This window comes from Lycorma delicatula, chromosome 6, assembly GCF_047948215.1.
Source record: "Lycorma delicatula isolate Av1 chromosome 6, ASM4794821v1, whole genome shotgun sequence".
Lineage (NCBI taxonomy): Eukaryota > Metazoa > Arthropoda > Insecta > Hemiptera > Fulgoridae > Lycorma > Lycorma delicatula.
In genome coordinates, this window is record NC_134460.1 from 156,047,850 (window position 1) to 156,119,938 (window position 72,089).

At 30.2% G+C, this 72,089-nt stretch overlaps 1 protein-coding gene and 1 long non-coding RNA gene across 3 annotated transcripts in view; one reads left to right on the plus strand and one right to left on the minus strand.

Annotated features, from left to right (window-relative positions):
- The first annotated feature begins 2,772 nt into the window (after nucleotides 1–2,772).
- On the plus strand, nucleotides 2,773–18,207 carry LOC142327107 (uncharacterized). Of its 2 annotated transcripts, none has more exons than XR_012756917.1 (3): nucleotides 2,773–2,876; nucleotides 11,512–11,645; nucleotides 17,831–18,207. It is a non-coding gene; the product is annotated as an uncharacterized LOC142327107 (long non-coding RNA). The 2 variants fall into 2 exon arrangements; XR_012756918.1 differs by having other exon boundaries at nucleotides 17,966–18,207.
- A 37,543-nt stretch (nucleotides 18,208–55,750) lies between these two features.
- The window catches only part of LOC142326398 (facilitated trehalose transporter Tret1-like), a 116,419-nt gene continuing 100,080 nt past the window's right edge, over nucleotides 55,751–72,089 (minus strand). The window contains exon 2 of the mRNA XM_075368874.1: nucleotides 55,751–60,784. Coding sequence (XP_075224989.1) covers nucleotides 59,388–60,784 — 1,397 coding nt within the window. The 3' untranslated portion in view covers nucleotides 55,751–59,387. The remainder of the gene's footprint in view (nucleotides 60,785–72,089) is intronic.

Genomic DNA, 72,089 nt, shown 5'->3' on the forward strand with positions numbered 1-72,089 from the left:
TTATATAAACTCTGTTTGGTCTGTTTACTTTTGTTAAAAATAAGATTTTGTTTGTTTTTACTATTAATTACAAGCGATAAAAAAGTCACAATAATTTAATTACACTAATTAGTCTAATTAATTATCTTATTACATTAATTATGTTTGATAATAAATTTTTTTCTGAATCCTTAATTATTGTTTATTTTACTTCCTTGTGTAAAATAAAGGAAGTATTGTGATCACAAAAAATTTCGGTTTTCATACTTCAACAGAAATATCCATTTTGACCATCCCTGAATGCATTTTGACTAGTTTTTGCATGATGTCTGTACATACATACGTACAGACATCATGCCAAAACATACATATTATGTTCTTGCATAACTCAAAACAATTAGCCATAGGATGTTGAAATTTTGGATTTAGGATTGTTGTAACATCTAGTTGTGCACCTCCCCATTTGATTGAACCAAAAGTACCCAAAAAAAGTCCAAAGTCTTTTTTCAGTAGAAGATTATTCTCATTTTGATTACAAATTAAAGTAAGTTCAAAATGTTTATGAAATATTTTGAGCTAAAACAATTCTAACAGCTAAGTTTGGTTCTTGGTTACTGAAGAATTAAAATCATTATAACAATACGTGAGTCATTAGCATAATGATGTATTCAAAGAGGTGAATAAAGAAGTTTTATTAATGTTCAGGCAGAAAAAAAACAAATATTATAGCTCTGTAAACTGTTAGTTGTCAGCTCAAAGATCATTCAACAATATGCTGTGGGTTAGCTGTTGGCTGACCTGCTATGGATTGCTGTCTTGAGGTTGTCTGTTGGACATTGCTATCGAAGATCTAGATTTCTTATGTTATTGATTCTTGCCTGATGAAGCAATGTTATTGAGAAAATTTATAAACATAATAACAATAAAATAGTAGTCACAAGAATAAATTTTAATATGACAGTTAAAATAATAATCCTAATAATACATAAGAATATATAATAATATATCCTAAGAATATATTCCTAATAATGTAAGCCATGTGATGTAAATTATTTTTTTCATTTTTGATAAAACCCATGTAATGTGAATTTTTAACAAAGTATAAAACTTACACATTAAAATGTTAATTTCAGATTGCTGAATGATGTACTAGGATAGCATCCACTTCAGATTTCTGATACCAAGTGTCAAATGTACAGTTACATAGTTTTGAGGAATATATATTTATAAGGTTCGTTTACACGTTAAGTTAAATAATTAAAAATATAATATAAAATTAATATAATATAATATAAAATTCTGTAAGTGATAATGTAATTAGAGAATAAACAGAAAACTACAGTTACTAACTCACAAACTTGTAAGTAATTTTTTCATTGTCAACAAATTCTTCTTATTCAAATAATCATAGGTTTAATTTTCAGTATGAATTTAGCTTTGTTTCATAATATTATTCATAATGATAAATAATGGATTAATTTATCCATTTTCAGGTAAAAGAATTACCATCATGTCTATGATTTACAGAAATATTTAGGAAAGCACAATTCTCATTTGGATTGTTCAAGGTAGTCTTGAAACTATAATTGAACAAAACCAAGTTATAGATAGGTGCTGAGAACAAGAAACAACTATATGAAATTCAATTCAAAGAAATCTGCATTAGGAAATATATAAATATTATACATCATAGTTACTTCATGATTGATGATGAACCAACCTTAGTTTTTGAAGTAGAATAAGATCTTAGCCTATTTTTAAAGGTTGTTTGGAACAATGAATCAACCTTTAAATTATCTGGTCAGGTAAACTGGTTTAATATTTACTTACTTGCACATAGAAAGTTGTATTGTAGTTTTCAAATTGAGCTTAACCAACCTGTTGTACTAGTAGCACAGGTTTTTTTTTTAGTGCACTACAGGAGAAGAGTACTTTTGTAGTAGTAGTTCATGACTACAAATGAATATTGATAATTCTGAAAATTTATACTCTAGTGTGGTGGTGATACTGCTTTATGAAGCAGGAGGGAAAAAAGGAGGGAATATACCGATAAAGTTTTTAATGGAAAAAAGATTGAATGATGGCCTCTATTTAGTTGCTACCTAAATCAAAAAACCTCATTCTCTGGAATTTATCTTCTGGAATGTCAGGTAAGATAAAGCACACACCATGAAACTAATTAGAGTATTATTTAAATAATTAATTCAACCTGTTTCTGAAGAAATATTCTGCTTATAAACAGTCTTACTCAGTATTTTATCATGCCAGCAGCAGTGTATTAATTCAGTATGAATGTAGTGTTTGCCATATAACTCAGGTGTAGATCATTAAATTAAAATAAATTTTGAGCCAGGAGTGTATTTATATTTGTTATAAAGCTGCACTCAGTAGGTAATCCATTAAAAAATTCTGCATATTTATAAATTTTTATTTCTTTTACATTTCATTTAAATACACTTCATTTAACATTATATAAAATTGAAATAATCATTTTATTGAAATTAATCTTTTTAAGATTCATATTATTCCTCTGTATTGTTAAATTATATTTTTAATTCTATTAAAGTAATCCACCTAGCACAGAATATTGAAATAAGGCATGTCTTACCTTAATTTTACAATGGTAGTCTTTTATACATCCTCAGTCACGATTGAATTAATGAGCATATAAAATATGCTCATTAGAGAATTAAACTGCATATAAAATAAAGATATTAGAAATTTAAAAAATAAAAATACTAAAATAATATTAAAAACCATGCACAGAGTTTAACATTACTGCAAAATTATAATGAAAACTGCAGTTTTCATTTAATTTTAAATTATGCAATTTAATTAAATTAATTCAATCATGACTGAGGATGCAAACGAACTATTTTGATAAAATTAAGAATAAGGTATGTCTTATCTCAATATTCTGTACTAGGTGGTTTATTTTATTAGATTTAAAATATAAAATTTGAATAATGTTTAAGCAAAATTAATAGACATAATACTAATAACTAAAATTCTTGTAGCTTAATTTTTTTAAGTTAAAAAGAGATCAGCACAACAGAAAAAACCAGTCTTTATTTTCTACTGTTACTTAATGGATTGTGTGTATGTGTATACTTAATACAGTGCTTGGGGTAGTAGTGAGTTCCTTTCTCATTTAGAATCAAATATTACTAAATGATCAGTACAAAGGTAGGAAAACAATGATTTACCAAGCACTGATAAATTCTAATCTACTTGCCAGACATATTGTTAAAAGGAAAGTAAAATATTGCACTTTAACATTATAGTATAATAATAATAATATTATATTATGTACACAGAATTATAATTATAAATTATTAAATCTAAAAATTCGATTAATCTGTGTTTATTTATTGATCATTACCAGATTACAACACAAGATACACTACATAATTACATAAAACATTACATAACTACACACTGAACGCTGTAGAGATGCTTAAGCACCTGTTTCCAGACTGGAAAAACCTACTAGCCAAAACAATAAATTTTACATTATTTCACTTAGTGATAGACTAAAAAAAATTTTTTTAATGTTTCTCTAAGTGTGATACCATTTCTTGAATTGCTTTTTTGTGCACATCACACTTCTGTAAATGCAATTTTTCTATTACCCTTAGTTTTAAAACAATTACGCTTCAAAAAAAGTTAAGGGGAAATATAGTTAAAATCTGTAAAATTTATTATTTTTCATGGCCATACCTGTTTAGAATGATTTTACTGATGCTTTTCTTTTATAAATAGCATTAGGGACATCCCAAATTAATTTCCTACAGTAATCAGCTAGCATGTTAGTATTCCATTTCCCTTTATAGCGGCTTTCCATCACTGAAATGTCTTGGTGGAAACGTTCACCATGTTTGTCACTTACATCTCCGAGGTTATCCGGGAAAAAATTCAGATGTGAATGGAGGAAATGTATTTTCAGAAACATATTACATCCCATAGCTCTGTATGAAGAAAGAAGTTGATTAACAATATCTTGGTAATTGTCAGATTTTCGTTTGCTGCAAAAAGTTTTGCAAACATCTTTAAATGAAGCCCAAAGCTGCAATTTCTACATTATTTAATATTGAGTTAAATACATCATCTTTGACCAGTTCTCTTATTTGAGGAACAACAAATATTTCTTTTTTAATTTTTCCTTCGTTTACATTCAGAAATTTCTGCTTGATGTACAAAAATCCAGGGAGGGGACTATTCTTCTTCATTGTTTCAACAAAATTTTTCATTAGTCCTAGCTTGATATGGAGAGGGGAAAAAGTATTTTTTTGGGTTCAACTAAGGGCTCATGAATAATATTTTTCCCATTTGGAGTTAACTTGTCTCAATTTTTCCACTCTTTGGTAACATAATGTTTATCCCTATCTCGGCTGTCCCATTCACAAAGAAAAAATACGTACTTAGTATAGCCTAACTGCGTGCCTAACAAAATAGCTATACTTTCAAATCACCACATATGTTCCAGCTATGTTTTTTATAATATATTTTTTCAAGAATGTCTTTCATCACATCGTATGTCTCTTTCAAATTATTACCATAAGCAATTGGTAGCGAAGGATATTTGTTACTGTTGTATAGTAGAACCACTTTTAAACTATACTTGGACGAATCAGTGAAAAGGGGCCAGTCCTCAGGTTTATGAATTGTCCTAAGTGCAACATAAGCTCATCAATATTTGAGCAATAAACCAAATCATTTTCATCAATAAAGTACTGGGAAAGTTCTTTTTGTTGGCTTTGAAAACCTGAAATTTTTGTATTTTTTTGAAGTAAATTCCAACCTTGTAGTCTTGATCCTAACAGTTCATCTTGATTTTTTGATAAATTTAAATCCCTAACCGAGTCATATAATTCACCTTGTGATAAAAGATGTGGCTTATTGGAAGATAATTCAAAATCAAAATCATTGTTGTCTTCTTCAGTACTGCGTGATTCTTCATCGCTGCTTTTGAAACATACATTCACAGGTGGCTCAGGAACTGGAATAATTTCACTGTGAGGTACAGGCCTGGTTGCAGATAGCAATGAAGGAATGAAGGATATTTTACAGTATGTTTAGATTTTTTAGAAATTCCAGATACACTTTTTAAACAAAAGTAACAATCAGTTACATGATCCTTTGGTTCTTGCCAAACCACTGGTACACCAAATGGAAAAGCCTTTCGTGTACCTTTCAGCAGCCATCCTGTTAAATATACAGAATTGCATACTATATGAGGAACCCACGTCTTATCCTGCTCGCCAATTTTACACTGAAAGTACAAATGATATGGTTTTTTAATTAAAGGTGTAATGCTTTTTCTATTTGATTTTACGGTAAACTTACCACATACATAACAAAAAGCATCCACATCATTTACACAATTTGGAGGCATTATGACACTGCACTGTTAACAGACTTAAGACAGCAGTAAGACTGAACAAAATTAATTCATTCCTAAATCCAGTGCTTAATATAAACAACACAGCTGTGTTTTCAGGTATATGTTCTGACCTGCACAGACATGATTAATCTTGTCCATGAAGTACAGTATTAGATATGATGTCATATGGTATATGTGACTATGGTATGATTTAATACTTTGTCACAAATTTGCTTACAAATTATGTTAAATAAGTTAAACAATAAAAAATGAGCTAACAAAATACAATATAGAAGCTTAAATTGCTAACTATACGTTGAAAAATGAAAAAATCCTTTAATTAAAAGTTTTTAAAAATGGTGGGTGATAGAAAGATTCTTAGTTCATATTTAAAACAGATTAAAATCATGTATCACATGTTAGGAATCAAAAATTATGTTTATCAGTGTTATCAGAACTAAGAAGACTTTTAGAATACTAAACTTAATAACTAAAAAAAAATTGTTCGTTACATATTTCTTAATACTTAAATTTCTCTCTATTTTAAATACACAACATTTTTATTTAGTGTTTTAACCCAATTTTTCAACTTGTTTTTGATTTTTTTTAAGTTTATATTTTTGAGTTCAGGTTGGGGTAACAAGCTGAACTAAATTACTGACATATATACATGTTGTTTTTTATTTTTTCACTGTTGACTTTAGGCAAAAGTATTGCTTCTTTTTGAGTAATGGAACTGTTATTAACAATTTTATGTGAGATTGTTTCTAATATGTACTTTTTATGTAAGTTATTGGGTAACTGAGCATTGCTATTCTTTTTTTGAGAATATTGATAACCTTATTATGAACATTTTCAATCATTTTCATATTTATTTACTCCACCCCATACAATAATACCATAACTACACTTCAATATAACCATACATAATCATGAAGAAATTTTTAGCTGTAAGTTACTAAATCTGTATAAACGTAAATTATATATCTGCACAATACACAACTAGCTATTTGCACAATATTAGCTATTTGATAATTCCAGTGCAAGTGTTGATCAATGATAATTCCAAAATACTTAGTTTGCTCAGTTTTTTTAATAACTTTCCCTTCAATATACAAATTAAATTCTTTGGGTAATAAGTAAGTGCGATTTGAAAATATTATGCAAACTGTCTTGTTAATATTTAATGATAATCTATCATTGATGTATCGATGTACAAACACATTACATCTGGGTAGTCTTTTACATTCTTTAATAAATTTGCCTTTCACTTAGTTTCAACCCAATTGTTAGCTATACATAACAAAACTGTATCATTTGCATATGATATAATACATTCAATATCTGAGTTGATTATAAAAATATCATTTATATATAATATAAATGACAATGACCCAAGTACTGTATCTTGTGGTGCTCCAGCATCTAATGTTACAAAATTACTTTTAATATTATTAATTTTCACAATTTGTTTTCTATTACACAAATAATCTTTTATTAAATGCAATACATTTCCTCTTATACCCATATTTTTTAATTTCTCTAAAAGTAATTTATGGGTTAACATATCAAAAGCCTTTGTGCTAAATAAAAAAAATCACAGCTGTTGCTTTTTTACTGTCTACATTTTCAGCAATTGATTTTGTAATTTCAGCAATGATATCTTTTGTTTTTTTACCATTTTTAAAACCAAACTGAGACTTAGATATGATATTGTACTTAGTGATTTGTGAAGTTCAAGATATAGGCCTGTAACTATATCTGTAACTAGTTTACTATTGCCCCAACTTAAAAACAGGAATTACCTCTGCTGATTTGAAATGACTAGGACAAATTCCTTTCTCAGATATTAGATTGAGTAAGAATACTAGAGAATTAGTAATATATCTACCAATTTTCTTTATGATTTAACATACATGTTATCTGCACCACCAGATTTGTTATTTAGTCTCATTATTGTATCTATAACTTCAGCAGAGTTTGTTGGTTTTAAAAAGATATACTATTTTTTAATCTGGTAGTTTTTCTATGGTTAGTTGTACAACTACTTCATTATTATTATTTTCATCTATTATACAACAAAACTCTCTACTGAATTTTTTATCTCTGTCAGTTTTACTGTTCACAAAATTCCATGTTGTTTTCGGATAAGTTTTATACTCATTCAGTTTAGACTCTTCATTTATCATTATTGCTTTTCAACAATTGCTATTTAACAATGAGTTTAATTTTTTAGCATATTTTTTGTATGAGTTTTTTATTGTTTCATTTTCTGTATTTTTTCCATAGCTTGTGTAATCTTTCTTTAACATTACATGATTTTATTAATCTCTCAGTACTCTATGGCTTTATAAGTACACTATTATTATTATTTTTTATTAAGTATATTGATTTACGTATAATATCAACTATAGTACTGACTGAGAATTCCACTGCTTCATTCACACCTTTCATTTGATATCACATCAAAATTTGTTTGACTGCATAATTGTACAAGTTTTTTATGATTTATTTTCTCTACATTATTTATACTGCTATTCTTATTCTGTATAATTTTTTGTGTAATAACCAGAAACAGGGAATAATGATTTGTCAGATAATTCAGTTGTATTGACTGTATTTTGAGGTCTGATTTAATGTAGGAATTATCAATACATAAATTACTCTCATTTACAGATCTAGTATAGCTTTTAAAATATGGAATATATCTGAATTCAAAGAAATTACTTTGTAAATTTAGACTTTCTTGATCAAATTTATTAATATCAATATTAAAATCACCTATAATGATTTGATTTTTGAGATTATTGCAGTTCTGAAATATTTGTATGAATCATTGATAAATAATTTCTTATCATAATCAAAACATCTGTATATTGCAGTAGCAAAAAGTTTTTCATTATTTAGTCATAGTAACTCTAGTTCAGGATTTTGGTTAACACCATTTTTTCTGTTTGTATTTATAATTCATCTCCAATTTTACTTGTATATTAACTCCACTGCTTTATTTAAGTATCCTTCGTTCATATGTGTTATAACCATCAATTTAACATAAATTTAACTTAAATTTAATCAAGTTTCTACACATACTGTCTGTTTAACTTTTTAATATGTGTAATAACATTTCTAATCATTCTAAATCTTTGCTCAGACTTCTTAAGTTAACGTATACAATTCTAAACTTGTATTCATTATGTAATTTGTTTAAATCTTCTACATTCTCTGCATTTAACTCTTCTATTATGATGTCATCTATGGTTTTGTCCTGTGGATAAGAGAATATTCTCAAGTAATAGATTCTCACAAGTAATATCCAATGATAATGCAGCTTCTTGTATTCCATTCTTCTGTTTTTGTTTTTTACATTCCATTTTGAATAATGTAGATGAGTAGTCAGTTCTTTAGATTACTCTGTGAAGTAAATATTCATAGGTTTCACAGATTTTATAATCAGTAGTAGCATATCCAACATTCCTTTTGGTGTTAAATTTTTCATTAGTGTAAACAATTTACACTTCAGACTAGATTTATTTTTACATTCTCTATCAAGATGATTTGTTGAACAAATATGTCATCTAATCGAAGATGTTCATTTACTGTCACTGCATCCATATATACTACACTTGTAGCAAGTATTTAATTGAAATCATTATCATTCAACACTTATTATATCCTATAAACAATTTTTTTTCATTCATTATCTTCTGATATGCTTTATTTTTATTTTTAATATGACATTGCAACAATTTGATTTTTTACTATAATATTTGTATAGTACTTTTATTTGTCCATCAACTGCCATTTTATTTCTGCTGATAATATCTTTTTCAATGTTTTTATTTTTATTAGTTAAATTCAAGTCAACATTTAATATTTTTAATCTAGGTTTTTTTTAATGTTTCAATTACATCTTAACCCTATTGCATCATTACTTAATGTACTCTGCACTCTTATAACATCAATAGCATTATTGCATTTAACAATAATTTTTTTCTATTGCAGTAAAGATATTATTTATTTGAATTTCTGAAGCTCCACTCAATATTTCCTTTGCCTTTGTGTAAATGGTTTCTATATCGCTTGATGTATCTGTCGGTTTCAATATCAAACTTTATATGTTTATATTTGAGGTTTGTACTTCAGTCCATACCTGTGCAAATGTATTTGTAAAGATGTAGCTGTTTGATGCTTGTAATTTGTCTTTGAGATGCTTATTATTCTTGGAAAATTCTGAATTTAATGCTATCAGAATATCATTTTTTTTCCACAATTCAGCATTTACTTCTTCTAAATGTTGCACTTTCATCTGAATATTATTTTGGTTTTCTATGTTAACAGAGAAATGTGAGACTTAAGTCATATACTGCAGTATTTTGTTTTGTTTTCAATTCATCATATGCCTGTTTTAAAATTATGCATGGCATTTTTATACTTGTTACTCTCTTCAATATTTTTATTGTGTGCTTCTTTATCTTTTAAAATATTTCTTAATTTTGTTATTATAACTATGTCTTCCACCATTAAATCTTGCTTTGAAAGTGAGGTTAGATCGAGGATCTGATGTTCTTCACAAATAATGAGTACATCTGTCACATAAATTGGATTTTTTTTTTTCTGTTATAATCACTATGATGATAGGCACTATCACATATTATATGTATAACTACTTCATCATAACAATTGAGACCTTCATATTGATATGATGAATAACGTTTACATTATTTTACCTTTTGACGATCAATTGTTGTATTTATAATTTTTGTTTTTAAAATTCAAATTAGTATAATTAATGATATGTGAAGTAAATAATTATAATTATAACACATCAGTGTTCCTTGTTCCTGAAGATAGATTACTAATCTGAAAGCGCTTGAACATACTATTAAAGATTGTTGGTAAGTGGAAATTATTATATAAATAAATTATTTATCAATATCAACGGGCCATGATTAATAAAATTGATTTAAATAACTGCTTCAGTTAAACTATTATAAAAGTTTAGTTAAACTGTTTTACCATAAATAAAGTTTGATCAATATGTACAACCTAGGTTCTGGTTCCAATTATCTTAAGTTATATAGAAGGAAACATGAGAACATAAGTCTTTAAAGCTGCTTTGTTAAATATAGCTTATATTGAACTTTTAGAGCTCTTGTTTACTCTTCTCTGCAAATTCAAATTGTGGGTCGTTTTAAAGCCCTGTTCACTGAAATTATGCTTTCATATTTCTATTACTACTTAGAGTTTGTTTAGATACTGATACACTAACTGGTTTATTTCCATTTTTATCATTAATATGTAACAAATTGTTCTGTATCAGCATCACAAATGATAAATCATTTTCATAGTTATACTTTTCTTTATATTTTAAAGAAATTTTTTGTTTCATATTAATAATAAAAAATATATTTATTTAAGAATGTTTATTTTGAATATAACAAACCATGGGGAAAACTAAAAACTGTAAGAGTGGAAATAGATGCTCTTTTTGGACTGACAATGATAAAATAAAATAAGTTATTTTCATTATTAGAAAACCTTAACTACAAGTATTATATTAAATTTAAGTACTCTGGCAATCAGCAATTTTACAATAATCAGTACTATTTCAGAAGTAAATGTAAGGTAGCGTTACAGATTTGCCCCTAAAACAGCACTTAACAATTGTTAATTTTTTTCCTGTTTAGCCTCCAGGAATTACCGTTCAGGAATTACTTCAGAGGATGAGTGAGGATGATATGTAAGAGCGTAAATGAAGTGTAATCTTGTACAGTCTCAGTTCGACTATTTCTGAGATGTGTGGTAAATTGAAACCCCAGCCACCAAAGAATACCGGTGGATCTAGTATTCAAATCCGTATAAAAGTAACAAACTGCCTTTACTAGGACTTGAATGCTGGAACTCTCGACTTCCAAATCAGCTGATTTGGGAAGACGCGTTCACCACTAGACCAACTAAATGGGTTAACAATTGTTAATTAACCAACATTACGTAATTCTTGGTAGCAAAGCTTTATTCACTCATTTTCATTGATATCCCTACATCAGCATTTGTGAAATCTGTTAAATTTAAAACTGCTCATTATAGTATGACTCAAATTTGTCATATAAAACAGTTTGATTAGAGTTCAATGTTTTTTGTTTGTTTAGTTCATTCGTTCTCAAAGTGGGCAATAACACCCCCTTGTGGGAGCTGGAGGCTTTCAGGGGGGGAGGTAGAAGGCCCACAGAAAATTGCGGACGTTCATGCAGTCTAGAAAGGTGATGGCTGATTAAAAAATAAGGTAAAAGTTATGTTTTCCTGATATTTTAAACTAAAATGTAAAGTAAAATGTTAGTTTCAACTCAGAAATATGATATGCCACACTCAAAAACAGTAATTGCAATTGCTGTTTTTAAGAGCTTATCTTAAAAACAGCAATTACAATTATTATTTTTAACAGATGGTAAGTTTAAAATTTCTGGAGGTGCTAAAAAATGTTTGATTCTCAATGTGGGCGGTTAGTGAAAAAGGTGAAAATAGAAGTTAGAGAATCAGTGATTTAGTTCAAGAAATAAATAGATAAAGTTTTGCATTACTCATACTATAGTAGTCAAACTAACTGAATGGAAAAGGAGATTTCTTTATTTCAAATTCATATTAGAATACTGGTGTTCAAATCACATTTTATAAATAACATACTTATGGATAGGGGCTCGATTCTCTTGTGCTGAAAACACTTTGGAGCAGGTTTGTTTTGGAAGATCTTGGTTAGGTTTAAAGTAAAGGCATAATTCTCCATGTGTTGGTCTGGATAGGTAAAAGAATTCTACTGAATAAAGGGAAGAACTCTAAGACTTACAAGCTTAGTTTTAATTTTGGAATAGAGAAATCTATTCTCTATAATTAATAAGCGTAATGGAAACTAATACATAAGTGGTAATCCTCAAGGAAAATCCACCATAGTTGGAAAATGATACAATTGGATCTAAGGATTCTGGAGAACCAAAGCAACACATAAGAATTGATCTGAGCTTTACAGAAATTCAAAATAAAAATTACAACCAAAAAATACGTATCGGTTTGGAACTTTAAACATAAATTCATTTTTTAAAGCAGGGAAATTAAAATAATTGATCAAAATTCAATATGAACAAAAAATTCTTATTTTAGTAGTTTAAGAAGCTATGTGTTGGAGATAGCATCACTGTCAAATTAGTAAAATAAATAAGTTGTTTAGCAACCAAATAATGAATAAAAAAAACATTTATGTTAGGTAACATATTTTAGTTACTGGTGGTTGCTAGCTCCAACATGTTATGGAAAATTAGTGTTAATACATTATATTCTTTTTCTAATAGTGTGTTTCTTTATTTATAACTTCAAAATTACAAAAAACCTGGCAGGAATGAAGCAGCACCTATTAATATATGAATATCGATACAGTCCATATGTTATTGGATTTTTACATCTTTCAGTAACACGAAGCATAAAGAACAAAACACTTGCGATATTGAAAACCTTAGGAAAGAGGAAAAACAGGAAAAAATAATGAAAAACATACCATGTTTATTAGACAGTATTTTCTGTAAACAAGAAAATTTTAGGTTCTATCACAAATTTTGATTCACCTTCAGAAAGACTATCATTTTTAAATTTAAGATGGATATGTTAATCAATGCTTGTGCAACAGTAAATGAAAACAATAAAGAAATTCAGAAAAATTAATGAACTTCAAAATTTTGAGAACTTTTAGAAATGGGAATTCGTTGTATAACAAATAATATTACAAAACTTTTAATGAGTGACATTATCACCCACATTGGAAAAGAAAAAAAAAATTAATTGTTATTAAAATGTATACATTTTTTTGCAAGGTCATCATAATTTTTATATTGAGTACTTGCTGTATTCAGTACAACAAGTTTTGGAAATGGAATACATCTGAAATGTGTCAACAAATGATTTAGTTATGATGAAACTACGGAAGGAAGATAAATGTACTCAATATATATAAAAAAAAAAAAATATAAAAATAATCTATTGGGGAAATATTCTGTTCATAAAAGAACAGATGAAAATGGAGAAAGATTAATAAATCTGTGCAAAGCTTTTAATATGAAATTAATGCCAATTAATTTTAAAAAATTGCCTAAAAAACAAAAAACATGGAGATCATCCAACCCCAATCTAGGATAATATCAAACTGATCATGTAGCAATCACTTTGAAATTGTACTAGAGAAATAATGAATGTTAAAATTAAAAAAAAAAGGTTTAAAAATATAAACAAATCATTATTTAACTACCTCAAAAGTGAAATTTATTTCTCAAAATAGGCTGAAATTTAATAGAATTACAATTTTAAAATTTGATACAGAAATTAATATCATACAAAAAAATTTAGGTAAAAGATTTGGATCGGTTGAATCAGACAGTTGGGCAGAAGTGAAAACGAAAGAAGCAAAAGCTGTAAAAGAAACTTCTCTTTCAAAGAGAAACAATAAAACAGATGGTGAAATCAAGCCTTGAGAAGATAGTATTTGTTGAAGAAAAAAATTATATAGATTTCAAACAGATTAGGAAGCAAGTCTCTAAAACAGTATAACAAGCTAGAAAGAAATACTTTTTTTAGTTTATTATACTAATCCAAAGAAGATTAATTAATCCAAATAAAATATGATTTACAAAAAAAAAAAAAGAAAAAAAAAGAGGAATTTTCTATAAAACTTAAAAACAATTTGACAAAATAACAACCTCCAAGTCTTTGTTTTAGGATGAAAAATGAAGAATTGGATTTGAAAAATAGCGAAAACATCAAAATGTTGGTTAATATTTTGAAATCTATTATGCTGTGAAGAACCTACTAAAAAATTAGTAACTTATAATTAATTATTGTTATAGCATTGACAGAGTTATATCACAGATATTAGAACTTCAAAACATTGCAAATAAAACTGGCCTCAAAATATCATTCGTAAAGACAGAAATTATGCCCCAAAAACCAACACAATTAAAGGAAGTAAACATAAACTGTAATAAAAATCAAAATAGTAACCCAATTTAAATAACTTGGAGAAGTAATAACAAATAACCGAAATGAAAAACCTTGACCTAATTAAGAAGAAACAAACTAGCTAAAGCTCAAAAATTAACCTGGTACACTTACAATAAAAAATGCCTATCCATAAACGCAAAATTATGGCACTACAACACAGTTAAAACCAGACGCCACTTATGCAGCGAAACACTTTTCCACCTTAATGAACAATCAAAGACAGACAGACTCCACGAAATTGTAAGAAGAATTGGAAGTACCTGCATCAATAAAAGTTCCAAAAAGATGGGCAGTGGCGGATTGTGTCCAACAAATGGATTGTATCCCATCACTGATACCATGCGTAAGAGGAAACATGTAAGGATGCTTTAGACATGTGAGGATGCAAGATTCAAGACTTCTGAAACAGCTAGTATAGTACAATCTTGTCTCAAAAAACACCAAGACAGGATGCAGATGGATGGGAGAAATTGGCCTTACACCATAAGACGTCACAGATAAAATAAAATTAAACAAGAAAAACCTTACAACACGAACATTTTCAACACTAGAAAGGGTATAAAGAGCCAAAAAAAGGGAGTGCAAGGCCCAAACAGTCCCACCAAAGAGACTTGGATAATGGAAAACTAAAATGATCCTATGTGGTAATAAAAGATAATAATAATTCTAAAAAATTTTCAAACTCAAGTTCTCTGGATGAATAAGAAATTAGAGCTATAATTAAAAAGTTTTAAAAATCAACTGGAGGAAGACCCAGTAGTTGTAGAAATGTTGAAAGAGGTGAATGATGTCTTCATTGAGAAATTGAGAAAATTATTAGAGATATATGGAACAGTGGCAGCTCGTAGCTAAAATTAGTGGCAGTGCTGCTCCAGAAAATTTTTTCTGGGCTTTTTTGAGGCCATGGTTAAAGTTTACTGTAAAATAAAAGAACTGAAAAAAAAAAGAATCAAACAGAATAGCTGGAAGCAGGATAGTACTCTAATTCTACACTTTATCACATTCAAGAATATGGTACATGGTTTTTAAGCAGATTCTGCTTAAAAAGCGTATTTGATTTAACTGAATAAATAATAAAATGTCAATACAGATAATATTTTTTAGTATTATTTGATAATTACAGTAAAATGTCTGTTTAAAAACACTATAGTTCAACGATGCTTACTTTAAATTTCTATATACACAGAAACAAATACACAATTACTTTTTACTAGTTACCTTCTCTTTTGCCTTTCTGGCATGTTTTTGGACAGGTTTGGCAATCAAAGAACCCTTGCTTTCCACCATTTTCTGATCATTACTGAAAAAACAACTAAACCACTTTCATATTCCTTCCACTAACTAAACTAGAAAAAGGAATGAACAAGGAATGTTCCATACACATGCGGAGTAAAAAAACCCTACCTTCCACCAGCATGCCAGGGTCGGCACTGCATGAGTGACAGTGATCTCTCTCCCTCACAGCCTCGTGTGCAGCTTCCTATGTACGCGTGCGCACAATAGTCCAACACCACACTGCTTTAACTGTGAAGCGCATAGTTCCATACAAAATTCTTTGTATCTTTTTCATAAATGGCTACTGAAATTAAGCTTAAGGATTATATACTGTACAAGTATAAAGAAAGAATTAAAGAAAAAAAGAACTCATTATATTAAACGTTATCGATAATATCAACTGGAAATAGGGAGTGCTGCCATTCCACAGTGCCTATACATGAGCTGCCACTGATATGAAAAAAAGAAGAAAGAAACACCCAGCAAGGGATGTGTCAGTTTTTTTAAAATTATACATCTGATTTGTAAAAAGGTTGATAAAATTTATATTAATTTATTAACTATAAAAGAATATCTTTTACCGGTGACATAAAATTTTATTACTCTGGATAGAGGGCCAAGTTGATGATGAACTAGAAGGCTTTAGGAAAGGCAGATCATGTGCAGAACAAATTTTGAATTTAAATTAATCACTAGAGGTAGAATGAACATATATAAAAAATATTTTAACTGTTTTTTAGACTATACGAAAGCTTTTGACTGATAGAAAAATCATTATTTGGTATTTTGGAAGAATTTGGGGTGAATGCTGAGTTAGGGATAACTAAATAATCTTTAATGAATACAAAAGCTAGTTAAATTTATGAGTGAAATTTCACAAGACTTTGAGATTAAAAAAGGATTCAAGTAAGGAAACAGACTTTCACCAGTCTTATTTAATTGTGAATTGGGAAAAGTGATTAGATAATGGGACAAGAGATTAGAAGAAATATAATTAGCAAACAAATTAAATTGGGGTATAAAAATCAAAATTTAGAGCTCAATTGTTTGATGTTTGCAGATGATTTAGCAATTTTTATAAAATGTAGTAACACAACAGAATAAATAAACTTATTAAAAGGAATTGTAAGAAAAACTGCTTTGCAAATGTCCTTTGAAAAAACCAAATTATGACCAATATAAAAATTCCACCAAACTCTTTAAACATAAAATATGGAAAGAACAATAGAGAGGAAAAATGTTAGAGAGGTAGTGTCTCGTCTTTCATCTGGAGGTCCAGGGTTCAAATCCTGGTCAGGCATGCTATTTTTCATGCGCCTCAAATTTCCATTTTCACATTCCAATGTACAAGCTTCATTGTAAGCTTCTTTGATGAATTAATTCATCAGTCGAAAAAAAAAAAATTAAATATCTAGGGAAAATATCCAGAAAAATGGACTGGATATAAAAAGCTAACAAAATCAGAGCTAGAAAAATGGAGCTAGTATTTCAATCGATGAAGGTTTAGTGCAACAAAAAACACAATGTCAATAAAAAAAATTATAAATATTTCAATACAGTTATCAAACTGGAATGCTTATATGTAGCAGAATGTTTATCCCAAGGAAAGAAGAAATAGAAAAATCTGAAAAGAAAGGAAGAAATTCTGATAAAGATCTTGGGACATAAAAAAGAAGAGAGATATAGAAAATTAATTAACAAAGAAATTTATTTGGAAATGAAGAGCTATTAGACATGATTAGAAAAATATATGGACAATTAACCCTGTAATGGTAATATATGTATATTATTGTATATATGGTAATATATGTACCTTCTTTGAAACTTACTTCTGGCGTGGGCTGAACGAGCATTTATTGATATTTTTAATTTAACTTTTCTAGTGCCAGTCCATTATTAGCATTTATATGCCAACTGCCTGTAGTCATTCGTCCAAGAAAATGCATAAACTATTGCTTAAATTTGGTTACCTAACACCAATAAACTGAAGCATTTTACTAAACATGGTCTTCAACATCATTCTACTCTTATTTCAAATTGTTATGTGTTTCAGGATCCTACTTCCTGAATTATTCTTAAAGTACTGTAGTCATAAGATAGTAAAATTTTAATGTGATAAAAATCCTATTTCAGTAATTGATATTTTTCTTGCCTCAGGTCTGAGACAATGTGATCAATAAACAAATACCCAGTATTATGTCTTTGAAAAAAAATTAGGAGTAAATATATCATTGACTGGACATGATGTTGGATCTTGTAATCTTGTAATCAGGAAACATTTTCTCCTAATAGGTGATGCTGATGATCGGTTGCTGAATCAATTTAAAAGCTTTGAAAAAACTGCTAAATGTTATGATTTGGTGTAATTAACATCAGAACTGTTAAAAAGAAATAAACTGTCAAGTATATAAATGACTATAAGAAGTATGTATTTGTGAGTGATGCATGATTTTAATAAAATTATGTTGTTAAATAGTTTTGTTTATTAAGATAAATTTATAAAAATAAATTAATAAAATTAAAAAAAAAAAATTTATAAAATAAATTATTTTTTATTAATTAGTTTTGTTTACTTTAATAACTCATACTGTTTCCCTATTCCTTTATGTTATATATTTTTACTTCCTTGTATGAAGTAAAGGAAGTATGTGATTTTGAAAAATTTCAGTTTTCAGATTTCAGTTGAAATATTCATTTTGACCATCCTTGAATCCATTTTGACTATTTTCAGAATGATGTCTGTATGTATGTATGCATCTTGCATAACTCAAAAACGATTAGCCGTAGGATGTTGAAATTTTGGATTTAGGACTGTTCTGCACCTCCACTTTTTATTGCAATCGACTGAACCAAAAGTGTCCAAAAAAGACCAAAATCCAAATTTTTTTGATTTTGGACTTTTTCTTAACTGCAGTAATAAGCCCTCATTCAGAATTTTTTTTATGATATTTCCTAAGTGGTACTTATTTTCATCGGTTTCAGAATTATAGCCAAATAAAATTTTAATTAATGAAATATTTGGATCTTACAAGGGGATGGCACATTGGTTCAAATCTGACTTCATCTCTTTTTTTTTTAATTTTTTTTTCTTTTTTTTAATTTAAATATATCAATTTATTAATAATTATTAACTTCTGATTGTAAAAACGTTTTACAATAAATGATAATTCAATAATAACATTAAAAAAAAAAAACACATGAAAAAAAAAGTTATTAGTGAAATAAAATTTTATATACTTTTCATTTTAAAAAAATGTGTATAAATAATTTAATAGGCGTATAAGGAAGTCATGTTGGTGTCCAGATCAGATTTTTCTATATGATGATATTTGTATCTATATTTAAGGAGGGATAAAAGCTTTCCTACCGGATAAGCCGAGGGTGTTTTACAGATTCTCAGATAACTGACTAAGAGTCAGATGTACACCTTCAGAACTGAAAATTGAGAAGGAATCAAGAATGAGGAAAAGAAGTGAGTTGTAAGAAAGGATGACCTGCCCTTACAGGAACTATAGCATAGATCCACCCAGAGAATTGCTCAAATCTTCCTTAAAAAGTAGGTACTCATTTGTCCACAGTTCCCCTTAAGAAGATTGAGAGATATCTATTTGGATGGTAGCAATACTATGTTTTTTTGTGTTAGTAGAAATTAAACATATGCTGCAACAAAAATACTTTCCCTCCCAGAAATCTCTAAGAAAAGGTACCGGCTTCCGCAGAGAATAAACCTTTTCCTTAGAATTGATTGGTGTACAGAAATTAACAGCTGAAATAGAAATTATTCAGTCAGGCTCTCACTAGAGTTTTCTTTATGTGTTCTGCTTTCAGTTTCAAAATTTTAGATCAAGTTAGTGATAAATCAATTTTATCAGTTTTACATATTTAATTTTTATTAAACAAATATTTACTAGGATATTAAATGATTGTTATCCATATTATATATCAATAATATAATATACTTGTATAATCACCATTCTAAGGGAAATTACACTTACTTTATAATTATTATTTAATTAAATATTCTAATTTTGGCTACGTAATGCAAATTATTTTAACAAAGAAGATGCAATGGCTGATATGATATGTGAAAAAATTCCACACATTTCCTAGGAGCTGAACTCAAGAAAAGCTGACCTTGAAATCAGTTTGCTATCCGCTATACCAACAAATATTTAAAAAAAATGTTAATTAAGTGGTTTAAAAGAACTGGTTTATTTTATATGTTCTATTTTGCCTTGGAAACTTACACAGTAAGTAAAGTAGAATTGTAAGTTTACTTACAATCTTTTACATTCAAAGGTCCTACTGTGGTTTTCAAGTGCAGCAGAATGTTGTTTTCATTTGCAGCAGGTTGTAAATTAGTATTAATGTGAGGTTATAATCATTACTATATTTTTTTTTTTGTTAAACTATTCTCTTGTACATGGAAAATAATAATGATACCAATCATTTATCTGCTTCTTAATGATCCAATAACAGATGGATGTATAATTACTTGTATTATTACTGATAATAATACATTGAATTAAATAATATTTTAATAGTTGAATATATTTATATATATATCTTGTAATTGATATAAATTTTTTCTTAATTAATGGATAAACACACAAGTTAACTATCCCTATAATTATGATAATAATAGTTATTATTGTAGAATATTAAGTAATTTCCAAAGGATACCAATTATAAAACATAGTTTCTTGTTAATGGTCTTGATGAATGATAACTATTAGGTTCATAAATCAGCTTTTTAAAAAAATCTTAGCAGATCTTGTTGACATAATAAATTTATAATCATGATTACTTTTACTACACTAACATTTTTAGTGTTACAAGGTGTGCCCTTAAATAATAAGAATGATGCAGTAACTCACCTTCATTTAAAAATAATACAAATCTAATGCTGGTACTCTTCAATATAGTTACCAATCATACTTACACACTGATACAGTCTTGTTTTCCACTGGTCAAAGATATGGAGCAGACTCGTTTCTATCATATGCTTAACACTATATGCATAGACACTATAACACTATATTATCACTATATGCATAACATTATATTAGCACTATATGCTTATATATGCTATATGCTTATATGCTTTACTGCATCAACTAAATCAAAACATGATCCTTTAACCACAGATTTCATTTTTTGGAAAAGAAAAAGTCATATGATGCCAATTCTGGCGAACATGTTGAACATTTCAATGAAGTAATGCGTCAGCCAAAAATTATTTCACAGAAAACGTTTGATGAAGAATCATCAAAAACTTGATGAAAAATGAAACTATTTTTCTACAGTTCTTTTAATTTTTTTCTGTTTCTTTCAGTCTGCTTTTAAAAATATTACTCATAAGACAATTGGAAGGAGATCATGATATCATAGAATTTGGCAGAAATAAGGAAAAATTATTATTCCCTAACCAAAAAGTGAAAATTTCAAAAGATCATATGATTACACACTTCCTAAGATTAAGTTTCAGTTTCCCTTAGGAAACTGAAATTTGTTCTGCAAGAAAAAGATTCCTTTTTAATAAAATATTTGAGATGGATAATCCAGAGCATTTCTTCCTGTTGAGTGACCAATTGCCATGCTTACGATGTTAGATTAGATTGTAACCTTATTACAGGATTACTTGATTGTCTGATGAATAATATGTTAATTGCTCTGGGTTTTCATGTTGTTTAATGTATGTGATGGTACAACTGATGTGATGATATTAATCATGATGTGATATTTGTCTTCTATATTAGAATATAGAATGGTTATATACCATTCTATATATTACAATATTGGTTATATATATTAGAATGGTTGGTTGTTCAAATGTGATTACATTAATAAGGGTCAATATGTCAATTGAATGGAATTCTACGTTATACGATAAGTTTACGGTTAATACCACTTGTTTTTTTTAGTTAATATTAAATAGATGTTTTGTTTTTGTTCTTATTGTATTAACTAATTATACTTCTGGTAATCTCTGAAACAGGCTTGTCTCTAGAGATACCTAGTTCCTAGTAATTTGAAGTGTAGTCTGAACTGTATTATTAAAAAAATCTAAATTAATCTAATTTTATCTTTTAAATTATTAATTAAAAAAAATTATAATATATTATAAATATTATAATAAAATTAATTATTATTCTATAACAATAATTAGAGTTTGTAATATTTGATTTAATTGGAAATAGAAATTATTGTTATTAATTTTACGGTTAATACTATTACATATATTTTATAATCAGGCGTTCATGAATGTAAGACAATAAAAAATCCCTATGAATTACAACTACCTTCAATTCCTGATCTACCTAAAAGTTATTTTCTGGAAAGTTAATTAATTAATTTTTTATTTTACTTTCTTTTTTATTTTCCTTCCTGGCATCATCAGTCAATTGCTGGCTTCATGCTACTCTCCATACTTTCCGTCACATTTTATTCGGCATAATCTCTATCCTCAATTGTCTATTTTATGTTATCCACCCTTTGTTTTCCTCTGTAGGCTTTACCTGTTATTTTCAAATTAATTAAACCAAGATGTTTAATACATGCTGGTTTATATATGTGAAATTCTACCTTAAATTCTTCTTTCTCCTATTCATCTTAAAATCTCTTCATTTCGAATTTTTTCAAGTTATATAACTGTCACCATCCTCTTGTAACACTATGTTTCACCTGTATTCTTTTCCTTTCTATTTTTCCCATGGACTTTATTCCTTTCTGCAATTGCTGTATTCCATGCAAACATTTTCAAGAAAACCTTTCTAATTCTAGAATCTATATCTGATACTACAAAGTATATCTGTTTCAGAAATAAAAGCTTTTTTCTGATTGTAATGATTACTTTTATAATCTGATTTCTTTTATAACTTAACCTCTTTAAGTATCAAAATTCTGAACTCCAGTTACATTATATTTTCACATCATAATATATGATTTTTCATTATCCTCCTTTCTGACTCATTTCTTTATCTTTTATTTTCAAACTAGATTTCTTTCCTAATCATAAATTGACGCCATTCAGTGTTTCTATTAAGTAAGTTTTAATTTTTTCTAAAAGAATAATATCATCAGCGAATCTCAACAACTTAATTTTTCTCCTTTGATAATTACTTCACTCTCATATTTTTTCTTCAAGTCCTCTATCGATTACTTCGTATAAAAGTTTAAAAGCGAGATGACGGACAATACTTTTCTTACTCCTTTTTAAGATCTTCCCTTTTTATAATAGTTTATTTTTGTAAATCCTTCTGATTCTTGTAAAAATTATGTATTGTTAATTCTTCTCTCTACATATATATTTTGATTATTTTTTAATTTTCTACTTTATATTATCAAACATTTTTCCCAAATCTAAAATATCATGTCAGTACTTTATTCTTTTTTAAATTAAATTATTCTTTAAACCAATTTCATTTTAATTGAATGTGAGTTGTAATTTAAAAAAAAAAGTATTATGTAAGTATACTTTTTAATTTAGGTGTTATATTAAATTTCTGTGTAATTGAGGTTTAAAACTAAACAACTTTTAAATTTATTTTGCAACATAATATTAATTTACCACACAATAGTTTAACCGATAGAAATACTGTACGGCATAAATCAACAAAATTAAATGAATTTAATTGTAAAATGTATGCAATTTCACACTTAGATTTAAAAAAGAAAAAACACGATGAAAGTAATTTAGTAAAGCGTTTTCTTCCTCTTCTGAGACTAAGCTTATGTTACCGTCACTAGCAATTTTGAGAAAAAAGAAATTGTACTAAAATTTCTTAATACGTCTTTATTCATGTCAAGCAGCTCTATTTAAAATTAAACTTGCAGTAGAGTCTCAAGACTAGGCACTTAGCAGTTATCTGTAAACATTTCCTTCAATATCATATCCACTTATTCTATTTTATTTTCCAGTCTTGGAAAAATTTTTCTTTATGATAAATAGTCACTACCAAGTCTCAATAAAATTCATCTCATGTTCGAAAAAATAACATGTTAAGCAATAATACTGGCAGAGGGAAATCATGACACATCATTAATGCTCTTGAGCGTTAATCGTCAACTTTCAGTTACACTGTAACTGCATTCTATCTGTAGATGTTACAGATAAATTCATGAAAAATTGTTAATTTTTATTCATTTATTTTTTATTTTCACTTTTATTTTTTAAAATGTTAAATTATTACTTATTAAATGTTAGACAAATTTTAATTTTCTATTGCTGCTGACAATTTTAATTAAGCTGGTCTGTCACTTTGAATTGCTATTCAACAAAATATAACACCCTAATTTATTTTTATTAATATAGTTCAAATTTGTAAAAATACATTTTGTTTAGTATAATGCATTTGTATAAATCAATTTTTGAAGTCAACGTTGGAAGTTTTCACGATACAAAGCTTTCTTGTAACAAAGTAGATTAAAATTACATTTTAATTAAACTAGATTACTATAAAACAATTAATTTTAATTCAAATAAAGTGATCAGTAAAGATATCATGTTTAACATCTTTCTTTTTCCTGTTTAGCCTCCGGTAACTACCGTTTAGATAATTCTTCAGAGGATGAATGAGGATGATATGTATGAGTGTAAATGAAGTGTAGTCTTGTACATTCTCAGTTCGACCATCCCTGAGATGTGTGGTTAATTGAAACCCAACCACCAAAGAACACTCTTTGGTGTTCTTTGGTGAGATCCATGATCCACATTCGGTCCTAGATCCACGCGATCTAGTATTCAAATCCGTGTAAAAATAACTGGCTTTACTAGGACTTGAACGCTGTAACTCTCAACTTCCAAATCAGCTGATTTGGGAAAATGCGGTAACCACTAGACCAACCCGGTGGGTTATTTTTAACATCTATTATTATAAAAAGACACTCCAGTTCGATTAACAATAAAGATTATTATTATTAACAATAAAATATTTGTGAAAATAAATTAGAAATCTGTAATCAGTTTCTTTGTAATAAGTTCATTTCATCTGAACAAATAGATTACTATGGGAAATATATGGTATGGTTCCTTTTTATAATAAATTCAATAACAAGTACTTTTATAAATATACTTTCTACGCATTTTAATAAAAAAACTCATCTGAAACTTAATCTATAAGAAAATACTACCCTCAGAATGACAATTTTTAAATCCCTTTTCCCAATAACTAGACAATTCTCTTTTAGACAGCATTCTCTTTAAGAACAGCTTCCGATAAATCTGGCGCCGTGTTGTAGATAAGAGCTTAATTTTCTTATACAGGTAATTTACTTATAGCTAAGTTTTTTGTTTAATTAAATCATCTTACTTCAATGGATGTAGGTTCATAGTCAAAACAAAGAGGTTTGTATTTCAACTCTGATGATTACATCACGATAAACATGAAACCTTAAAATTCATGAATGAAGCTATTTTGCAACCGTCATACCAGACAAAATGGTGAGCTTGATACGTGGATATATATGATATTTCCCAGTTTCATTAATTAATAAAAAATTTCATTGACTATTGTCTCTGAAACTCTTGACTGTAGATGACTAATGTACATTATAATAAGTTTTAAGTAAAATGTGCTGAAGTAATTTAATAACGTACTTTGATACTTGTGAGGAAAAACAAACTCTCATGCTGTTTGGGTGTGGTACATTTAGTATGACATTTATATGGTATATAGCTGCAAAAAATATTAAATGGTATACAGGCTGAATCACATTCTATCAACATAAGATAAAGAAAACACATCTTATAATCCTACATAACAATGTGGTATTTAAGTGATCTGATGCATGTTGTGCACTACATAGTCAGTTAACCAGTTTTTCTGAAATCCTTACTTATTGGAGTTTGTCATTGGTCTAATCAATGACATTGTTATTATAATTTTCTGTTATGCTGCATCTGTAATTGAATCTAAGAAGAAAAAAGTATATATATATATATATATATATATATATATATATATATATATATATATGAAATAATATTTCATTTTGATTTTAATGCTTACTTTAGTGAAGAGATTTATCATTAGGGTTCAATTAAAAGTAATGTAATTAGTTAATTATCTTTCACCCAGTAACTGAAATTAAAGTGTTACGAGGCATATGTTCATGAAAAAATAAAGCGGTTAAATATATTTAATCAAATAACTTGAGAGGAAAGTTTGATGCTAATTATAGGATGTCTTTTTTTTAGTTTTTAATTAGTTTTCATAATTTTTAGCATGATTTGTTTATTTGTTGAATGAATAATTAGTAAAACGAAACGCGTTTTCAATAACTGGATTTTTTTTATTAAAAATAAAATTTAAATAACCTGTAGAACTAATCACGTTTAGTTATTTAGTTAACAAATATTTAAATCATAATTAAAATTATGAGAAATAATAAAAAATAATCTCTAGGAATGTTTCCAATACTATATAACAAAACCTCTGCCACTGAGCCACCACTTCCTGACCTCCATGGAGTAGTAGCCTACGCCTTTTATCCAGAAAATCAAATTCGAATCTCGGTCGTTTTGGTATTTTTCCCCATGCTAAAAATATTTATTTCTCATCTACCACACAAATTAAAAACGGTAATTGGGCAATCAAATTTTATTCTTTAAGACAACAAAAAAAAACATTTCAATGAAATATTGTTACTGGCTATATTTTAAAATAGCTGAATTTTTAAAATTTACAATGAATCTAAAATAAAATAACTTTGTACCTAAATTATAGCTCGTAGATTTGCTTAAAATTCAAAATTATATTAGTTTTTTTGATCGTAAATTTAATCTTTTTCTGACTAAGTATGAAATTTTTCTTAAAAAAAGAGCTAATATCTGCACTACATTTCTGGAAATATTATTTGTAAACGATCTAAATTTTATACACACAATTAATATTTAGACGATAATTCTTATTGTAATAAAATATCTAAAATTATTATTGCGCATTAAATTAAAATAAAATAGCACATAGAAATGGATGTAACAGAACACTCATTGACACACGCCTATAAAAAAATAAATAAAAATGATTCAAATATATTAAAAACAAAAAATCAGATTAACATATATAACAACTCGAAAAAAATAACTCACAAATTAAAAAAAATCTATATATAATCCAACCTTCAGGACATCAAACAAACCATTCATCACACACGTAATAGAATAATGAAAACTGGAATGTGTAAACTTCCTTCTTTTTCCTGTTTAGCCTCCGGTAATTACCGTTCAGATAATACTTCAGAGGATGATATGTACGAGTGTAAATGAACCCAACCTCCAAAGAACACCGATACCCATGATCTAGTATTCAAATCCGTGTAAAAATAACCGACCTTACTAGGACTTGAACGCTGGAACTCTCGACTTCCAAATCAGCTGATTTGGGAAGACGCGTTCGCCACTAGACCAGTCCAGTGGGTTTTTTTTTTTCTTTACTGTTTAGCCTCCGGTAACTACCGTTTAGATAATTCTTCAGAGGATGAATGAGGATGATATGTATGAGTGTAAATGAAGTGTAGTCTTGTACATTCTCAGTTCGACCATCCTGAGTGTGTAGTTAATTGAAACCCAACCACCAAAGAACACCGGTATCCACGATCTAGTATTCAAATCCGTGTAAAAATAACTGGCTTTACTAGGAGTGGCTTTACTAGTCAAGTGGGTTGGAATGTGTAAACTAAACTGTTTCGTTTGTACGTGGTCAAAGTTGACGCAATTTTATATATAGATTCAATGAAAGTAAAAAGCGTTCTAATTCATTATACCTAGTCACATTTTCTAACCACATCATAGACAGAAATCACTATCTACCAACTTTGATATTCTATACATACAAAAAAACTGACAACACAGTAGTACAATTTTCCCGTCACACGGCTAAATCGCGTTCCGAGAAAGCCACACACACACACACACGCGCGCGCGCGCATAGAGAGAGAGAGAGAGAGAGAGAGAGAGAGAGAGAGAGAGAGAGAGAGAGAGCGGAGGGGAGAACTTAACTAAAAATATTTATCATTTTATTTAAATATAATATTTTCTAGTTTATTTAATTCAATAATTCTAATTAAAGCGTGTGCGAATACCATATTCGCATAGGTGTGGCGTTACTAGCGGTGACGGTCGAAACTAACGAAACTAATGTAATTTCACAATTTACATAGAACAAATTTCGCTTGTACGGTCGGCAGACTGGTGCAGCTGCGAGGCTTAACGCACTAGGCACCGAGTCAGACCGAGTTGCTTTTTTACTGTTTAGATATTATTAATTTATTTAATTTTACCGTTTACCTGTGATGTTACAATAGAGCAGACGACTCCAGCTACATGTTTTTGGGGTGGGGGTGCGATTTTGCAAAACTTTCTTTTTGCAAATATTGTTATTTTTTAAACGTTAACTAATACGCCTAGAAAAATATGAACTTAATTAGGCGAAATCTAGAGATACTGAGGGTAACCTTGCTGTACAGCCTCACCTCCTTGACCTTTTTAGTTGAAAATTTAATGGTATCACTGCCCCATATATAGAAGTAATCTGACCAAGTTTTTCTCAAAATCGGTCCATTCGTTGTGGAGATATAAGGTGATTTGATGCTGACATCGAACACACATACGTACATACGAACATTAACATCCGGAAAATTTATATCCGGTTTTTTGGGCTCCTAGGTGTCAAACAGTCAAGATCCGGTGAAAACCGCATGTGTCCAAATTTGACCCCGATTATAATACTTTCCCTTCTACATCTATAGCGCTAATTAGACGCGAAAGAAAAAACTATATTTCAATACACTTGAATGTTTTGAAATATATTTTATTTTTTCCTAATGTGTAAGTTGCAATCTGTTCAACTAGTGAACAATAAGCAACCCCTCCACCCGACCAGATGAGATGAAGTTGATATGTATGGCATGTAAATGAAGTATAGTTTTGTACAGACTTAGGCCGAGCATTCCTGAGATGTGTGTTTAATTAAACCCCAACAACCAAAGTACGCCGGTATCTAGTATCCAAATCCATAAAAGTATCCAACTCTAGTCCACTGTTTAGTATCCAAATCCGTATAAAAGCAGCCAAACTTTATAGGATTCGAACCTGAGGACCTTCCACTTTGAGAATTAGCTATTAAACAACCGATTTGTGACGACTTTACTAATAGATCAGTAGCGATGAAGTAAATGGACAACCACAATTAAATTACACACATTTTTCGACCGCATTTTAATTAAATGTATTAAAAAGAAAACACGTCAGTATTAACAATAGATGACACCAGTGGAAAACAATCAACACGAGAATAGTTTCAAAGAAAACGTATTTTGCTTTTCAGATTTTATTGTACAATTTGGTTCGGGTGTCATTATAAAAGCTATAATTTCAAATTAAAATAACTAAGAAAATTGTTAAGTTTTCAGATACTACAAAATGGATAAACGGGTACTACAATTATTTATTAAGAAAATTAATATTTTAGAATTTTTATTATTAAATTTGTATTTTTATTTTTATGATTAAAGTAAAGAATATTTAGACAATTAACAAGTTAAAAAAAGTTCAAGGTAACATTCTTATTTGAAAAATGAATGTAGGAAATGAACGATTGAAATTCTTGCCTTCATTTTTGGAAATTCAATCGTCTGATTTATTCCACTAAATGGTACAATCTATTTACTCGCTCATATATACGAGGTTAAGTCAATTATTACCGCAATGTAGTACTCCTCATTTGTGGCGGTAAACGGTCGTCCGGCTCCTTAGTCGTGCGTAACACTTGTGCGACCGTTTTTGAATTTTTCAATCCGTTCGAAGACACTCCGTTGCGGCAACACACTGTTCCCGTACTGTACCGAAATTCTTCGATGAATTTCGGCCCCTGATACACCTTCCGACCACAAAAAACAGTTCGCTGAACGTTGCTCTTCTTTGGTGCAAACAGAAAGCGGAGCAGCCGTGGTTAACGGCAGGGCAGCGATAATGGAATTAATCTAGCAGCATCAAACCTGCCCAGACATAACAACAATTAAACCTCGTATGCGTCATCTACGCAACATGACAGTACTACCAACATAAACAAAAATATAACTAAATTGCGGATAATAATTGACTTACCCTCGTGTATATATATATATATACATATATATGTGGCGTACAAAAAGAATATCGGGGTACGGGATATCAGGGTTTTAATTTAAACTTGATTTAAATTGGTTTGGGTTAACTTGATTTAAAATAAAGACTCACGAATAAAATGAAAGAGTAGCCCTAACAATTTTTCCCTTTTTCTTTTTTTTCCTGTTTAGCCTCCGGTAACTACCGTTTAGATAATACTTCAGAGGATGAATGAGGATGATATGTATGAGTGTGAATGAAGTGTAGTCTTGTACATTCTCAGTTCGACTATTCCTGAGATGTGTGGTTAATTGAAACCCAACCGCCAAACAACACCGGTATCCACGATCTAGTATTTAAATCCGTGTAAAAATAGCTGGCTTTACTAGAACTTGAACGCTGGAAGTCTCGATTTCCAAATCAGCTGATTTGGGAAGACGCGTTCACCACTAGACCAACCCGGTGGGTCTAACAATTTTTCCCTACAAATGTTCAATGTACACCTCACCTGACCTCAACAATGTACAAATGTTCACCTTACCTCACGCGGCACACATCCAACAGATAGGAGATCGGTCCCATACTTTAACCTACATGTCTGGAGTAATGGAAGCGACAGCTGCTTCAATCTTTTACCTAAAATTGGATGGATCACAGTAGATAGCGGACGCTATCACATATACAAGATGATTTATAAAATCCCAAAAGAAAAATTACATAGGGTCAGATCTCGTGATTTTGGAAGTCAACGCAAACAAGCTCTGTCATCGAGTATTTTCTGACCGATTTAGCGGTCGGGTAAAACGTCGTTCAACTGTAGAGTTATGCCCGTGAAGAGGCGCACTACCTTCTTACCAAATAAAATTCCCTGATTCATCTTATAGTTGAGGAAAAGCTGTAAACGCAGGATATCCGAATAAGCAATTCCTGTTATCTTGCTTTAGCAAAAAGAACGACTTGTAAACTTTCCGTCGGGATATTACACAGAAAAAAGATTAATATTGAGGAGTTTTTTCATCGATTATAAAAGTTCATTGAGGTTTTATAACTTCCAGATACGGATATTACGTGTTCATTTTTCTAACAACATGAAATGTTGACTCATCTAAACACAATACGACTAAGAAAATTATCTTTAGGTCGTAATATCTCGATTGGGAAATCGGTACGCACAGCGTAGTCGGTAGGCTTCAAAACCTGTTACAGCTGTTTTAGGACGCATATTTAATAGTTTCCTTTAAACATTTCACGGTGTCATCAATTGTATCGCTATTTCGTGGCCGGTCTTCCTTAAAGATTTTTTAGGACTACTCAGGAAGACTACCTGAAACGTTTAACATTTTCTACAGGCACCCTCAGTCCTCCCGTACTATTTTCTTTATACAGACATCTGATCGTTTCAAATCGATTTTATGCCATCGAGAACGTTAATCGACATTCGGAAGATCACGATTAAACTTTCTACGGAATGAACGGTGAACTGCAACTACAGATTTTCTCTTTTCTGTTTAGCCTCCGGTAACTACCGTTTAGATAATTCTTCAGAGGATGAATGAGGATGATATGTATGAGTGTAAATGAAGTGTAGTCTTGTACATTCTCAGTTCGACCGTTCCTGAGATGTATGGTTAATTGAAACCCAACCACCAAAGAACACCGGTATCCACGATCTAGTATTCAAATCTGTGTAAAAATAACTGGCTTTACTAGGACTTGAACGCTGGAACCCTCGACTTCCAAATCAGCTGATTTGGGAAGACGCGTTAACCACTAGACCAACTCGGTGGGTTGCAACTACAGATTTACATTTAGCAAACTGCACTACACAGAAGACTCTCTGTTCAGGATTCGCCATCCTGGCTAGTGGCGCTGTCAAGCGGAAAGATAAGGAATCAATTTACGGCTATGTGTAGAACTAGAACTGTTCTTTTTGCTCTTTGATTTTAGCCTTTAATTAAAAGTGTACAACTCATTCACAGGATAACAAATTAAAATACATATTGTTTTTTGTACACCCGGTACTACTTTTAAAAAAAGTAACTACTAAAAATTATGCAGTCGTATGGTGGTGCCGCAAGATGGAAGGTGAGGCACTTAAAAAAAAAAAAAAAATAAAAAAAAAAAAATAAAAATAAGGGAAGCTGGCTTAAAAAATGAAGCCAGAGGGGACGAAGCGCGGAACCGTGCAGGGCCAGGGAGGCAACTTTCTTGCAGAGGTTGTCTTGTGCTGGATACACGCAAGAGTGGCCAGGTTGGAGTTCACTGATGAAGCACGAAAGACCCTCGAGGTATGATGGGTAGGGCGCGCGAGGGTCGGGGGGGGGGTATTCGTGACGGCATACTCGGACCCTGACTAGAGGTAGTGATGGGAAGGGTAGCTCTTCTGGGGAGGGGCATTGCGGCATCCAGAAGCGGAGGTCGCAATGTCTCGGTGATGATCCAGAAGGGACCCCGATGGGTGATTGTCCGCTGGATGGACACTGCTGACGGGGGATGGTTAGTCATCGCCGCGTCACATTAGGCCAACCGAGGCAACGTCTTCAAGGCGGTTACCGGTTGCCCTAGTGTGGTTAAAAAGGATTGAAAAAAAACTGCTAAAAATTAACTCTACTAAAGCATTTAATTTTTTCTAAAGATCCTTATCATTATTACCTTTTACTTTGTTTTTTGATATTGAATTTATATTTATTTAAGCGGTTAGATTATCTAACACTAATCAAAGCTCTGATGTTTACTACCATCAGATAGTAACCAATGCCATGCCTGAACGGGATTCGAACCCGGGACCTCCGAGATAGTAATCATCTGATGGTTACTAAAAGTAACGTATAGTGTGATAAACCTAATTTTTTTAGTGACATAGGAGTGTTAAGCCTATTTTATTTTACTCGATTTTCAATAAAATGTGTAAAATCTTCGTTATACAAATATCGTATTCATTTTTGATGGAATAAATATTTTCGATCGCTTCACTGGAAATAATTAAATGAAGGTTATTTGAAAAATACGATTAAAAGTTTAACGAGAAGAAAAGTAATTTTTACTTTTTTACACGTTAAGTAAAACTATCATTAGGAAAATAATCAAAGTTTTTATAATAAAGTATTGTATTCAAAAAAAAACAACTAAATTTTATTAAAATTAAGAAAAAAAAACATGATTATGTCAAAATTGAGCATTAATAATTCATTAGTCAATTTTTGTTGATTTAAGGTAGAATTTAATTTTAGAAAACATCAGCAACCGTGTTGCCTTGTCTATTAACTACGGTTTCAAAAGTTTTAATATTTTGCATTCTAGGACATGAATGACCGATAAAAATCACTGTTTAATCGTAAAAATATAGACGAAACTATAGCTTGCGAGGATAAATTTTGGTTTCTATCTGCAAATTAATTGGAAAACCGAAACGGAATAGAAGATAGTTGCTGGCTTTCTGAGATTCTTAGCCCTGTAAAGCGTGACTGAGGATGTCTGATGCTGTTATGGATCTACAGATACAGTAGCGACCCAGGTGGCTAGGGGCCTACGTGGATGCTTACTTCGTCAAGATAGGCATTTTGGCATCGAGCCTCGGTTAGCTGAGATATTCGCTGTTAGTATAAGAACGGATGTGTTGATAAATCTTTGAAGGAGCTACGGTGTGGGGTGTGTACAGGCATTGATCTCGCTCCTGAAAGCGGATCGAGCAGAGAGAAATATAATATGTTTTTATTAGAAGCTTACTAAATTTGTGAATTTGTTTCTGGATTTTTGAGTAAATTAAGTGGACTTTGAGTTAATTGAATTGTAGGGCAAAATTGTTGTTCTTGCGATAAAAACTTGTTTTGTAACGGTGAGAATAGTATTTTTGGAGATTAAAGACCGAATCAAGTAATGACGTGAGTACATAGTCTAATTGAAGTTATATATGGAAGTTTTTGAGTGAAATCTTCGGTGTTAGAGGAAGACGAGGGAATCGCGCTTCAGCGATTTGGTTGATTTGATAATTGAAGGTTGCAAGTTACGGTAGATGATCGTAGTTGGAATAAGCCATACGAAAGCGATAGTAATTTGTAAAAATACACTGATGGAAATGTCTGCCGAAGCATTTGTTTATCTGACGGAGGCCAAACCGATGACTGTGCTGTGTTATCAGATTTAAAGGGTTCAAAAGACGACATCCGGTAAAGTCCATCAGGGCTAGGAACGGAGGAGGGAGTGTGACGACCGGGGGACCGTCACAAGGAGGATTTTTTCTCCTACGGGGATGAGGGTAGAAGCAAAAAATACGGCAAGATTTGACAGACATTTTTTAGTTACAAATTAAAACTCTTCTGACAGTATTTTCGGTGATAAATTTTCAATTAAAATTTTCTTTATAATAGAAAACAAAAGAAAACCTATATAATTTTTAAAAATATTTTATAATTACTATGCTTTTAAATGTTTTTTAACGAGGAAGATATGAGATGGATGAAATGTTACATGAAAAATGCTGAATTCTAACCTAAAGTCGAATTCAAGACCAAGTGATCTGAAAGCCTATCTGCTAAAATTTATTCCAATTGTCTACCTGATAGTAAAGTTATAGTTTAAGAACTAGGATATCCAGAGTTAGTCACAGATTTCTTACTAGTTTTCATGAAAAGCTAGTAAGGTAAAAAATTAAACGTAAGAAATTATATTAATATATTGTTCGTTTTTCATTTGGTACTTATCTATACGTAATAGATGTTATCCAAATCGTGAAATTTGATGGAAAGGGAATTATTTCCTTGAACTTTCAAATTTGCATATAACCTTAACGGGGAAAAAATAAAAAAAAACTCTGCTTTGTAGGTAAATCTATATAAATATTTAAACAATTAAAAAAATCTTTACTTTTAAAATATTGATTTTATAATACGAACAGCTATTTTTAGTAAGCCTAAACTAACTGGATTGAACAGGATTTCCTCAACGAAGAATAGATAAATTAAAAATAACAAAAAACTTGTAATAATTTCAACATATTTTTTACGTTTACAATAATACATTTTTTAATAAGATAAATATTTACCGTAACAAACTTCTGTCAATAAAGTAAGAAAACGGCAATAATTATGTTGTTAATGAAACGTTTTAGGGAATATGTATAAGGGTAGTCTTTTCTTTATTGTATACTATATATGTGTGTGTGTATATATATGTGGGTGTGATAGGAGTGTCGGGAAACTCAGTGTTGTTTTCTGCGCACGCGGTTTTCCAGTCCGGATCGACCCGGGGATGTGACGATGAAGCGTCCGTTCAGAAGCGAGCAGCTCTCTCTCTGTCTCTCAGTTGAAATTCTCTTGTCTTTTTATTAACAACGTTGATACATTCATCTGACGTACAGGTATCTATCTAATTTATTTAATTACGCTTAGCTTAACTAATATTAGTATTTAATAACATATTTATCAATTAATTTATTTAATCAGAAGTTAATTCGCGAGTTATAAAACTTGATTAAGATTAGATATTAATTATGGATATTACTGTAGTATATAATTTTAACTAAAATTATTATTATCGTTATATATTGCTAACAAGAATTTATATTTATTGAAATATAAGTGACGATAATACAAATCTACGTATATAAACCTACATATATATAAATAACAAAACCTGTTTAAGCAATTGCATCTATTATTAATAAAATTATATTGGCAAAAAGTATGAATATGATTAAATGAATAATAAAAATAAAAATAATAATAATAATAATAATAATAATAAGGCAATAGAAATAGTAGTAAGTTTATGATGGTCATACGTTTTTTAAGTATATGCTTAATTTCATAACCTCAATACTATAGACTTTCACTTACTATAAAATTTTGCTTTTAATTAATAATAAAAAAAATATATGGTCATCTTCAATAATTTTATTTTTAAATAAAAATATTAAAATAACCAGGCATCATTTCCTCCTTAATTTTATCTATTATAAAATTTCTTTAATGTATTTTTGGTCATAAAAAGAATATCCATCTAGTTGAATAAATTACTGCTTAAAATAATAAAAACCATATTTTTGAGGAGAAAATAATGTTAATTTTCTGGTCATGAAATTAATTGATTATTAAAAACTTAAAATGAGATTGTAATTTTTAGTATCCAAAACCTTTTAAATAGTTTTACTGTATATAATATTAAAACCTTCTTTAACGAAAGTCATAATTTTAATTTCGAATAAATTGTTGTTTTTTTGTTTTTTTTTTTTGTTTTTTTGTTTTTTTTTAGTTTTTAAGTATTATGGATATAAATTAATTAAAACCGCGTACATAGCGTATAATGTATATATATATATATATATATATATATATATATATATATATATATATATACACTATAATATTTTATTAGTGTTAGAACAGATCTAAATATATCAATTATGAGCCATAACCTCAACAGTCGTAGGTAACCTGACATTACGTAAATACCATTGTTGAGAATGGTGCAATCGTTTCCACAGGAAAAAATTATTTTAATACTAGGGATTTAGAATGAATACTTGTAAAGAGCCTAGTTATTTCCGATTATCTTTACTGAATCTAATATACTTTAATGTATATATATATATATATATATATATATATATATATATATATTGTAAAACAAATTGTTAGGGATGTAGGATGTAGAGGGTATACTGAAATGAAACGACTAGCACTAGATAGGGAATCTTGGAGAGTTGCATCAAACCAGTCAAACGACTGAAGACAAAAAAAAATATATATATATATATATATATATACAGATGACATTCGGTCCTACAAATTTAACCTTGATTCTATTCACCTAAGGTATTATAAGTAGTGAATATTATTACTACTTTCAGAGAAAATATATCTGGGTGGTACTTCTTGTATCTCAGATATTTACGTGTATTACACCAATAATAAAGACTGGGTAATAATATAAAGGAATAAATTAATATATCACTTTTGTCGTGAAATATTTTATTACGTTATCAGCAACGAAACCAAATGTTAATAAAGAATTTTTGCTATATATTTGAAAAAAATGGAAAGATAATTATTGCAAATTGAAATTTCGTATAATTGCAATTTATTGTAACATATGTATATATTATATATTTTATTTATATGCATAATTTTTTGAGTCATCAATTAAATAACTCATTTCTTAGGCTAATCATTCAAACGACTGGTTTGAAACTATTGAACTTATCATAATTAATAAATTTTAGATTCTTCTTCATGTACTTCAAACACACTAAAATTTTATTTTGTAGTAGGTTTACCCTTTGCACCTACGTGAACGCGTCTTCCCAAATCAGCTGATTTGAAAGTCGAGAATTCCAGCGTTCAAGTCCTAGTAAAGTCAGTTGTTTTTATACGGATTTGAATATTAGATCGTGGATACCGGTGTTCTTTGGTGGTTGGGTTTCAATTAACCACACATCTCAGGAATGGTCGAACTGAGATTGTACAAGACTATCAACTGTGACGAGACTGACTATAAACTGTGGTGACTGTGGCGTCACAGGTGAGCGGTAGAATTAAATAAATGAATGACATTTAAGGTGTAGTAAAATTAAATTGGTCTGGCTATTATATCTGAGTTTGTATATATAAAACACTTGATGTACGTACTTTTTCCTTTTCCTTTTTGCTGATTAGCCTCTGGAAATTAACGTCAGGAATTACTTCAGAAGGTATTGCTTCATTTACACTCGTACATTCATCCTCTGAAGTAATATCTGAACGGTAATTCCCGGAGGCTAAACAGGAAAAACAAAAGGTTTACCCTTTACACATGCTTGTATCATAATAATTAAATCTGGGTATTTTAAAACATAGCCGACCAATCCATTCGTATGTTTAACAAATCTCCTGCCACAAATTACTCTCTTCTACTGCTCGATTAAGTTTTTATTCAATCGTTTATTACTATTCCGTCTAGATAGCGCTACAGCAGAGCTGTAGCTCTAGAAGGGAAAGCATTATAATCGGTCCAATTTGGGCATATGCGGTTTTCACCGGATCTTCACGTTTTGATACCTAAGGAACCCAAAAAACCGGATGGAAATTTTACGGATGTTAATGTCCGTATGTACGTGTGTGTGTGTGTGTGTGTGTGTGTGTATGTGTGTTTGGTGTCGGCCTCTAAATAACCTTATGTATCCAGAACTACTGACCAAATTTGGTCGGATTACTTTTATATATGGGACATTGATACCATTAAATTTTCAACTTAAAAGGTCAAGGGGTGAGGTTGTCGAGCAAGGTCTCTGTATCTAGAGATTTCCCCAATTAACGCCATATTTTCCTTAGGCTAATTTGTTAATAATTAAAAAAATAGAATCGCACCCAAACCCCCCAAAAATATTCTAAACTACTGTTATGTTGTGACGTCACAGGTGAGCTGTAGAGTTAAATAAATGGATAGTATTTAAGGTGTAAAAAAAGTAACTCGATCGCTCGGTTGACTCGGTACCTGGCGCGTTAAGCCACGCGGCTACACCAGTCTGCTGGCTATACAAGCGAAATTTTTCACCTTCCAAAATAAAATAATTTATAATGTCCTAAATTATTAAATAAAATTACTTGTTTGCTTTTCAGGTTAAGATCGTAACGCGTTATCTTAAACAACCTAAATTAGTAGATTGAAAATATGTTATGTTCAAAGTAGAATTGTATCAACGTCATAATTCTACGATATTTTACTTTTTTAAGCCGATGTATTCCTTTAGTTAATCTGTATGAAGTGGTTGAAAATTTGTGAAATTTAGGTAGGCCTGAGGTGAGAATGGACATAATTAGGTATAAAGTACGAATATCGAGTCGAGCGTCTGATTTTTTGTTTACAATTTATTTACTTATCCGTACGTTTATTATTCTATCTTTTGAGCAGAGTATTTACATATAGCACTTTAAAAAAAAAGAAGAAAATTATTTTTTACCGTCTTAACTTTTTTACTTTCTCGTCTCTAGATAGCGCTATAGGTAGAAGGGAAAGTGTTATATTCGGTCAAATTTTCGCATATGCGATTTTCACTGGATCTTGACGTTTTCACACCTAAGGAACCCAAAAAACCGGATGGATATGGTCCGGATGTTAATGTTCTAATGCACGCGCGCGCGCGCGCGTGTGTGTGTGTTCGGTGTCGGCCTCTAAATCACCTTATATCTCGAGAACTACTGGACTGATTTTGACCAAACTTGGTTAGATTACTTCTATATATGAAGCATTGATGCCATTAAATTTTCAAGTTAAAAGGTCAAGGGGGTAAGGCTGTAGAGCAAGGTCACTCTCATTATCTAAAGATTTCGCCTAATTAAGGTCATATTTTTCTTAGGCACATTTGCTAACAATTAAAAAATAACAATATTTGCAAAAAAAGTTTTGCAAAATCGCACTCCCATCCCAAAAAAAAAAAGCGGTAATCTACTGCTATATTATGGCGTCGCAGGTGAGCGGTAGAATTAAATAGATGAATAATATTTAAGGTGTAGTAAAATAAATTGGTCTGGCTGTTATATTTGTGTTTGTATATATAAAACACTTGATGTACGTACTTTTTCCTTTTCCTTTTTGCTGATTACCTTCCGGAAATTACCGTCAGGTATTACTTCAGAAGATGAATGAGGATGATATGTGTGACTGTAGTCTTGTACAGTCTCTGTTCGAGCATTCCTGAGATGTGTATTTAATTGAAACCCAACCACCAAAGAACACCGGTATTCACGATCTAGTATTCAAATCTGTATAAAAGTAACGGACTTTACTAGAACTTGAACGCTGGAACTCTCTACTTCCAAATCAGCTGATTTACGAAGACGCATTCACCACTAGACCAACCCGGTGGGTTTGATGTACGTACTTTTTTTTCTGTTTAGCCTCCGGTAACTACCGTTTAGATAATTCTTTAGAGGATGAATGAAGATGATGAAGTATGAGTGTAAATGAAGTGTAGTCTTGTACATTCTCAGTTCCACCATTCCTGAGATGTGTGGTTAATCTAAACCCAACCACCAATGAACACCGGTATCCACGATCTAGTATTCAAATCCGTGTAAAAATAACTGGCTTTACTAGGACTTGAACGCTGTAACTCTCGACTTCCAAATCAGCTGATTTGGGAAGACGCGTTCACCACTGGACCAACCCGGTGGGTTGATGTACGTAGTAGGATTATCAAACACCACGGTTGCCTTCTCTGAGTATAATGATGTTCATTATACTTTCAGTTCGAACGCTTAACATAGAATAGTCAAGGTGCCAATAATAGAAATTAATTTCACGTTATATATCGGTAAGGTTAGGTTATTTATAAGGTGCAGTACATTCAGATCATTGAAAAGGACAACTTGAAACCAACTTACTGGGGAAATGAGACGGTTCTTATTCTCGAGAATGATCAATTTATTTTAGGGAATATTTTTTTCTCATATCTGGTTGTGTCGTGTATTACTGCTTACTTATAATATCCAAACTAGTTCATGTAAAGTGAAAGAGAGTGTTGAAGCAAACGGTAGAAGTAGAAGAATACAATTAATGATAAAAAACCGAATAACTTGATTTTATTATCTTCCTGCGTTTAAAAATATTAAAATTCAGATAAAAAAATTCTGTATGCTCGTGAATTTATACGTGTTTGTATGTGTTAACAACGTTTATTTGGCGTTATAACTCAGGAATTAGTAATATAAAATATGTTTCTGCTAACTTCAGTCTTTAATATCTTTTATCAAATAAAAATTTAGTTTTTAATTTTTTTTTGCAAGGGATTAATGTTTCTGTAAGAACATTTTTATTATTATTTTTTTTTTATATTTATCTGCTTATATTTATCCTGCGAAAAGTTTAGCCAAAAATAATTTTTAAAGTAGAAAATATATGTTGGCGATTGGTTTTTACGAAACTATTTTTTTCATGCGATTGAATTCCCTACTATTCTTTTTAATCGCATATTTTAGAACATTGTTTTGTTATCGGTACGGCAAATACAATTTAACAAGGTTTCCTCTGAAACAACACCAATATGTACGAAGTAGGTTAAATAGACTTATAACATTATGTTTTTGTCATCTAGATAACTCGTTTTAACATAACGGGAAAAATCGTGGGTGGTCTTTTTTTATTCTCCATATTATATTTTTCTGATATAACCTTTGCGATTTGATTATTTAACTGAACTATATAAAAAAAAAAAGTGAAGAAGAATGGAATAAAAATACCATCTTTTAAATGTTTTTTTCTGCACTAACTCTACTTTACATTCATGTATAATGTATGACCAAGTTTTTTTTTAATGTCTTATTAACTACGTAATAATTAAACTTTTCTACTACCATCCGGCTCGGGTGGTTTGCGATTTACATTTTTTTTAGTTGTAAACAATTTTCTAATTAATTCTTTCAAAAAATGTAATTTAAAAAAAATTATAACTGTGTTTGTTCGTTTTAGTAAGCTAAATAAGAAATGTGTATTTTAATACACGCGTACTTTTAATTAAAAGTAAGCATTGTTACGATAGGGAAACAGTGATATTTGAAAAATATTTTTTGTTAACTATTAAAAATAGGAAAAAGTAGCCATCAAGTAAAACATTGTAAACCTTTGTTTATATAAAAATGTACTGGTTTATCATTTTCTCGTGAAATTTACTATACATTCTCCAAACTGGCGCGAAATGATTCTGGTCTTTATTCATCAATGTCATAATAATGAATGTTTTTCGTTGTACATATTTTATTTACATATCAAAAGGTATATTCCAATGTTTATAAAAAAATATCTAACCTTTCCTAAGCGAAATCGTAATTATTTTTAGAAACTGGGCGAAAATTGTAAAATATGGTAAAAAAAAAAGAAATGTTCAAATTTGATCATTACTTAAGAAGAATTTTGGGAATATTTTTTACGGTAAAACTGTTTTAAAATAATAAAGAAAAGTACTCTTCTGTTCATAGTTACTTCTAAGCGGCGCGGCCGCGCAATGATTTTAAAGGTATTGCAATAAATTGTACAGAGAAATTTATTTCCCGCGCATCTACAATCAGGTATTGTAAATCGGTATTGTATACTCGATGACACGTTTAGTTAAGACTACGGATTAATATCCAACTGACTTTCATACGGGAGTTTATAACTATTATTCACAATAAAAATATTCTATTCAGTTAACGTCTACACAATTCATCGCACAAAAAATTATAATGTTTACCAGTGATGGAGCCAGTCTTATGCACGGGAAAAAAATAGGGCAGTGGCGATTCTGAAAAGAGAAATATCATATTTAACTGAACAACACTGTGTAACGCATAGCGAATATCTAGGATTAGATGATGCATGGAAAAATTAATAATGAAAAATATATTATGAAGGATATAGAAAATTTGATTAGAATTGTGTACACAATGTTTCACCGATCTAGCATCGAACAGAAACATTTTGAACAATTAGCTCAAATGTTAGACATTCCTAAAATATATAATTCTCATCATTAATATTAAAAACACCAGAAATTTGACAGAATTTGCTAAATTATTGGTTATTAACACTTGATTACGTTGATAAATTATTTTAACTAGTTGTAAATATAATTTTATTTTTGCAAGGCTATTCAAAACTTTGTTTTGCTTTTTAAATTTATCTTGTTTTATTTTAATATTGTAATGATTGGGTTATGCTACAACAATCGTGATAACTTTTAAGTTTTTCCTTTTATCTTTATATTAATTTAAATTGATGTTGATTTTCTACCACAGTACAATAGGAGATAATCATTTTATACATATTTTTAATTGGAACAGTGCTCTAATATTTAAACAAATTTTATGTATTGTTTATTTATGCGAGAAGTATAATTATAATTCTGTATTATATTGGTAACATAATATAAGATTATGATTTTTAATTATAATAATTAATATGTTACTAATTACAATTATACTTATAATCAACAGCCAAGAATAATTAATTAATTAATCAGTCATAAAATATGATGAATAGAGATCATTTTGATGAAATTAGAGATATTATCATCAATAGTTATTTAATATTGAAACAACTTATAATTATTATTAAATAGAATATAATAAAGGTAATGATATATAACATAAGATAATAAGGAGTTAAATCTCATATTAAAACAGGAAAATGCGATGTAACAGAAGTTACAGAATTTTTGTTATCTTTGTAAGTAGATAAAAAAGATTGAACAAGTAAGTAAGAAAGATATCAGAAGCAAACTGGTTCAAGCAAGAAGAATTTTTATGTAGAAAATAAATTTATTCGAAATAAAGAAATATTTAAGAAATTAGAAAGAAATTCTTAAAACTATTTATGGATTTTGAAATATGTTATAAAAAGAAAATATAAGTCACGTGGATCGTTAATATTTTTAAAAAACGTAAAAAAAAAGAAATACGAAATGAATCTCATTTTCTACGACAAATTGAAAAGAGAGAAATTATTGACAGAAACTTGTAAAAAATAAATAAATGGATAAATCTCAATATTAATTAAGATCTCTTTAGATTTCTTTAATTTAATAATAAAAGCAATTATTTTAAAACAGATGTCACAATCTGAGGTGCCCGGATCCCCAAGAGTTGCTTTTTGGAATTTCAGAGGATGCGACAAGTAGTAGGCAACCCAGTTGTGCCTAACCGTATTATTAAAAATTCGATTTTAAAATTATAAAAAATAAATCCTAAACATTCATTTATTTATAAATGGTAACAAAAAGCTGACGCCCGATATCTGGGATTGAAAGATGATAATGAATTCTGTAGTGAGTAGAATACTATACCTGACCGAGACTCGAACCAGGAATCTCCAGCTGAAAGGCGGAGACGCTACCATTCCTCCTCCTAGATCGGTATTATAATAAATTGGTCGTAGAAATGTTTTTATTTTTAATAATAGAATTAATGTGCATATGTATACATATAAATTTCTTTGGGGGATTTCAATGGAAAAACCTCTCTGCGTATATTTTTTTGGGGAAATTCAAATTTACTTACGGTTGTAAATTAAACATTGCGGTAAAAAAAAAAAAAAATAGGGTAAATAAATTCACACAGAAATATGCAAAGATATTTGACATAAATTTAGGTTTATAAAATGAAATTTTTACGGCAAACTAATTACATATTTTCAAAGGTTGATGATTCTTTGAAAATTAAGAAATCAGAGAGCGATATCCTTGTTTAATAATTAATCAAGTTTTTTTTTTAAACTCCCCAAGACGACCAGCCCACGCTAAAAAGCTTAACACAGTCGCCTAAGGGTTTCATGGCAGCGCAGTCTGCCCTCCCTAGCTCGTCCGAACTCGGATATCCCATCGGGGTTTCTCGTGCCTCCTCGAAAACATACCAATCACCTCTTCCGGTGATCAGAATTTTTCTCCGCAGGAGAGCACCCTTCCAGTCCCTATTGTACCTGATCAAGACACACACTTCGTTTGCCCTTTACAGTTACGCGTCCCCCCGTGCACACCTCGAGGGTCCCCCATGCCATCATCGGGGAGCTCCGACCCACCCACTCTTGCGCGTGAGTAAGCCCGAACACCCTAGGCATAGAGGTTGCCTCCCTGGCCCCTACACGCATCAAGTTGGACTTGTACCTGTCCTCGATCCCCCACGCATTCCCATGACCCCTCATTACTTGTTGCGCCATGCCTCCCTCGCCGTCAGCGGTAGAGCACCGCACACAATATCCCCCCACTCAATGTCCATCGGTATATCCGGCAGCATAATCCAACAACAACATGAGCAAAGACACATAATACAATCATAAATTCCTAACCTAGCAAAGTACATTGCTCTCTTCCTCCATCCATTTTCACTCTGGAGCATGTGTCTAACGACGTTATCTGGTGACGACGTTATCTTTCATTAATCAAAGTTATGGTGAGTTATATGCCGTATTGCATCTATTGAATGGTAGCAGTGCACACAACGAATTGTTTCGCAACAGAAAGGAAAATATTATTTCGTTGCTTTACACTATCTTTCCCGTGACTTTTACCTGAGATACACCAGGTCAGAGTTATTTCGCTAAGAGTAATTTCTTTTACTATAACATTACAGAGTGAAGGTGGCACTCGTAGAACTGAATATCATCTGAATTTTAACGGGGTGGCTGCAAGATGTAACCGTATATCTGGTAGAGACCAGAAGAAAACGAGAAATTATTTCGTTCCTTACTTTCTTTAGTAAGGATGGCGTAGGGTGCTTGTTACTCTTGAGAACGGCTATTATATTTATGAGACTTGTGTCGCCTACAAACATTATGGCCCTTAGCAATCGAATAAATACCTATTGTCATAACAGGCAAATTGTCAATGTAATTAGGGTCAGTTATTTTTATCGAATTTAGTCTGATAATTATTGCTATTAATTTACTTCAATGATCAAAGTGTACTAATCACTGTGGAGGTCCACAAGACTACACAGGTGTGTAGTCTTGTACATTCTCATTCATCCTCTGAAGTTATTATCTGAACGGTAGTTACCGGAGGCTAAACAGGAAAAAGAGAGAGAGATTCTTTCTGTACACGCCCACCGCGTTGGTCTAATGGTGAACTTGTCATCGCAAATTAACCGATTTCGAAGTCGAGAGTTCTAAGGCTCAAATGCTAGTAAAGGCTTTTATACGGATTTCAATACTAAATCCTGGAGACCGGTGTTCTTTGGTGGTCGGATTTCAGTTAACCACACATCTCAAGAACAAACGACATGAGACTGTACATGACTATAGTTAATTTACATTCATCCTCTGAAGTAATACCTTACGGTGGTTCCAAAGGCTAACCAGAAAAGAAGAATTCTTTCTGTACGCGTTTTGACCCAAGATTTCTCTCACCTGGTGCAATGTCCGTATCTAAGTGAAGCTGTGGATTTATTTAAAACAAACTATAAGGATTTAGAAACTGTATAATTTTGATTGAATAAAGATTTTATAATCTGGAATTGATAAAGTAAGTTAGTTAGAAAACTTAAGATAAACAAAAAGATTTATTTTATTCCAGACGGCTTTAACTTGTTTTCGATAGTTGTTACTTAACGTTGATTTTTCCACTCTTTTTCTTAGCTTGTCAAAGACGGTTTCGTAAAAGTGTAAAAGGCAAGAAATCTTTTTTCATGCGAATAGTGGTGTTTTTTGTACGAATTACTATATTTTAAATAAAAAGAAAAGTAAAATAAACTTAATAAAAGATAAATTCGACACAGAAATAAATAAATTAAAATATAAAAATCTGATGTCACAACATGACTTCCTTGTGTACGCCTATTGAATTACATATACACATTTTTTTAAAATGAAAAGTACATAAAATTTTATTTCATTAATAACTTTTGATATTTTTTCATATCGTATTTTTTATCTTTGAAAAGCTCTCAAATAGGGCTTATTACTGCAGTTAACAAAAAGTTCAAAATCCAAATATTTTTGGATTTTGGGCTTTTAATTAGATACTTTTAGTTCAGTCGATAGCAATCAAAAAGGGTGCACAACTAGATGCTACAACAGTCCTAAATCTAAAATTTCAACATCCTACGGCTAATCGTTTTTGAGTTATGCGAGATACATACGTACAGACGTCACGCCGAAACTAGTCAAAATGGATTCACGGATAGTCAAAATGAATATTTAACGTTGAAATCTGAAAACAGAAATTTTTCACTATCACAGTCGTACAATGAAGTAAAAAGTAGTAAGTATTATTTAATTCTTTTATCTGAACACTTAAAAATCGGCGCCCAATTAAGGGTTTGTCACTTTTATGTTTTTATTTGGATGTCGATTAAAAAAGTTGAAATTTAAATAATAATATTACTGACTGGAGAACTTTTGAAGTTGATACTTACTTTTTTTATAAATGTTAATATTTGTATTAATTATAGTATAATGCAATATTTATTGCATTCTTGTTGCTTACCTTATAATTTATAATATTACCCCCATTTCTTCATCTTTCTCATTTATTTTTCTTCGCACATAAACTGCATTATCATGAGATATTACTTTATAAGATAGGTAGTAATAAAAATAAGTTGTTATTATTATTATAATACAGGAATATAAAGTAAACTTTATTGTGCATGCAGAATTTAAATTCAGATAATAAAATGTTTTTTGTATGTAAAGAAGTTCATCGACCTACTTGATCATTCTACCGTGAAAAACGTAAAATTTATAAAAATAAATTTAAACAATTATAAAAAAATAAATGTGTATAAAAAGTGAAATTTTATTACAATTTTTATAAAATAATAACAGATTAAATTATAAAAATTATCTTACGACTATTTTATATTTTTTTATTATATTTGCAATAAAAATAGTTTTACATTTTTCTAAAAAAGAAATATGTATATTATAATTAATTCAGCAGCGAATGATTCAAGATATTTTCCACCCATTCACGCTAACTAACTGGATGTAATAAATCCATATGTCCCTCACTCATTCGGTTTTTTTTCTTTCCTCTCCATATCTAATCATAAATAAAAGTCCTGCATGTCCTAAGTTGAAGTTTTTAAATCACCACATATAGATGAAAATGAAAGTGTTTAATGGTATAAAAAACTAATTTCTGACATACAAGGTCCGACAATAAAGTAATGAGACTGATGTGAAAAAAAATGTTGCTTACCGTTTTAGTCATGTTTAGTGTTGTCTCCTTCAAAGTAGTTCCCCTCTGATTGCACACACTTATTCCAGCGCTTCTGCCAATGATGGTAACATTTCTGGAACTCATCTTCTGTAATATCCTCCCAGACCCTCGTCACAGCTTTTTGGACATCTTGTGTTGTTTGAAAATCGTGCCCTTGACCGCCATTTTGACTCTTGGAAATAGAAAAAAGTCGCACGGAGCGATATCTGGTGAATAAGGTGGCTGTGGTAGTACTGAAATTTGTTTTGAGATTAAAAATTGCTGTATTGACAGAGCAGTATGGGATGGCGCATTATCGTGATGCAGAATCCAATTATTAGCAATGTTGGCACGGACACGAAGAACTCGTTTACGAAGTCTTTCTAAAATTTCTTTGTAGAAATATTGGTTAACTGTTTGTCCAGCAGGCACCCGCTCTTTATGAACAATTTCCTTGGAATCGAAGAAGCACACAAGCGTGCATTTCACTTTTGACTTTGACATGCGAGCTTTTTTTGGTCTGGGTGATCCCTTTGAGCACCGTTGCGAACTTTGGCGTTTTGTCTCTGGATCGTATTGAAAAAACCAACCTTTATCACCAGTGATAACACGGCTCAACAAATCTGGATCGATTTCCGTTTGCTCTAACAGATCAGCTGCCACATTATTCCATGTTTCACGCTGTTGTTGTGTGAGATTTTCGGGGACCATTTTTGCACAAATCTTTCTCATACCAAGATCTTCAGTTAATACGTTTTAGACGAACCGTTTCTCGATTGATGTTGAGTTCTTCTGCAATCATTTTCACGGATAATCTTCGATCAGATCGTACGATTTCACGCACTCTGGTCAAATTGACATCTGTCCGTGAGGTTGATGGTCGTCCACTGCAGTCTTCATCTTTAACATTCGTTCTGCCTTCACTAAAAATTTTATGCCACCGAAAAACTTGAGCTCTTGACATAACCTCCTCTCCAAAAGCCTTCTGAAGCTTACCGTAAGTTGTCGTCGCGTTTTCACCCGATTTAACGCAAAAAGAAATGGCATACCGTTGCGCAATATTTTGCGGTTTCATTTCTGTGACGAGAGACACAAACACGTGTTCACTTATTATAGCACAACTCACGACCGAGCAGTTGCATCAATGTGCCGCTTGGACTAGAAGTAGCTTATAGACCAAGATCAAAGATGGTGTGCCTACGCAAGCTGCAGGGTTGCCACATCTTGCAAAGAAAAATCAGTCTCATTACTTTATTGTCGCACCTCGTATGTGGTAAATTTGCGGTCCTCTGAGTTCCAATAAAATAAAGTTTAAGGTTTCCTTTTCTTCTTGTTAATTTAATAGCAAGATATACTGATGATCCGTTAAGAAAATTTCACTGTTTGTGGAACTGTGAATTATTACAGTTATCGGTAATGGGCCTAGAGAGACCTTTATCGGGTAAGGAAAATTATTCACCCGATCCGGAAAAATTTATTTACGGAAGAAGCTCATTAATTAATTTTATTTTCTACATTGAAAGAAATATAATAATAAATTTAAATTATCATCTATTAGTCAATAAAATGATACTTGTAATTCAATTTGTAATTAGTCAAAATATTTAAAATATATTATGGTTCAAATAAGATTGAGAATAACTTTTTACTTTGATTTAAATTAATGAATTTCTGAACATCACATTTTCACAGCGATGTATATGTAGTTAAGATACTGGGATCTGACACCACTCGAATTTCATTGTGGAAATCACAAATCTAGGATTTGAAAAATAAAGCTGCAAAATTAGAATTGAAAATTTACGTGTAAATAAATAATAATAGAAATGGTGGATTAATTTTAAGGGAGATATACTGCAAAATGTGGTGGAACGTTATTACTACAGGTTGGCAAAACCTCAAGCTGTAGAAGAAAAAACGTTTTGAACACAGATTAGGAAATAAACATTATTACCTAGTTATGTGTTAATGCCTGCAAAAATCGACATTTTAGTGATTTTACGCAGTGAACAAAAAGATTGGCTTATTTTGTTTCATTACTTTTCTAAGCCGATAAAAATTTGTAGTACTGTAATAGTTTAACCGGTCACAATTTTGTATAGAGAAAAGTCACAGTCAAAGTGATGCTATCTCTGTCTTTCATCTTGAAAGTTTCGGGTTAAAATCCCGATCAAGGATGGAAATTTTCACACGCTTAAAACTTTCTACATCGTTTTCGTGCGTAGACTTTAAGATTATACGATGAACTAGTTAAAAGCAACAAATTTGTAATTTTCGCAGTTATCTTTCATTCTAAACGAGGAATTTAAAATGAATAACCGACACATAAAGGTTACATAATTAACTTTATAAGCGTAAAAAATTAACTTTCCTTTTATAAAAAAAAATTAGCTTTTGTGTACTCGTAAACAATCATAAAACATAATTTTTCTATTTCTGTCGATTTGAAAGTCAGTGTTGTTTCTCGAATTTTTTTTGGATACTCTACCTATAAATTCACATTAAAAACTTTGTATATGTTAAGAGGTAAAAAATGTACAAAGAAATTATCCCTTAAAATTAAACGTTATAGATTTTTAATAATAAATAAAGAATTTAAATCTTAACCTGCGAATGTTATACGACGGCCTCCTTTTAAGTTTTTACAAAAAAAATTAAAGAAAAAAATATTTTGGTACAAATCGTTTTAATTTTTATCAAAATATTCGTCTTTAAGATTTATACTCTTCTGTATGCGTTCGAATCAATTCTCGAAACATTTTTTAATTTTGAAGTCGTTATGTGAAAAACATGGTTTTGGAAGGATTCAACAACTTCTTGAGATGATAAAATCGCCGTCCACGCATTTTTTTTTTCAGATTTGGGAACAAAAAAAGTCATTAGGCGATAAATCAGATGAATACGAGTAATGAGACGTTAATTCGATGTTATTCTCCGTCAAATAATCAGTTGTTTGACGGGAATGATGCGAAGTTTTCGGTTGTTTTTCCTGATTTAATTGATGACTTCTAGCAAACAAATTGTTTTACACCATTTAAAATAACCTGTTCTTCGATCCTCTAAAATAATAGTTGTTATATGTCCAGTATAACCGAAGAAATAAACGATCATTTTCTTGGAAGTGCTTCGCGAACCGCTTTTGTTCGATTCCATTCATCTTGGAACACCCAAACAGTTGACTGTTGCCTAGTTTTCCGGCTCGTAAGAATATGTTCAAGTTTGGTCTCCTGTTACGATGCTATACTAGGATTTTACATTTCCTCGTTCGAATTTTTTGAAAATTTCCTTACACCGATCGACACGAGCCAGTTTTTGAGCTTTGGTCAAATTATTCAGAATTCATTGTGAACAGATCTATTTTACAGTTAATTTTTATGAAAAATCGAATGTACTGTAGTCTTCGATATGCTTAAGGATGCCTCTATCTCAAGGTAAGTCATATGTCGATCCTTTTTAATCGTGCTGCGCACAACATCGATGTTTTTTGGAACAACAACCGATTTTGGTCGATCTTCATGAAATTAATCTCTGACGGAAGCACGACCACGACGAAATTCTGCAAACCGATTGTAAATAGTCTTTTCTGATGGTAATTCATTACCAAAAGTTGAACAAAGCTCTTCGAGGCATTGTTGATGAGTTAGTTTACTCTTATTAAATTTGTAAAAAATCATCCGACGAAAACCTTCACGTGAAATTTCCATTTTTTCACTAAAACTGTTTCTTTTAAACGCTCACTGTAAACAAACCGATCGGCGAATTTCTGATCTGCCAGTGTTGTAACAATAAAGAAGTCAAATTTTACGTCAATATTAATGTCACATTTCAATAGCGTCATCTAGTGGTCATTTTTAAAAACTTAAAAGATGAACTCAGTAGTTTTCCCTAAATATTACATTATAAACATCTGCTAAGACTGTGACATATCGTGGGAAGCAATATATTTTTAAAATGTACACATTTTATGATAAAAAAATAAATTGTAAGCACAATATACAATTTTAAGAATGAAAAAAGAAATTATAATATTATGCATGTAAGAAAACATAAATTTTTATTGTAGGCAAACATCTGGGTAGAAAATATAAATATAAATACGGTCATATTTAATTTGATGTTATTTTTTTGATATTATTTTTTTTTGATGTAAACGCAAAGAGAAATGATAAAGATTAACTTTTATTGTTTACATTCAACGATTAATTTTGCTTAATACTATTCTGTTAAAGATTATACAAAATTTTCACTTTGTAAATACTTACAAACATTTATATTTGAAATTGAAGTTATCATCCTAACGCTAAGTGGAATGGTTAAAATCATTTCCACCGCGGTAAAGAAAATCATACTCATCGTCTATCTTGCAATGCAATTAGGCATCAGCAGTGATAAGAGAAATAACTATAACCAACGATTAAATAGACATTTCAATATTGTATATTAGCTTAATATTGAATATTATATATGTTACCGGTAATGACTACAATGCCTAGGCAATGTTGTCATTGTCTAAAACCATCCGGCACTGTTGACAATGCCTGAAGTGCTCTACGCAATGTCATTTTACGAAAATTAATTTATTCGCGTATTATTTACAAGGAGAATGCTATAAATGATAATATAATATAAATTGGGTTCAGTGAAATTAAGTTAAGAATGGGATTAGAATCAATTATTACTTAAGTTAGGTTAAGGTTAAGGCGAGAATTTTGATAAATCTGCAATATATATTATTTACGAAGTAAATAACTTTGTTTTAGTGAAATTTGAATTTAGTTAAGTTTAGGTCAAAGTCAAGATTAAGGTTAGATAAAAAACAATCCTGTGTATTGTACTACATAATATACAATTAGTTATATCAATATAACCTAACCAAATAACCTAAAGCTCGATTCCCCCGCTAATGTGTCCATTAACCTTGAATATTAAATTGGCCAGTTATTAGACTGAGTCCATAATTGTATATAATAACCAATTATTTATTCCGAAAATAATGTATATTACAATAGTACAGTATTGAAATACGAAACATTTGATGATGGTACTAAGTAACATTACTCGCGTGAAAGGCGTTTCCGATAAAATTTTAGTTGTAACGAACTACTTAGTTTTAAATAAGGTATATTCCAAATTTCATCAAAATATGGTAGTCCATAATTGTATATAATTACCCTTGTGACATTAAGTATGGACATTGTCTAAATCTGCTCGACATTGTCGATGTTGACGAGGCAATGATAACGTTACCTAAAACAACAGGCAATGTCAACAGTGTCTACATCTCGGTCATTTTCGGTAACATATATATAATTTAATAATATTCGGATGTGCCGCATTAATAATTTTTAGTGAGTTCAAGGTCAAAGCCTCCAAATTATTGAATATTTGTTTACATCAGTTCTAAACATAAGTGGAATGGACTTTATTTATACATACGTATTCTCCAACTCATACAAGTTTATAAACACAACGCTTAACGTATGTGTTTAATAAAAAGTACATAAACAAACGCAAGCAAACACACAAAAGTTAAAATTAAATACTACTTTATTAAGTAACTATAAATATCTATCTACAAATTTACTACCTGAGTAGATAATTCTGGGTTAGTATATTTCTTCCATTTTTTTTTTACTTTACTGATTTTAATTAAACATAAATATGGTCATTTTTTGACATAAGCATAAAGAAAGATTAAAAAAATTAGCTTTTAATGTTTACACGCAGTGATTAATTTTGCTTAATACTATTCTGTTTGAGATTATATAAAATTTTAGATTAAAAAATTTTTGTAACTCACTTGTTTTGAATAGAATAAAAAGTTAGCGCTTGACTTCCGTTGACAGACCTAAAGGTAGACTTTTCTAGGAAAGGCTGGATTAGTTATTTTGTATTAAATTGGTCTTTTATACTGTCTCCGGGTCACCGATTAGTTGCCCGGTTCAATTAACAAACAATAAGGTCCAGAAACGTACCGATTTCACCGAGTGTACTCATTTACACGAAAAAGGAACGTAACCAACGGACTTGCCAACGGACATCGAGTAAAAGGTATCTAGAGACTTCCGTAATAATCAATGTCCATTAAGAATAGTCATTAGTTACTTTTAAATAATTATTTTATAAATTTTTATTAACAGTAATTGTAACTTTAGAAGCATTATTTGTTTTAACTTAATGCAGTTCAACTGCAATAAACATTATTGTGCTTCCATGGAAGCAATTTTTCATGTATAAACCAGACTGCCTTCCTTATTTCTAATTTAAAGATATTATTTTAATTCTGTATGAAAAAATTAACCGTTAGAAAAATGAGGTCTTTGGGCTACTTGAAACGTTTTATGCCAGCAGAGTATGAATTATCAGAAATGAACATTTCTGACAAAACTCGGACCTGATTTTTTTTTTGTTGAGAAGTTACAAGAAAATTTTTTCTTATTCCTCTAAAGTAGAACTTCCACCAACAAATTTTTGTTTAATTTTTTTTGAAGCGCAAGTAATATTATCAAAGGAAAGAATAAATTTTCCGGAATGATTTAATGTCAGGTTTGTATGACCATTTTAACTAACAAGGAATGTAGATATAAATTTTATCAAAAATTCCAGTTATTTAATTTTTTATTTTAAAAATTTCAATTAATCTTTGTTTGGGTGATGAATATAAGAAAATCTTCAATTTCTGATGAAAACTTTATTAAATTGAAATTTGGTAATATGTAACTAACATTAGAAGGATCCAAAATCTTCTCCTAACGAAGCGTCTATCATGACCGGAGCATTTTTATGATTCTACATTACGTATAAAGAAAAAGAGTAAGACGACCTTCAAAAATGTAAAATAAAGTCATGCAATAAATTAAGGAAGAATGGGGATAGAATCACATGGATAGAATCCATGTGATTCTACATGAATAGAATCACAGAGATATCTACTATAGAATAGCATTCTAGAGATATCTGACAAGAATGGATTCAAATAGGCTTACGAAGAGAATTTTTGACAAGTATAATAGTGACAAGACGAATCTAAATGACTCAAGTAAATTAGACAGGACTTAAAGTGGTGAGAAGAAAGGAGGAAGTGGCACAGTGAAAGAGTGAAGGAATATTGGAAACTTAAAGAACGGAGTATTGGAGAATCAGCCAGACGTTAACTATTCTATGTGATCCTATAGTGACCGGTGTCGGAAAAAAAAAGTCGTGTAGAATATACAACTGGAGGAAAATCCTTTTATGTTGAGATTTGAAATAATATTTTAAAAGAAAATAAATCCGATCGTATCTACTACACTTTATTTACAGTACGGATACAGAAATTATTTACGGCCGAAAAGTTTTCGCAGTGTGACTTATTAGATCGCATATTAATCACAATATTAGAGTTCAGATTATTCTATCGCTTCACTAGTTCCTTTTTAATTGTGCAATATCAAGAATGTAAATAGGAAATTTCATTGCTTTTTACGACTGGTTCAACAATTATCACGGTTAGAACGAGAAATCAACGGCTTTATTTTAATAAAATAAGATCTGTAATAAAATAAAATTACCTTTAATAAAGTTAGATCTTTTAAAGGTTGAATCGTTTAAAAATTAGATTCACGTTAAAATTTACTACTTTTTATAAGATTAGAAGGAATTTAAAGACGATTATATGAATACTACAAGAAACCGAAGCACGTTAGGGAAAATGGTAATACTTTACCATTCGCGATGTTCCTCCTTTCCCAGACGAATAGTATTTGTTTATTTTTCCAGTTTAACATCTAAGAGATATTCTCTTTCCATATAAAATGTTCTACTTTCAATATATTTTGTTTAGGTTTTAAGATAACAGAGACATTTGGTCGGATATTTCTTGCCGTTTATTTTCTAGAAAGATTTAATACAACTTTCTGCACGTAAAAAAATATTTTCTCTTAATATACGAAGAGTTCAATTTATCCTTTCATCCTTCCCTAAAAAAATTTAACAAACGAAATCAGGAATCATATATATAAAAAAGGAATATTTATTAATTTTTACTCCATACTTTCATAATCTAATATGAAAGTTTTAAATTTGTTAAAAATTTTAATAACGAAATTTAACTTGTATTTATTTTAAATTCTTATAGTTATTCATTAAAAGGGTGTACCCTTTTCATATAAACGTAACAATAATTAGTAATAACGATGTAAAGAACTCAGTAGAGGAAATCTTATAAGCTAAACAAAAAAAAAAAAAATTAATAAAATCCTAATTTTGATTACAAAAAAAGGTGTGTTAAAAAAAGGTGACAAAAATTAAATTAGGATAGTAGAAAATGAAATAATCAAAAATTGAATTGAACGAAGTAGTTATATATTAACAAAATATCGCTAATTAAACTTAAAATTAAATCTTATAATTAAATTATAATAATAAACAATATAAAAAAATAACTATTAGCAAAATTATTTTAATTTCAATTTATATGCTAATAACATTAACTACTAATAAATGTTAGTATTTATAAAGTATTTTTACGAAAATAACATTTCAAAATAATGTTTGTTTTATTTATGAGTACTACAGATCTTATAGCTTTAGTTAAAAATAATTCTCAGGTACTTGGATATTACAATATTTGAATATAGAGATTCGATTTCAATATTAAGTATATACAATTTTTCTTTAATTATTATATTATTTATAATTATAATAATCTGAAATTACAATAGTCTGATGGATTATCTTAACTATTAAAATTCGTCTAGAAAGGAAAGAAAAATTTATTTGTACAAGACAATTTACTACTTAAAAATATGAGGAGCAGGATTGGCAGGAATCGAGTTGCATAGGTGTCGTCGTGACAATTGGCACAAACTTTGTCTGCTGTACTTGGCGCGGTATACAATATTTGTAACCCAATCATTTTACTAATAATTCACAACCAATTTTATTTTTGTATGCTACATAAATCAAAAACTTACTGATTAATCTTAAATTTATACAGTTTTGTTTCATTACTGAACATTTCCGTCGAGAAATTGAATAAGAATTTATAGCAATAATTAGTCTTTTTGTTTATTCTTTAACTAACTTGACTTAATACTTGTGTAAAACGCGCATAAAAAATATATCCACAGAACTATCTAATAACTAATCTTTTCTTATTATCTTAGCTCAATTTGGGGAAACTAATTTGCAGATCAATGGTTTTCAGTTGTTTGCAGTTATTTAAGTTATAATTATTTCATTCTTCTACAAACGAAGAAATCAACCTGATTATTGGTGAAGTGTGATCTTAATTTGAATAAACCAATTTGTAGATTTTTGTAATTCGATCTTGAAAGATGGTGATGAAAGGTAAAACAATTTTGAACAGTTATTGTAAATTTTCGTAATCCGTACTGTATTGAACGAGATATTAAGTAGTTTTTGATTTGAAAATACTCTTCAGATAAGTATTTAAAAACCATTTTTGAGTTTTTTGAATTTCGATTTTTTTTTTTAACGGGTGCGAAGATATACGGCGCTGTGGCTCAACCAACACGTGTGAATTGGTGCACCTGCCTCCGGTTAGTTGACTAAAAAAACAAAATAAAAAGATTGACCGCTACGGAAAACGCAAGTAACCATATAGCGCGGGCGAAGCTGTGACGGGGAGCTAGTAATATATATAAGGAATTTTCTCTGCAATAGTAGTTAATGTGCTAGTTAAATATATACATATGTTGACTGCAAAACTTACCCTGGAGCAGACATTGATAGCGACCATAATTTGGTGATAATGAAATGTAGATCGGCGTTTAAAAACCTGAAGAAAAGGTGTCAGATGAATCGGTGGAATTTAGAGAAGCTTGAGGAAGAGGAGGTAAAGAAGATTTTTGAGGAGGACATCGCAAGAGGTCTGAGTAAAAAAGATAAGGTAGAAAATATAGAAGAAGAATGGGAGAATGTTAAAAAGGAAATTCTTAAATCAGCACAAGCAAACTTAGGCGGAATAAAGAGAACTGGTAGAAAACCTTGGGTTTCAGACGATATATTGCAGCTGATGGATGAACGTAGAAAATATAAGAATGCTAGTGATGTACAATGCTAGTAGTACAAGGTGCTACGATTTGCTGATGATATAGTAATTCTAGTCGAGAGTAAAAAGGATTTAGAAGAAACAATGAACGGCATAGATGAAGTCCTACGCAAGAACTATCGCATGAAAATAAACAAGAACAAAACAAAAGTAATGAAATGTAGTAGAAATAACAAAGATGGACTGCTGAATGTGAAAATAGGAGGAGAAAAGATTATGGAGGTAGAAGAATTTTGTTATTTGGGAAGTAGAATTACTAAAGATGGACGAAGCAGGAGCGATATAAAATGCCAAATAGCACAAGCTAAACGAGCCTTCAGTAAGAAATATAATTTGTTTACATCAAAAATTAATTTAAATGTCGGGAAAAGATTTTTGAAAGTGTATGTTTGGAGTGTCGCTTTATATGGAAGTGAAACTTGGACGATCGGAGTATCTGAGAAGAAAAGATTAGAAGCTTTTGAAATGCGGTGCTATAGGAGAATGTTAAAAATCAGACGGGTGAATAAAGTGACAAATGAAGAGGTATTGCGGCAAATAAATGAAGAAAAAAGCATTTGGAAAAATATAGTTAAAAGAAGAGACAGACTTATAGGCCACATACTAAGGCATCCTGGAATAGTCGCTTTAATATTGGAAGGACAGGTAGAAGGAAAAAATTGTGTAGGCAGGTCACGTTTGGAATATGTAAAACAAATTGTTAGGGATGTAGGATGTAGAGGGTATACTGAAATGAAACGACTAGCACTGGATAGGGAATCTTGGAGAGCTGCATCAAACCAGTCAAATGACTGAAGACAAAAAAAAAAATATATATATATATATATATATATATGTACATATTAGAGTAATTAAAAATTACTCTAAATTTTTCTTTGAGACGAAATGTATTTGAAATTTAAAAAAATAATTAGCACATTATCTGCTGTAGAAAAAATTACTTTTAACAACCACGTTATTGATAATCTTTAGAACTACTGCTGCGCAATTTTTCACATAAGGCAAATCTCCGTCTCATCATTTTACGAGAATTACTACTGTACTTGTTCTGCAGTGGCGTGAAATATTTGATTACATTTTAATTTACAATCAACCACTCAATTCATGTCCATATAATTAAAAAAAAATTAATTAATTTTTTATTTAGTTTATTAAAACGATCATATTATTACTGATTAAAAGACATATATAATTAAAACATCGTTAATCCAAGCCACACATAGCCATATTTTTTTGGAAATATTAAAAAAAGATTCTTATTAGACAATTTGACATGTTTTTAGTTTTTTCTTAGTTTCACACAGCATTAATCACAAGCTGACAAGTAATAAAAAGTTTATTTCTTAATTAATTTTTTTTTTCAAAAAAAAAATTCCAGCCATAAAATGAAAATATAGATTATCAGAAAAAGTAATGATAAGTAAAATAGGTAACCTTGATTTTTTTTTACGATTATTATGAATCGAGTTTTTAAGCTTCATGTCAAAGGCGGTATTGGGCCTACCATCCTTTATCAGTTACGGCATTGGGCGTACCATCAGTTACGCCAAATATCTTATCCTTTGTATCCATCAGTATCGGTATTGGGATACCTTAAGATCAGGTATTTCCTTAATACCTGGAAATATTAATATTTTTGTACTGAAATCGTACATTTTTTTACATCTGCTGAAATATATCCTATCTGCCGGCTGTAATTTAAAAAAAATATTTTAATTAAAGGTACCCTATTTATTTTTAATTTAATTTTTTTTTTTACAAAATGATGATGACATCAATTAATTAATTGGAGTATACATTTTTTAAAGTAATAAAATTTTTAAAATAGTATATAAAACTACCGATAGTATAAAAAAATCATCACAGTATTTTAAAAAATATGTTAGCCTAAATCAGTCTTAAAGTTACACTAATGTTTATTTGATATCGTTTTGACGATTTGAACTTTATTCGAATTACACAAATCTGTATCTTCACCGGTTTTTTCACACGGTATTTCACCATTAAGTTGTTGTAAAATATTTTCCATCGTACGACCTTTTGTTTCCGGTACTACAAGAATAGTAAAAATTGTACATATAACGCAACAAATACCAAAAAACCAAAATGCACCGTAATCGCCTAAAAGCGACGTCAATGTAGGAAATAATTTTACAGTAATAAATGAAAATAAAAGACCGAGGAATTGACAACTCGATATACCGACACCTCTTATTTCTGGAGAAAATGTTTCGGCCATAACTATTATAGGTACAGGACCGGCACCGATAGCGTACGCTATAACGTGTAACGATAAAGATATTATCGGTACGAAAGTCCAATTTGTAACGTCGACCGATTGTGATTTTATAAAAAAATACGTCCCTAATACGGCCGACGATAACGCCATTAAAATAAACGAAAAAGATAGAAGGAACTTTCTTCCGGTCTTATCTACTAATACGGTAGAAACCCAAGCGGAACAAAACTGTAAAGATCCGACTACTATCGCTGAAGCGTGCGGTGTCAACGTACTACCTGATTCTTGGAATATAGATACGGTGTAAGTTATAATCGACATTATTCCACAAAACTGTTGTCCGAGCAATAAACTGGCACCTACTATAAAAGCCTTAACCGTTCCTTTAGAGTTAAATAATGAAAATACAGAAACGTTCGGCCTTGCCGTTCTCGATTCCATTAAGGCCATCTCTTTTGCTGTAGTAACCGAATCACCGCCTCTAAACCACAATAGACTTTCTTCTGCTTCTGATTTTTTACCGTGCGTGTAAAGATAAACGGGCGATTCCGGTAACCATATGAAAAATATTAAGTGGACGAGCGGAATCGATAAACATATAGAAACAAATAAATGAAAGGATGAAAACGAGCCGACGATGTACGAAAATAAAATTCCAGCGTTAAGAAATAACATAACATAAGAACCTAAAGTTCCACGTATTTTATTTTCGGCTATTTCAGAAACGTACATCGGAATATTAATTATCGTTCCGCTACAACCGATTCCGATAGTTATTCTAGATATTACCATCCAATATACATTTTGAGCGCATAACATAATTATCCAACTGATTATAAAAGGTAATATTGTAAGATAACCGGTCTTTTTTCTTCCTAGTTTATCGGAAACTTTTCCCCAAAATAATGTGCCAATAACACCACCGACAGCATTTATAGATCCGACCCATGAAATATCATCTGTTGTGAATGGAGTGCTGCCGACCGGTGGATTTTGTGACATTAGAAGCGGTTGCATCGGTGATGTCCATCCTGTCATAACTCCGATAGAAAATGGCGCCAAATTTGCTGTAAAAAAAGAAATACAACAATTAGGTTTTTTTTAATATTCAAGTTAAAATTTCATAACTAGGTCTAAGAATTATTTATGGGTTTTATAAATACTTCTGTAAACTATCAAATCAAATATTTTTAAACGAAAAAAGCAAATCAATAACTTTTAACTACGAGGTATCTTCAGAAAATAATCGAACATTTTTAATTACGCGCTAACGAAGATATTTAGTGATGTGCGATTGGCAGCATTGTGTTTCACCTTAACTCCTCTGTAACCACATGTTCTTGGATTGTTGATAACTCGTTTAATTTTCGTGTTATTGTTATTTCAGTGCAACGTGTTTAAGTGTAGTTAGCGATTTTTGTAATGTACGATTTTCGGGAGCAACTATACAACGTAAAACATTGCGTGAAACTGGGCAAAACATTCACAGAAACGTTTCAACTTTTAAAACAAGCCTACGGAAATGATGATGCGGGTCGTAAGCAATGTTACGAATGATTTTCACAATTTAAAAGCGGTCGTCAGCCGATCGAAGATGACCCTCGACCAGGAAGCCCTTCGACTTTAACTGATGACACCCACGCTCAGAAAATCAATGATGTGGTGCGTGCAAATCGCCGATCGACTGTCAGAGAACTTGCAGAAGAGGTTAGCATCTCGATCGAATCATGTCGTGACATTTTGACTGAAAAATTGAACGTGCATCTAGTCGGAGCAAAGTTTGTTCCTCGTTTGATGACCGAACATCAGAGAGAACATCGAGTGGATGTTTGTCGGCAAATTCTTGAACAAGCCGATGACGCTAAAACGTTCTTGTAAAAGATCATAATGGAAGTTGAAAGCCAGGTTTACGGCTACAACATCGAGACAAAACTTCAATCACCACAATCGATCCGCAAAGGATTTCCACCTCAAGAAAGCACGTCAGTCTCGATCCGATGACAAAGTGATGCTCTCTGTTTTTATGATTTTAATGGAATCGTGCATTTTGAATTCTGGCATCAAGGTGAAACAGCAAACTGTGCGTACTATCGAGGCATTTTACAATGTTTACGTGAAAAAATCCGCAAAAAGAGACCAGAGTTGTGCCGAAACAACTCACGGTTTCTTCATCACGACGATGCGTACGCACACTCGGCTTTGTCAATTCGATAGATTTTGTGCCAAAAATCAGATGACTGTCCTCTCTCAGCCAACTTACTCGCCAGACGTAACTTCTTGCGAGTTTTTCTTATTTCCGAATTTAAAATCGGTGATGGAAGGAAGCCGTTTTGAGACTATTGATGACATTAAAGCAAATTCATCACGATTGCTTCGTGAAGTGGAAACACCGCTGAGAAACGTGCGTGATTAGGGAAGGGGAGCACTTTGAAGAGGTCAAGGACCAGTAAGTTGTAAAAATAATAATAAAGATTAAAAAAGTAACGTTCGGTTATTTTCTGAAAAGACTTCGTTTAATAATTTAGCTGGTAATCCCTTTAAAGATGTTTGAGTTCAATTTTATGCATATTTTTTTCCTGTAGCACTCCAAAACAACTGAAATAATATGTGGTGTCAATGGCGAAGCAATTATTACTCGGCTAGCTGTTGAATACATTTATTAATTCGTTAAAGAAATTTATCCCCTAATTATCCTAATTCAGATAAACGATGTCTCAACTCATGTTCCACAAAACGAAGGGTATATTAATTTTTGTTTTACATTATCTGTCCTACGTTTTCTTATCACTATAACACATATTAGTCATACGTCACAGAATTAAGAAAAAAAAAAACACCAAAAACAGAGTGAAGGTGACACTAGTACGGCTAAATACCATATCTATTTAGGTGAGCTTGATATAACGATATGCAACCGTATATTTGGCTCGGCGAAGTACGCGACGGAAAAACATGTAACTCTTCGCTTTCTCTATTAAGTCCGACAAAGATTTCTCATTATATACAAGAACGGTTATGCAGTTTACGGAAGGATTTATGGAACAGTGTGAGGTCACCTACAATTGTTGCAGTCGGAACAGATTACAACATTAAATTATACAGTTATAAGCGGAATATTTAAATAGAGACAACATGCGTAATATTGCACTCGATTTCACGATTGAAAGAGATATATTAATTTATCGATTACTTAATCTGATCCAGTCTTTTTAGGTGACTATGTATTAAGGAATGTAGTACTTAAAATTTTATTAGGGGGGTTACTTAGTAATTGAGAGCATTTTATAGAATAATTATTTGGTAAACAGAGCGTGCTTTTTAACTTTGTGGCAAAGCCAGCTGGCAAACTACTGCTTAGTGAACTAAACTTCTTTATATTAGTACAATATCTTCGTGGGATAAATAGACCGCAACAATAGAATTTTTTACATGATGTCTTTCATATAATAATAACCAAACAGAATACAACAATAATATTAATAAACGCAATTTTAATAATTAAATAATAAGATAGAACAGAATTTCTTACATGTCTTTCATGTAATAATAATACTATTATTATCATATTCACTAATTTTTCGTAATTTAATTACTTATTACGCAATACTGTTTCGTTATTTTCAGTAACATGTTATTTATTTTTAATTAATACTGGATTTTATACGGGTTTGTTTATTTTACTTTTGAAAGTAAACACTTTATAACCTTACACTTATAAAATCGTTCCATTATAAATAACATATACTGTTATCGTGAAATAATTATAAGTTACAATTTATTATTAATCATTAATTCAACTAAATAAAAAGTAATACCTCTTAGCATGAATAAAAAAGGACGTATTCTATTCAGTAACGCAGCACTGTATCTGAATACACAAAATTATTTATTACAATAATTTTGGTAGTCTGTGATGTGTAATACTATCGTATACATGCCAGTAACACTTGCAATATATATTACATGCAACTGTACCACTCTTTATAAAACTATCTCACTCTAGTAGAACCTAAACAGAATTAGTGTTGATTCATCATTTAGACAACGGTAGAATGTTTTTTGAGCTATGTAGGATTAAGTTATAACAAGGTTATATATTTTATTAATGTAACATCATCATATTGTATTAATTTAAATTCGTTTCTCTCTAAAACGTTTCTGTATAAAATGAGACAAAAGTTTATTTTCTTAATAAATGTAGATAAGTATGATTTTAATGGGTTCAGGGAAAATATTTAATCTAAAATATTTTGTAAAGACTGAAGTAAATTTTCTAGGGTAACAAAAATTTACATCGGGTATTTGAAATTTTTATCGCACAGGGCGTGGTTATAAAATCACTATTGCGTCATTAAGCGAATCATACCACGCGTTCAATTTTTTTCGAAATAAATTGCAATACACTGTGCGCTCAGTTTAGAGTATTTAAAATTATTCTGTTTTCAGTTTGACTATTTCACCTAGAAAAAGAATAAGTAAGTTGTCGATGATAATTTTTACATGCGTCTGTTTGTGACTCATTTATAGTATCTGGGGTTCGAGAGACATCAGTTTAATTCATTTATTTAAGGTACGGACAAACCGTGATTTTAGTGGGGAAATCGGTATTTTAAGCATATATTTTTTTGAAGTCAAAACTCACTAATGTAAATCACCAAGAACGTATTCTATTCATTAACGCAGCACTATTTGAATACACAAAACCACTCTATATAAACCATTAAATGGTTTATAGCGAGTGAGTTTTAATGAGGAATCACAAATCCTTTTAATCAGCGAGGCAATAATAATTCGTATTGCGGCTAATTTTGTACATTTTTTGAGAATTATTTTGCATCATCAATTAAAAAAAATTATCGGTAAATATCGTTAAAAACTATAATCAGCAATTGGCACCGTTAATTAAAGGGAATTTTTAAGGTAAGGCAAGGGAAATTTCAGTATCATATTATTTATGAAGCGGGGTAAAAAACCAAGTAATAACAATTTTGTACCAGATTTGAAAACTACTGCTATTAATGGTAACGGATTGAGTATAAGGAAGACCCTTTAAAGTTGTGGTGGTTACATACAGTAATTCTTATCAGAAAACATTTTGTTATATTTTATAAATCCGCGACAAAATTTAGTTTACTGACGAGTTTTTATTTAAATTAAAAAAAAGTAAAAGTAAAAAATATTTACTGATTTTTCTTTTAAAAATTCATAATAATTTTGTTTGTAAAACCTTAAAAATAATTTGTTCCCATATTTCAGGTATCATTCTTTAAAAAAAATTTCCTTTTTGTTTTTAATAAACAACTACTAAAAACATGAATATTTATTATTACTTTTTAAACTCCAACTATTTTAAGTAAGCCCCACATTAAAAGTAAACAACTATCAACCACTTAATATTTTTAATTTAGCATAAATTTAAAAATTTAATGAAGAAAAATGTTTTAATTTTTACCTTTGAGTGTGTTTTAAAGATGAAATTTTTATTTTTCTGTAAGGGGAGACCTGCAAAACAAACTACCCGTGTGAAAAGAAATGTTGTTTTGTGTGCAATAGACCCAAAAGGGAAAACCTATATCGTGATAAAAATAAATAACATTTTAGAGGGACAATGTTAAAGATATGAACTTTAGAGGATGTGGAAATAAGTATTTAGTGTTTCTTTTATCGATGAATACAAGTTTATGCAAATATATTTATAAAAAATACAAAGTCCAAATCAATTTTAAAATCTACATTTTAATTAATTAAGGAACTTTCACGCGTATTTCAAAATAATTTTTTTTTTTAAGTTTTGGATGAAAATAAATTAAATATGAGAATTAACATCGGTACATATACAATCACAATCTAGTAATAACTACTAATGACGACAAAAAATACAGAAATATCTTAAAATCACCTGTGTGGATCGTATAATCTTTCATTAAAAATATGTTTTTTTGTTTTATAAAATAAAAAAAAGTGGGTAGTTACTGATGCACGGCTTACACACAGAACCTAATTTAAAATATTAATCATTCTATTTAAATATAATACTTTTTAATTTACACGTATTTAATTCAATGATTGAAACTAAAGCACACGCTCATACCGTATTTAATTCGGACGGGTATGGCGATACTAGGGGGACAGTCGACACTAACTAAACTAATATAATTTCACAACTTACATAGAAAACATATTGCATATACGATCGGTACGGGTGTAGCCGCGAGGCTTAACACACCAAGTACCGAGTTCGAAATCCGACCAAACCGAGTTACTTTTTTATATTTTAAATATTATTAATTTACTTAATTCTACCGCTCACCTGTGACGTCACAACATAGCAGTAGTTTACTAGCATTTTTTTGGGGTGAGAGTGCGATTTTGCAAAACAATTTTTTGTAAATATTGTTATTTTTTAATTGTTAACAAATAAGCCTAAGGAAAATATGACCTTAATTAGGTGAAATCTCTGAATACTGAGACCTTGCTCTACAGCCTTACTCCGTTGACCTTTTAAGTTCAAAATTTAACGGCATCAATTCCCCATATATAGAAGTAATCCGACTAATTTTTGTCAAGATCGGTCCAGTAGTTTTGGACCGATAGGTGATTTAGAGGCCGACACCGAAAATATACACGTAACATTAATATCCGGAAAATGTCCATCCGGTTTTTTGGGTTCCTTAGGTGTCAAAACGTGAAGATCCGGTGAAAACCGCATATGCCCAAATTGAACCGTTTACAATACTTTCCGTTCTAGAGCTGTAGATCTGCTATAGCGCTATCTAGACGGGAAAATAAAATAATCATTGAAAATGAAGTATTTAGTAAAACGTAAGGCTTAAATAAATATAATAAAATAAGTACGGGTCGAATTGTTGAAAACCTCTTTTATTAAAGTCTGTTAAAAATTGATTTTAACATTGATTTTTTTTGGTGAATTTCAACAATTTAATTTTGTATCTATAATTTTATCTAGAACCTGAATAATTCGACGTTTAATATATAAATCACGAAGGTTGAAGGACTTGATTAAATTTGTATAATTTAGGTCAGAGAAAAGGTGTTAATCAATTATTATTAGTTGTAACCTACTATACAAAAGACAGCTAGATAGTACATTAAATTATGGTCTCTGAATATTTAGTAATAAATAATCGATAATCTGAAGTTTGCTTTTACATATTTTAATAAATTAATAATATATATCTCATAATTATTACGATAAAAGACTAAGTTAAATTACCGCAAGAATTCAGTAATTCGTAATAAAATATTACGTTTACAGATTCTTAAAATTTTAATATAGCGGAAAAATTATATTTTTTTGGAACAAATATTTTACACTGTTTCTAAACAGTGGACACTAACCCGTTCCCATAGGATCGGAATGGGATGGTAGGGTCGGGTTAACTTATATATTCGTATTTTAAAAAGAACTATATCCGGTTATACATCATTTTAATCGTCTTAATGAGAGCAAAATTATTGATGTAAAACATAATTATAGTTCCGATAATTCTAATCGTAAGTGTGCATTAGGATTCAATTAATTATATCATAAAAACAATATTTTCAGAATAAAACAAGCGAATGAGAGAATTTGAGATTTCTTTATTAAAACTTATTATAGCTTTAAAAGTCAAGGTATTAAATATTGATAAATTTACACATTAGTTACATAATTAAATTAGCGACATTCTTTTGCAAAAGTAATGGTAAATTAATAAACAAAATTCCTAATAACAGTTTAAAAAACAGTGTTCCGTAACTTCCACAACCAATAGACTAATAATAAATATCGATTTCGATTACGAACTTACGTTCGTAGAAAATTTTACTAAGCTGTAGCCGCGCCGCCGGCTACGCAGTCGCCTACTCGCGCGCGGGCGCTAGTAAATCGTCAGCTCGTAACTTCCGACTCTGTTGCGAGCCCGTCGAGCTGCGTCGGGCTGTCAGGCGGGGAGCCGAACAAGCAATCAAACTTTTTGTTTTTTCCCGCCAATTCTTAGTTGTGGAGGGAGTTACTTACGGCGGGAATCATTTATTTCTTTTGCCATTGAACGGTTATTAAATTTCTAATTCTCCAATCAATTTAAGGCATATCAATGAATATTAAAGCATCTGCTTGAAGAAGTGTGACCAATTCTAGAATAATCAATCGATCTCAATTTAATTTTTATATTGGGGGGAGTAACAATCCCGTATCGCCATCTATATTATAATACACTGAAGGAAAATTTGGTGACAATCGGATCGGGAAAATTGATCCAGAACTTCCATGCTTTTAATATTTAACTCCATTTCATTCTTTCTTGTTGGGGTATTTTAAAAATACAATTTATTCATCTGAAACGATTGAGGTACTTAAATTGCGAATAGTAAATATTGTTCGAGTCAAAAAAACAAAGGTTTGGAAATCAGTGCGGGTTGTATGACGAAAGAAACTGAAGTTATGTTTATAGAATGAAAGATTTTCCTTTGAACAAAATTGATTCTCATTTTGGGAATGTATTTATGTTAATTGAACTGTAACTCGGGTATAAATTGCTTTTAAAATATAGGAATTACCACTGTTCCGTTAAGGAGATGCTACAGCTTCTTCATTTTTGAAGTGTAATATATGAACTCCATTATTTTGCACTATATTCAACATTTTAAAAATCTTTGTGTAAGTTTTTTTAAAAATTAGTAAGGGTTTACGAAACGTAAATTGTATGTATGTATGTTTGTGTGTGAGCGTGCGCGCGTGTGTTTGTTCACCTTCCAGTCCAAAGAAAGTTATTCGAGAACGTATAATGAAATAGTTCAATGCTAAGTAAAACAATATGAACCAGTTAAGTGTATAATCAAATATCAATTATATAAATATAATTGAGTCAAAGAGTCATGTGTAAAAATGTATGTGTAAAATATGTATAATATATACGAGTGTTTAGCGACGTTTTCGCAGAACTTTAGAAACTGATGCAGGACACCAAAATGAGCAACAAAGTTCACATCGACATAAGTCCTATTTTGTTTTTTTTCCTTTTGGACACCATTTTGTAATTTTTAACAAAAAAATTATTTTTAGGAACGGGTAAACCTACTTTTATGCAAATATTTTTTTTTTTTTTTACTTGTTTAGCCTCCGGGAATTACCGTTCAGGTATAATTTAAGAAGATGAATGAGAATGATATGCATAAGTGTAAATGAAGTGTAGTCTTGTACATTCTCAGTTCGACCATTCCTGAGATGTATGGTTAATTGAAACCCAACCACCAAAGAACACCGGTATTCATGACCTAGTATTCAAATCCGTATAAAAGTAACTGCCTTTACAATGACTTGAACGCTGGAACTCTCGACTTCCAAATCAGGAAATTTGGGAAGACGCGTACACCACTAGACCATCCCAGTAGGTTAAACATGCAAATCTAAGACTTATTGTTATTCTATAGAATAAAAAAAGTCTGCCTTTACAATGACTTGAACGCTGGAACTCTCGACTTCCAAATCAGGAAATTTGGGAAGACGCGTACACCACTAGACCATCCCAGTAGGTTAAACATGCAAATCTAAGACTTATTGTTATTCTATAGAATAAAAAAAGTCTGAAAACGTTACCTTCAAAAATTTCAAAATTTTTTAATCTTCATTATCTTTGTAATTATTTGTTTGATTAAATTTTTACTTATTACAAAAATTATTAAGCATTTTATTTTGAACAAAGTGACATCTCATTTGTAAAAATTCGTTGACAAAGAATCGAGTTATTGCGGATAATTAAACCTGCAGTAACATTTTAAAAATTTGTTATTTTGTAGAATAGAAAGAAGTCTTAGATTTACCAAATTTAATCAAAATAAGTTTACCCGTTCCAGAAAAATATTTTTTTTTCTGTTGAAAATCACAATATGGCGTCCAGAAGGAAAACAAATCAAAATAGATGTATCAAAATAGCTTTTACTTATTTTGGTGTCTGAATCAGTTGCTGAAGTTCGGCGAATACATCCCGAAAATTGTATACTTGTAAATATTTTTGCCTCTGTGCTATTGTTCTCTGAGCGCACAAGTAACATATTACGCAAAATATTTTGTAAATCTAATTATTAATTCAAATTTATCGTTTAATCTGATCTTAATATCAAATACTAGTTGTCTTAAAAGTTTTAAAATTAAGATGAAAAAATTTATCTGAATCAGTCTTTGGGTTGGTTTATTTCAAAATATGAATAAATATGACGTGCTTATAAAAATTTAATTGTACGTTAAAACTTAAACCTCTTAAATTTCATACTTATACTTTTAACTTTACACATAATCTTATATGAAAAAAAGATTAATTACTCGCTTTAAAAAAGTACTCACTGTCGATGAAAGTACTAAAAAAAATATCTAAAATTTTATAACCACAGAGAAAGAGAATGACTACAAAGAAAATAGTATAAAATTTAGTTACATAAACCATTTCTTGTAGGTATTAAAACCAAGAAAAAATCATTAATATGGTCAAACATCTGAGCTGTATATCTTCAGGCTAGCCTTCATTTTTTTAGGATTTTTTAAAAATGTTAACCGAAGTGGTATTTTTTAAACCAAAAAGTCAAGGTAAATTTTTAAAATGCATTTGTATAACGTACAGGAAGATAAATATATAAAATGTTAATTTTAATAAATTAATTAAAATTTATTATAGTAAAAAGTTTACAAAAATAAATCTTATGTGCATTAACATACTAAAAAAAAATCATTTAAGCATTAATATAAATAAAAAAAACTGCATAATTTTAAAAACCAGCCGGTGAACGACCGATTAAAAAACTAAACTTAAACACACCCTTATCAGAAATGTCGTTCAGGTTTTATTAGGATTTAGGAGATAGGCGTTTTAAAACTTACTAAAATCATTCATAAAAATAAAACAACGTAACGCAATACACGCATACGAATGTAATACTTTAAGCTCAGGTGTAGGTGTGTGGGATTAAATCTGTAATAAAATTAAAAAGAAAAACATACCTACAAGTTAAAATAAATATTAAACAACTACTTTTATTCTGGAATGCGGATAACGTCATGTTACTCAGCTGGCATAAAAACAGGTTTGGCAACGATTTTAGATAAGTAGACAGTACTGAATTATTTTTAATAAATACTTAGCTGTTTAGGATTTAGTCGATTGTTTAGATTTATCGATTACGTTAAACGTAATCGTAAACGGGTGGCTTTCTTTCATTTTACTTTAGTAACCTTAATAAATTTCCTTTAACTTTTAATAATTTCTTCCTTCGTTAAAATACTATATTTTAACGGAATTATTTTAACCATTATTAAAAAAAATTAACTTTTATTGCAAGAATATAGAGTAATTATATTTAGGAAAAATCTGATCGCGCGTTCTAAACTCGATGATCTGTTTTCAAACACCTGAAAAAAGGAAAAGATTCTTTATTGCCCTTGTGTATCGTTTAATGTATATTCTACTTTTATTTTTCATCAAATTTTTCGTTTATTTTAAGTGGTTTCATTAAAACCTTTTTCCAGATAAATTAAATTGAACCCTCCGGGTTGGTTTAGTGGTGAACGCGTCTTCCCAAATCAGCTGATTTGGAAGTCAAGAGTTCCAGCGTTCAAGTCCTAGTAAAGGTAGTTACTGTTATACGGATTTGAATACTAGATCGTGGACACCGGCGTTCTTTGGTGGTTGGGCTTTAATTAACCACACATCTCAGGAATGGTCGAACTGAGACTGACAAGACTACACTTCATTTACATTCATACAATTTGTCATCCTAATTTATCCTCTGGAGTAATACCTGAACGATAATTCCCGGAGGCTAAAAAGAAAAAGATAGACAAATTAAATAGAAGATCGTTTTTAATGATAAATTATATTACTTTTCGTTTTTCCTCGTTATAATTATTTTATGCTAAATTTTTATAGTATTAAAAACATATATTCACATACAAAATTATAATTACAAGTATGAATCTTCCTTTTTTTTTCAAGTTTGTCCGATTCAGTGAAGCAATATTTTGCATTCATGTCTTTTTCTTTTAGGCGTTTTCTTTCCTGGTATACCAAAAGTTCATTCTTTGGGTTTGTTTTTACCTTTTCTCTTCCGACTGGACTTTTATCGTTTTCTTTTTTTCCTTTTCTTGGAAATCCTTGAAATTTTGTATCAGTTTTCTGAAGGTTTTTCTATCTTGTACTATTTCTTCAGATATTTTCATTTCTTTTAGGTATTTTTGAACCACTTGATCAGGTGCATTGATCTTTTTATTCTTTTTCTTGTAAATTTGGCTGAAAATTTATTTTATGAGCCTGTTATCAATCATTCTTATATGGCAGCTAATGGCTTTGTCTTTTCTTTTTCTGTTCGAGTCTAACATTTCTC